Source organism: Jaculus jaculus, chromosome 1 (genome assembly GCF_020740685.1).
Source record: "Jaculus jaculus isolate mJacJac1 chromosome 1, mJacJac1.mat.Y.cur, whole genome shotgun sequence".
Taxonomy (NCBI): Eukaryota; Metazoa; Chordata; class Mammalia; order Rodentia; family Dipodidae; genus Jaculus; species Jaculus jaculus.
This window is the reverse complement of record NC_059102.1, coordinates 166,746,529-166,817,261: the sequence shown is the minus strand read 5'-3', so window position 1 is coordinate 166,817,261 and position 70,733 is coordinate 166,746,529. Positions and strand designations below refer to the sequence as shown.

The 70,733-nt window shown below is 47.5% G+C and overlaps 1 protein-coding gene and 1 non-coding gene across 2 annotated transcripts; both read left to right on the top strand.

The window, feature by feature from the left end:
- The first annotated feature begins 18,218 nt into the window (after positions 1–18,218).
- Fads2 (fatty acid desaturase 2) lies at positions 18,219–69,628 on the top strand. Its single transcript, XM_045134422.1, has 12 exons — positions 18,219–18,539; positions 29,724–29,834; positions 32,827–33,024; positions 33,132–33,233; positions 50,592–50,717; positions 62,868–62,928; positions 63,117–63,193; positions 66,410–66,507; positions 66,626–66,722; positions 67,154–67,233; positions 68,135–68,260; positions 68,569–69,628. Exons 1-12 carry the CDS (start codon positions 18,333–18,335, stop codon positions 68,618–68,620), a joined length of 1,335 nt encoding a protein of 444 aa, XP_044990357.1. The 5' UTR covers positions 18,219–18,332; the 3' UTR covers positions 68,621–69,628.
- Positions 65,015–65,095, top strand: LOC123457800. Its single transcript, XR_006635166.1, has one exon. It is a non-coding gene; the product is annotated as a small nucleolar RNA SNORD35 (small nucleolar RNA).
- Positions 69,629–70,733: the final 1,105 nt, after the last annotated feature.

Sequence of the window (70,733 nt, the reverse complement as noted above, 5' to 3'; positions counted from 1 at the left end):
GTCAGCCTGGGCTAGAGTGAGACCCTACCTCAAGAAAAAAAAAAAAAAAAAAAAAAAAACTAAACTAAAAACAAAAAGGAGAAAGTGAGCAGAGCGCTGGCATTCATCTCTCTCTGCTTCCTGACTGCAGGCTGAATGTGAGCAGCTGCCTCCTGCTCCAGCTGCCATGCCTTCCCCTCCGTCTTGGACTGTATTCCTCAAACTGTAAGCTGCGATAAAATTTCCTTGTTGTTGTTCTTGTTTTTTTCAATGTAGGGTGTTGCTCAGGCTGGCCTGGAACTCCCTCTGTAATCCCATGCTGGACTCTAACTCATAGCAATCCTCTTACCTCTGCCTCACAAATGCTGAGATTAAAGGTATGTGCCACCATGCCCTACCAGAACTTCTTCTTCTTTTTTTGGTTTTTCAAGGTAGGGTCTCACTCTAGCTCAGGCTGACCTGGAATCCACTATGTGGTCTCAGGCTGGCCTTGAACTCATGGTGTTCCTCCAACCTCTGCTTCCCAAGTGCTGAGATTAAAGGCATGCAACACCAAGCCTGGTTTAGAACTTCATTTTTTAAGTTTTTTATATTTATATTTGTGAGAGAGAGGGCTTGAATGGTGCACCAGGGCCTCTAGCTACTGCAAATAAACTCCAGATCTCCAAATGCATGCGCCACCATGTGCTTCTGGCTTATGTGGGTCTGGGAAATCAAACCTGGGTCCTTAGGCTTCTCAGGCAAGTGCTTAACCACTAAGCCATCTCTCTAGCCATTTTTTTTCTTCTTTTTTAGAGAGAGTGAGATGGAGAGAGAGAGAAAAAAATTGGCATGCCAGGGCCTCAGCCACTGAAATCAAACTCCAGATGTTTCTTCCACCTACTGGGTATGTGCAACCTTATGCTTGCCTCATCTTTGTGTGCCTGGCTAATGTGGGATCTGGAGAGATCAAACATGTGTCCATAGGCTTTGCAGGCAAGCACCTTAACAGCTAAGCCATCTATCCAGACCTCTTTTTTCTTTGGAGTCAGTGTGTCTCACTCTGTAGTCCCAGGCTGGCCTTGAACTCTGCAATCCTCCTACCTCAACCACCACTTCTGGCCTTAAATTGCTTCTTGTGAGATATTTGGTCTCAGCAATAAGGCAAATAACTAATTCACACTGACTTGTTTTTGTGGCATTCTAGAAAATATCAACTTGTGGTAAACTGGAAATTTAAAGCAAAAATAATTGCTTCTTCACAGTTGGCAGTTTGAGCTGCACAATGCAGAGGCTATGAGCCTCTCACCTACCATGCCAAGAATGGAAGGTCTTTGCCCTCAGAATTAGCAGAAAGGAAAATAACATGCAGGTGTTTGGCTGAAATAACTTTGGTCAGAGCCCAAAGGTCTCTCTTGTATCCTTGAGCAGACACAGGTCACAGAAGCCAGGTGGCTTTTCTTTTTTTTTGGTTTTTCGTGGTAGGGTCTCACTCTGGTCCAGGCTGACCTGGAATTAACTCTGTAGTCTCAGGGTGGCCTTGAACTCATGGCGATCCTCCTACCTCTGCCTCCCGAACGCTGGGATTAAAGGCGTGCGCCACCACGCCCGGCTTCAGGTGGCTTTTTTTTAAGTGTACAAGTTAATGGATTTCATGATGACTTTTCTTTCTTTTTTTTTTTTTTTGTTTATTTTTATTTATTTACTTGAGAGTGACGGAGAGAGAGAGAGAGGGAGAGAATGGGAGCACCAGAGCCTCCAGCCACTGCAAACAAACTCCAGATGCGTGAGACCCCTTGTGTATCTGGCTAACGTGGGTCCTGGGGAATCAAGCCTCAAACCAGGGTCCTTAGGCTTCACAGGCAAGCGCTTAACCACTAAGCCATCTCTCCAGCCCCCTCATGATGACATTTTTCTACATACTTTGTTGCTCCTCCTCCTCCATCCCCATCCCTGTTCCCCTGCCCTCCTCCTTCCTCCCCTCAGCAGCCAGATGTCTCATGCCTTAATGTCCTAGCACTGAAAGACCAGGGGACGCAAAGAGAAGCTCTGTGTGCCTTCCATTTGGGGGCTTGTCCAATCATACATTTGACAAAGCAACTAAGAAATTTTTATTTTCAGGGCTGGGGAGGTGGATCAGCTGTTAGTGGCACTTGTTTGCAAAGCCTACTGGCCCAGGTTCAATTGCCCAGTAGACACATAAAGCCAGATGCACAGTGGTGCATGCCTCTGGAGTTCATTTGCAGCAGCAAGAAGTCTGGTGCACCTATTCTCACTTGTTCTCTCTCTCATAAATAACAAAAATATATATATTTTAAAATATTTTTTTGAAGGCAAAGTCTCATGTATCCCAGACTGCATTTGAACTCTCTGTGAAGCCAAAGATATGCAGAATGCCTATTCTTCCTATCTCAACCCCCAGTTACTGATATTACTGGGCTGTATCCCCATGCTTGGCTTATATGGAGCTAGGAATTAAACTCAAGGCTCCGTGTATGTTAGGCAAGCGCTCTACCAACTAAACTAGATCCATAGCCCAGAAATTTTTTAAAAAATTAATTTTTTTTGTTTTGTTTGTTTGTTTTTTAAATTTTGTTTATTTAATTTATTTATTTGAGAGCAACAGAAAGAGAGAGAGAAAGAGGCAGAGAGAGAGAGAGAGAGAGAGAGAGAATGGGCACGCCAGGGCTTCCAGCCCTGCAAACGAACTCCAGATGCGTGAGACCCCATCTGGCTAACGTGGGTCCTGGGGAATCCAGCCTCGAACGGGGGTCCTTAGGCTTCACAGGCAAGCGCTTAACCGCTAAGCCATCTCTCCAGCCCTTGTTTTGTTTTTTTTGAGGTAGGGTCTCACTGTAGCCCAGGCTGACCTGGAATTCACTATGTAGTCTCAGGGTGGCCTTGAACTCATGGCAATCCTCTTATCTCTGACTCCCAAGTGCTGGGATTGATGTCATCATCTTTTCCTCCTATTACGAGAGTCTTGTGTAGGTAGTACCAGGCCCTTCAAGGTCATGGATATCCAGGTCAGTTTTTGTCTGAAAGAGTGTATTGTGACTAGTCTTATCCTTCCTTTGGCTCTTGCATTCTTTCCACCACCTCTTCTGCAATGGACTCTGAGCCTTGGAGGTGTGATAGAGGTGTTTCAGCGCTGCACAGTCCTCTGTCACTTCTCAGCGCCATGGTGCCTTCTGAGTCATCCCAAGGTCACTGCCATCTGAAAAGAGAAGTTTCTCTAACCAAAAGTGATCATAGCAATACTATATGGGTATGAATGTTAAGAAAGGTGCTTACAGGGCAATTTGGTGAGCATAATATATACATTTAGCCAGACACCAGCAAGTATTACCCCCCTAGGGCTCATGATCTCCATCGCCATAGGCTTTTGGCTAGGTTTTCAGTACCAGGCATGTATTCCCTTCTGTGGAGGGGACCTCCAGTCCAATTAGAGAGTGGTTAGTTTTCCCCATAACAGACATGCTACTATTGTACCCGTTGGCTCATTTGGCCTGGTGGCCAAAGTTAAAGTTTGCAATGCCCACTGCTGTTTACCACCTGGTAATTCTTTTTGAGATAGCTCAGGCTGGCCTCATACTCATGATTCTCCTGCCTCTACCTCTTGAGCACTGGAATTAGGGGCATGTACCACCATGCCTGGATCAGTAGCAGGGAATCTGAGACCCAGAATAGTCAGGGCTTGTTTCTTTTCCAATCCCCACTGCCTGGAAGGTGCCCGTTACAGAGCAGGCCTTGAAAGTCAGTCATCAAAGCACACCTCTGTGAGTCATGGAGAAGGAGGGACTTATCACAGGGCCAGACCTCCTTATGGGCAGGAGCTATCTACTTAGTCTGTGTGGGGAGTTGTTTCTGTCTCAGGTGGGTCTGGGGCCAGCTGGGGGTAGGATGCAAACTAGAGATGCATATAGAACCACCCCCTCAGCAGGAAAGAACATTTTAAAAAATATTTCTTATTTTGGGGCTGGAGACATGGCTTAGCGGTTAAGCGCTTGCCTGTGAAGCCTAAGGACCCTGGTTTGAGGCCCGATTCCCCAGGACCCACATTAGCCACATGCAGTTAGCCAGATGCACAAGGGGACGCACGCGTCTGGAGTTCGTTTGCAGTGGCTGGAAGCCCTGGCGCGCCCATTCTCTCTCTTTCTCTCCCTCTCTCTGTCGCTTTCAAATAAATTAATAAAAATAAACAAAAAATTTAAAAATATATATATTTTAATTTTATTTATTTAATTGAGAGAGGGAAAGGGGGTGAGGGAGAATGGGCATGCCAGGGCTTCCAGCCACTGCAAACAAGCTCCAGATGCGTCCCCCCCTGTGCATCTGGCTTAGGTGGCCACTAGGGGATCGAACTGAGATGCTCTGGCTTTGCAGGCAGCCCCTTAACCGCTAAGCCAGCTCTCCAGCCCCAGCCCCCTTTAAAAATATTTTTTATTTTTACATTTTAAAAAATAGATTTTTATTTATTTGACAGAGAGAGGGAAAGAGGCAGGTAAAGAGAGAGAGAATGGGTGCACCAGGGCATCCAGCCACTGCAAATGATCTCCAGACATGTGCCACCTTGTGCATCTGGCTTACGTGGGTCCTGGGGAATCAAACCTGGGTCCTTTGGAGTGCCTTAACTACTAAGCCATCTGTCCAGCCTGGAAAGAAGGTACTCTAAAGACACACTAAGTGGGGTGTGGTGGCGCATGCCTTTAATCCCAGAACTCAGAAGGCAGAGGTAGGAGGATCACCAAGAGTTAGAGGCCACCCTGAGACAACATAGTGAATTCCAGGTCAGCCTGGCCTAGAGCGAGACCCTACCTTGAAAAACCAAAAAAAAAAAAAAAAAGAAAGAAAAGAAAAGAAAAGAGAAGAGAGAGAGAGACTATGTCTCTCCCTTCCACTTATGAGACTGTTGAAACAATAGACCCCTAAAAAAACAGACAAAATGTTGGGCATGGTTACACGTACCTTTAATCCCAGCATTCAGGAGGCAAGAGGTAGGAGGAACACTGTGAGTTCAAGGCTACTCTGAGACTACATAGTGAATTCCAGAGTAGCCTGGGCTATAGTAAAGCCCTACCTTGAAAAACCAAACCAAAGCAAAACAAAAAAAGTCAATGGACCCAAAGCATTTTATTTTTCCCAGAAATCCCTCACTGGGGAAAAGGAATGGCTGGCTGCAAGCCTGGTGCTAAGCCAGAGGAGGAACTTGCTTCCCATAGGGAGATTTCACACAGTTCTGAGAACTGAGCGTCCACCTTGCAGGACAGACCAGAGGCTAGATGCTGATGGGTAGAGCCATGCCTTGATTGGGACTACTTCCTTAGGCATACCTCTAGTCCTCTATTCAGACCAAAACCTCATGCAACCGGCTTGAGGGTCACTGGACCTCTGTTTTTTTGTTTTTGTTTTTGTATTTGTATTTGTATTTTTTTTTTTTTTTTGGTTTTTTGAGATAGGGTCTCGCTCTAGTTCAGGCTGACCTGGAATTCACTATGTAGTCGCAGGGTGGCCTTGAACTCATGGCAATCCTCCTACCTCTGCATCCCCAGTGCTGGAATTAAACTTGTGTGCCACCACACCTGGTTTCCCTGGACCTCTTTATTTGTCCCTCCACCCAATGTGGTTGTATTGAAAAAATTTGGTTTTCACTATTGTCTCTTTAAGGCATATTGAAGATGAGGAATTTACAGTGTATTGGATATACATTCGTCCCCTGTTCCACTTGGCCTCCAGATGAAGATAGTAAGTGGCATTAAGTGATGGGGCCAGTGCATTGTTATTTCTAGAGGCGAGACCCAAAGCTGAGATCTGACAGACCTTTGCACCACCGTGGGAACTGGTGACTAATTGCTTTTGCTGCTTTTGTATGGGATGTGCATGTCTCTTCAGTAAGTGTTTCTCCAGTAAGAGGGTAGATTCAGAAGCTTAGACCATCATAGTCTTGTTTCACTCTTTCCCCAGCCTATCAGTTTCAGAAAAAACACCATCCTATTCTTAGAAACCATCCTCTTAGATTGCCTAACTGCTTTGTAGCTCTGGACAAGTCCAGTGTTCGGGCCTCAGTTTCCCTGTCTTTTTGTTGATGTTTGTTTGTTTTGTTTGGTTTTGTTTTTCGAGGCAGGGTCTGGCAGTAGCCCAGGCTGACCTGGAATTCACTCTGTAATCTCAGGGTGACCTTGAACTCTCAGCAATTCTCCTACCTCTGCCTCCTGAGCACTGGGATTAAAGGCGTGCGCCACCACTCCAGGCTCCAGTTTACCAGGCTTAAAGATAAAACCAGCCAGGTGTGGTGGCGCATGTCTTTCTTTAATCCTTGTATTAGGGAGGCAGATTTCGAAGCCAGCCTGGGGACTCCAGAGTGAGTCCCAGGTCAGCCTGGGCTAGAGTGAGATGCTACTTTGGAAAAAAAAAAATGATAAAACAAGATAATCATCAGGCTTCCCTCCATGCCCCTGTTATTTTTGCCTTGCCTGGCTCTGTGCCCTTATGTGCCCTGCCCCCTTCCACTGGTCGCACGTGTCTGCTTCAGCTCTGCCTCTGGGCTCTCATTCCTTGGCAGTGCTTTCTCTGCCCATGAGCCTCTCAAAGCCGGTCATGCACCAGCGAGACTTGGAGGTGAACTGTCCCACTTCAGCAGATGTGGGGACAAGTAGCCACTAAAGCGCAGAGGTGGCATTTCTGCCTAACCCTGTGGGTTTCTGAAAGGCCCACTGGGAAAAGAGGCCTAGAGTAGAAATCTAAAGACACAAATGTCAGTCTTGGCTCTGCAACCACTCAGCATTGTGAGACCGGTTTTCTGGACAATCAGATGATTAGATTAGATGCCAAAATACCTCAAGTCTGACATGCTACCTGTGTACAGATTATATATATATATATATATATTTATATATATATATGTGTGTGTGTGTGTGTGTGTGTGTGTGTGTGTGTATTCTGTGTAACTTGTGTTGGTAACAATTTCAGAAATACATTTATTTGGTTTTATTTTAAATATTTTATTTATTTAGAAAGAGGGAGAGAAAAAGGGGGAGAGAGAGAGAGAATGGGTGTACCAGGGCCTCTATCCACTGCAAATGAACTCCAGATGCATGTGCCACCTTGTACTTCTGGCTTTTTGTGGGTACTGGCAAATCAAACCCAGTCATTAGGCTCTGAAAGCAAGTGCCTTAACTGCTGAGCCATCTCTCCAGCCCCAGAAGTGCATTTCTATTCATTACATTACATGACTGTCATGAAAGCCCCTGAAAGGTGATAAGCAGGACATGTTGGTACTGTGACCAAGGTTACGTGATATGCCATACATAAGGCCAACTTGGAAAGTGATTGTACAGTGGAATTATACCTGCAAGTCATATCCCGGCTGTGCCCGTTACCTCACAAACCTCAATTTATCCAAACGCTGGATGAGGGCAACGAAGTGAAGCTCACCTTTCCATGTGATCCCTCTTTTAGCTGGCACAGGCTTGGACACATGAGATGATGGCTCTATGGTGAACTAAAGGGCCAACTTGGGGACAGGAGACTCACCCTGCTAAGTCCCTGTAAGTCCTTACTACAAGCAGATCTGAGCCCCCGAATCCTAGCAATCTCCATAGCCATCTGAATGTGAGAGGAGGGGAGCTGGATGCAGCATAGGGCAGGGCAGAGGTGCCCCTGCCCTCGTCCAGATTCTGAGATCCTTTGGAGCTGTTTGACCCCATAAATGCCACTCAATTGCATATGTATGCTTTGTGGTATTGGGTCTGAGGCATTGTAGGTTAGTAGGATCCCCAAAAGAAAGCTAAAAGAGAGAAGCATTCCAGAGCCTGTAAGGGGAGACTGGTTCTTCCTTATCTCTTCTTCCCTAAAGGAGTCCTCACCATCTCCACCTAGCTGGAGGCCAGAATGTCAGAAGAAGGGTCTGGTGCTTCCTTATCTCTTCTTCCCTAAGGGAATACCCGCTTTCCTAAAAGCCTGGTGATGTACCTGACACCTGGCGTGGGGGCTGGATGGAGCCGCTCATCCCCCACCCAGTAAATTCCCATAAGACACCCCAGTAGGAGACAAGAGGTGGGCTTTCCCATTTCTGGGGAGCTCCCTCCTACCTTATAGCAGGAGCTCCACCTTTTTCTTAAGCTCTAGAGTAACATTTTTCTAAACTTCATCCTTTATGTTCTGTGGATTTCATCTGTCAAAATTCATAAAACAAGAGCCCAGAGGCCACTGACTCCGTGGCAGTTTTGTGTGGCGGTGAACATCCACTCTCCTGACTCCTGAGTTACGGCGCACCCACGAGCGGAGAATGGCTTCGTCGTTCTCACGCTGCGTGTTCCTGTGCCAAGGCAGGCCTTGCTGTGTGGATCCGCCTTGACTAGTCAGTAAGGCATCGACCTTCACATCAGAAACCTCTGACTCACACTTGTTAGTCCTTGCTCTGCCATTCATTAGCTATGTGGCCTTGGTTATCTTGTTATCTTTGCTGGACCTTAGCCACATTGACTGCAAAATGGGGTCCTTCCAACCCTAAAAACTATGATGTTGTGAAATGAGTAAATGCACTTGAACTTAGTGAACTTTGAAAAGAGAGCCTAAGGTCTTCATGCAGCGCTTTCTCCCGGTGGGGGGAGATCCACAGATATTGCCTACCTTCTTTACTCTGCTCCTGGCATTATTGGGAACTCAGTCAAAATCTTTGTCTGGCATGAAAGAAGGTTTTAAGTTTAATCACCGACCTTCCAGTTAAACACTATACTAATCCAGACGGTTCGATTTGGTAGAAAGGGGTGGGCTGTGAATCAGACAAATCCCAGCAATGATTTTAAGCTGTGGGACATGGGGCAAGCTGTATAATCTTCTGTGAGCCTTACTTCATCATTGATAAGATGAGAATAATGGATTCTGCCTTATTGCATTGTTATGAGGATCCAAATACATAATGGCTGTAAAGCTTCAAACCCAGTATAGCGTATAGTAAAAGCTCAAGAAATCTTAATTGTAGAAACGAACTTTAGCGCCAGCACCGGTGCCCTAACACAGAGGAGATGAGAGCAATGACAGCAAAAGTAAGTCCCATATACTGCGCAGGTGAATTCCTTTGTAGACTTGCAAATGTTTCTAGGTTTCATTGTTTTTGATTTTTGTCTTCATAATCCTGTGAGGCATTTTACTCCCATTTGACAGTTGAGAAAAGGGGAGTGGCCAGGGCCGGTGGTGCACTCCTTTAATCTCAGGAGGATCACTATGAGTTTGAGGCCACCCTGAGATTACGCAGTGAATTCCAGGTCAGCCTGACCCTACTGTGGAAAAAAAAAAAAAAAAAGACAGAGATGAAAAAGGAGAGTGAGGCTTAGAAAGATCAAGGGACCTGGCCAAGAAAGAGGACATGACCAAGAGAGGCCAAGCTTGGACAAGGACCCAGGCTTTTGAGACCAGTCGACTACAGGGTCTGGCCTACTGACCATTGTGTTAGTGTGCATCCCTGACAGGAACACAGGGACGTGTAAAAGTGCACACTGATCTTGTCTGATGTGAGAATTAAGGTTAGACCTGTTGGTGGTGGTGGCGCACCCCTTCAATACCAGCACTTGGGAGGCTAATGTAGAAGGATCACTGTAAATTTGAGGCCAGCCTGAGACTACATAGTGAATTTCAGGACAGCTTGGGCTAGAGCAAGACCCTACCTCAATAAACAAACAAACAAACAAAGGCTGGAGAGATGGTCCAGTAGTTAAGTAGTTAAGGCACTTGCTTGAAGAGCCTAACGACCCGGGTTAGATTCCCCAGTACCCACATAAAATGCCAAATGCACAAAGTGACACATGCATGTGATGTCCGTTTGCAGTGCCTGGAGGCCCTGGCATGCCCATTCTCTCTCTTAGCAAAGCCTGCTAGCCCAGTTTCCATTCCCAAGTACTCACGTAAAGCCACATGAAGTGGATAAAGTGGCACATGTGTCTGGGATTTTTGGCAGCAGCAAGAGGTCCCAGCAAGCTCATAATACTTTTCTCTGTTCTCTGTGTCTCTCTGACACACACACACTCTCTCTCTCTCTCTCACACACACACACATGCAAATATATATATATAATATATATATATATATATATATATATATATATATATATATATATATATATATATATATCTGTAGAGTTGGATTGGCTTCCTTTGGGTCCTAAGGAGTTCTCTTTAAGTTGGGTGCTCTAGGAATTTAGGGGACACATCCAGTTTCCCTGAAGCCCATACTTTTTTTGTTTTTTGAGGTAGGGTCTCACTCTAGCTCAGGCTGACCTGGAATTCACTATATAATCTCAGGGTGGCCTCGAACTCACGGTGATCCTCCTACCTCTGCCTCCTAAGTGGTGGGATTAAAAGCATTTACCACCATGCCTGACCTGACCTTTTTTTTTTTTTTTTTTGAGAGAGAGAGAGAGAGACAGAGAGAGGGAGAGAGAGGAAGAGAAAGAGAGAATGGGTGTACCAGGACATCGAGCCACCGCAAACAAACTGCAGACACATGGGCTACCTTGTGCATCTGGCTTACATGGGTCCTGGGGATTTGAACCTGGGCCCTTTGGCTTTATAGGCAAGTGCCTCAACTGCTATGTCATCTCTCCAGCCCCACTTTTTTTTTTCTTAAATTTTTATTTATTTCCAGGAGAGGAAAGAAAGAGAGAAAGGAAGTGTGGACACATCAGTGCCACTTTGTGCCTGTGGCTTTATGTGGATATGTGGGTACTGAGGTACTGGACAGGCAGGCAGGTTTTGTAAGCTAGCACATTTAATTGCTGAGTTATCTCTTCAGCTCCCTCAAGTCCATTCTTTATTATTTCTTACTTCTCTTTCTTTCTTTTTATTTTTTTGAAAAAATATTTAATTTATTTATTTGAGACAGAAAGAGGCAGAGAGAGAAAAAATGGGCATGCCAGGGCCATCAGCTGCTGCAAACAAACACCAGGTTCATATACCACCACTGTGTGCATCTGGCTTATGTGGGTCCTGAGAACGTGTAGGGGGAGGGGCAAAATAAAATGGAGGTGAGAAAAACAGGAGTGGCGCACGCCTTTAATCCCAGCACTCAGGAGGCAGAGGTAGGTGGATCACTGTGAGTTCAAAGACACCCTGAGACTACCGAGTGAATTCCAGGTCAGCCTGGGCCAGAGTGAGACCCTACCTTGAAAAACCAAAACCAAACAAACACACAAATGAAAACATGAGGGGTGGCGGAGCAGAAGCACGGGGATTGTGTATTATCAGAGAGTCAAAAGGAGCTGGTACCAGGGCTGCCTGATGCCTCACGGAGAAGACTGGTGCTCTTTCAGATAGGCTTCCAGGGAACAGCCCTAAGGGCCTGGGCTTGTGTTCTAGGATTCTGTCTACCTGGGCAGGCTGAGGGGCCAGACAGGCTCTCTGGCCAAGCTGGGTGTCTGTGTCTGTAAAGATGGAGTGATAATGTCTGCCTGGTGCTCTGGAGTGAGGAATGAGGTGGTGGAGAGGAGGGAGAAGACCTGCCAGTTCTTCAATGTGCACTCTCCACTGGACAACGTGCATATATGGTTTTGTCCTTTGTTTGAAAGTCCTCGGCATACCTAAGCTCACAGACCATGGGTGGACTTTCCAGGGCCTTTAGCCACTGCAAATGAACTCCAGACTCATGCAATACATTGTGCATTGGACTTATGCGGGTCCTGGGGAAATCAAACCTGGGTCCTTAGGCTTTGAAGGCAAGTGTCTTAACTGCTATGCCATCTCTCCTACCCTTTTTTTTGTTTTTGAAGCAGTCTCACTCTTGCCCAGGCTGACCTTGAACTCACATTCCAGGGTCTCTAGCCACTGCAAATGAACTCCAGACTCATGTGCCATCTGGTGTGTCTGCTTTTATGTAGGCATGTGGGAATTGGATCTAGGTCCTTAGGCTATGCAGGCAAGCTCCTTAACCACTGATCCATCTCTCCAGCCCTGTTTCTGAAAGCATTTTATTTATTTATTTATGAAAGAGAGGGAAAGAGAGAGAGAGAGAGAGAATGGGCATGCCAGGGCTTCTAGCCACTACAAACGAACTCCAGACACATGGGCCACCTTGTGCATCTGGCTTACATGGGTACTGGGGATCAAAACCAGGTACTTGGGCTGGAGGGATAGCTTAGTGGTTAAGGAGTTTGGCTACAAAGCCAAAGGACCCAGGTTCACTTCGCCAGGACCCACGTTAGCCAGATGCACAATGGGAGACATGCATCTGGAGTTCTTCTACAGTGGCTGGAGGCCCTGGTGCGCCCATTCTCTATCACTCTCTCCCTCTTTTCTCTGTCAAATAAATAAATAAATAAAAATATTATTTAAAAAATGGTACTTAGGTTTTACAGTCTGTGCCTTAACTGCAAAGCCATCTCTCCAGCCAGTTTCTTTTTGTTTGTTTTGTTTTGTTTTGAGGTAGGGTTTCACTCTATCACAGGCTGACCTGGAATTCACTATGTAGTCTCAGGGTGGCCCTGATCTCATGGCAATCCTCCTACTCTGCCTCCTGAGTGCTGAGATTAAAGGCATGTGACACCACGCCTGACATTTGTTGTTTATTTTATTTTCCTTTATTTATTTGAGAGAGAGAGAGACAGACAGACAGACTCACAGAGAAAGTGAGTATGAATGTGCCAGGGTCTTCTACCACTGCAAATCAACTCCAGACACACGTGCCACTTTGTGCATCTGGCTTTACATGGGTACTGAGGAATTGAATTTAGACCACTAGGCTTTGCAAGAATGCAATTTGAGGGGCTAGAGAGATTGCCCAGTGGTTAAGGTGCTTACCTGCAAAGCCTGACCTTCCGAGTTCTATTCCCCAGTACACATTTAAAGCCAGATGCACGAAGTGGTGCATGTATCTAGAGTCTTTGCAGCAGCTGTAGGCCCTGGCACAGCCATTTTCTCTCTCTGTTTCCCTTCTATCTCTCTCTGCTTCCAAATAAATAGATAAATAACAAAAAAAAAAAATTTTTTTTAAAGAATGGGACTTTAACAGCCGAGCCATCTCTCTAGCACAGTTGTTTGTGAGAAAGGCTTTCATGCAACCTAAGCTGGTCTCAAACTTACTATGTAGTTGATACTGGCCTTGAACTCCTGATCCTCCTGTCTCTACTTCCCAAGAGCTGGGATTGTAGGCATGGGCCACCATACCTGGCTGTTTTGGCTCTCATGTATACCCAAAGGGCCAATGTGACACTATTGGGAGATAAGGCATTTAAGAGGTGGAGCCTAGGGCTGGAGAGGTGGCTTAGTTGTTAAGGCACTTGCCTGCAAAGCCAAAGGACCCAGGTTTGATTCCACAGGACCCATATAAGTCAGATGCATAAGGTGGTGCATGCATCTGGAGTTCTTTTGCAATGGCTAGAGGCCATAGCATATTTATTCTCTCTCTCTAATAAATATAAAATATTTATTTAAAAAAAAAGGGGGGTCGGGAGGCAGAGGTAGGATTGCTGTGAGTTTGAGGCCATCCTGAGACTACATAGTGAATTCCAGGTCAGTCTGGGATACAGTGAAACCCTACCTTGAGCCCGCCACCCCAACAAAGGTGGAGCCTCAAAGAAGACATTATTGGTGGTGTCCCCTTGAAGTCTCAGGTCCAAAGCAAAAGGCTCAACCAATCATGTACCGAAACCTCTAAAAGTGTGATCTAAAAGAAACTTTTTTTTTTTTTTTTTTAGATTGCAACCCATTTTTATTTTGTGGAAATGGCATGGGCAATGTGAAGTTCCAATCCAAGAACATGGGATTGAAACTTTTAGTTTCCTTCTTAATGTGCATAAAGACATCACACAGTTTTTGCTTGTTGTCTTTGAGGTAAGGTTTCACTCTAGCCCGGGCTGACCTAGAATTCTTGGGTCGGCATTGAACTCATGGTGACCCTCCTAATTCTGCCTCTGAAGTGCTTGGATTAAATCTCCACACTAATATCTGTTAACATCAAAACAATGATAAAATTACAGAAACATATTTACACCATGAAAAGATAACATGCTGGAGCTAAGCAGGGGTGGAGGAAGGTGGCCCCTAGGAACCAGGGAAGGTAAGCCCCCATGTCTGTCATTGATGATCATTTCCCTTACATCTCACAGTTGGTAGAACTCAGTACGTGTTAAAAGAAACTCTTTTGTTGTTGTTTTGTTTTTGTTTTTTCATTCTAGTCCAGGTTGACCTGGAATTCACTATACACTCTCAGGGTGGCCTTGAACTCACAGTAATCCTCCTACCTATGCCTCCCAAGTGCTGGGATTAAAGACATGTGTCACCATTTCTTTCCTTTTAAAAAATTTTTGTTTATTTTTATTTATTTATTTGAGAGAGACAGAGAAAGAGGCAGATAGAGAGAGAAAATGGGCACACCAGGGCTTCCAGCCAATAAACTCCAGACGCATCCGCCCCTTGTACCTCTGACTAACATGGGTCCTGAGGAATTGAACCTCAAACTGGGGTCCTTAGGCTTCACATGCAAGTGCTTAACCACTAAGCCATCTCTCCAGCCCCTACCATTTCTTCTTTTTTTTTTTCAATTGTTATTAACATTTTCCATGATTATAAAAAGTATCCCATGGTAATACACTCCCTCCCCCGTCTTTTTCTAAACTGATTATTTCAGGTGTTTGCTACTGTAACAGAAAGCGGAATAAAACACTTTTGGAATTGGAGAAGAATGCAATGATCTGAGCCATGAATGGGAAGTATACTCAGAATGGGCTGAGTGCTCATTCATGAAATCTGACAATGAATGAACTGTGAGAGCGAGAGTGAGCGCATGAGAAAGAAGCAATTTGGGAGATTCTTTTAAGGCTTAGGGGCAAGGTGGCCATGTTTATCAACAGGAAAGGAACAGATGGTCCCCATGTGCCTTCTTCTGGTCTTCCTCCTGAGCGCTCCCTCCGCTCGTTTTGCCCGCAGGTGCCCGTGTCTCTTCCATACTCTGTCTTATCTGCAGCCTGGTGGCTAAAGGGTGTGACTCACTTTCCCTCTCCTTCTGATGACCAAGTGTCTTTCTTTTGTGATCCACCAGTCTCCCTGTATTCACCAGAAAGTCTTTGTGAGGTACAATGGAAAGCTTTCTCACCCATTCAGTGAGGACTGGAGGTGTGGGTGTCATCCCAAAGGCCCCATCTCTACGCAGCTGTGCCTCTCACCCATTTGACTGGATGTAGGGATTTTGGGGGAGGGAATTTGGGGCTTCATGCTAACCAAGCTGATCTCTTGTTGCTGATAAAGATTGATGGTCTCAGCCCTGTGTGGCAGCGCATGCCTTTAACCCCAGTACTCAGGAGGCAGAGGTAGGAGGATTGTAGAGGTAGGAGGTTCACCATGAGTTCAAGGCCACCCTGAGACTGCATAGTGAATTCCAGGTCAGCCTGAGCTAGATTGAGACCGTACCTCAGAAAACTAATAAAATAAAATAAAATAAAGATTGATGATCTCAATGAGGTCCTTCCTGGTGTAAGGTCCTGAGAAAGCTACAGTCCTCTCTTTCTATAGGGGAGGCTGGATATGGTAAGGTTCTTTTTTTTTTTTTTTTTTGGTTTTACGAGGTAGGGTCTTACTCTGGTCCAGGCTGACCTGGAATTAATTATGTAGTCTCATGGTGGCCTCGAACTCACAGTGAACCTCCTACCTCTGCCTCCAAAGAGCTGGGATTAAAGATGGGATTCAGATGGGCGTGGTAGTGCATGCATGTAATCTCAACTCTCAGGAGGCAGAGTTGGGAGGATCATTGTGAGTTGGAAGCAAGCCGGATACTACATATTAATAATGTGGAGAAGGTTTGAGGGAGACACCTGCACCACCATGCTCCATTATTATTATTATTTTCCAAAATATTTTGTTTTTACTTATTTTACAGAGAAAGAGGGAGAGAGAGAGAGAATGGGTGCGCCAGGGCCTCCAGCTACTGCAAATGAACTCCAGATGTGTGCGCTCCTTTGTGCATCTGGCTAATGTGGGTCCTGGGGAATTGAACCTGGGTCCTTTGGCTTTGCAGGCAAATGCCTTAACCACTTAGCCATCCCTCCAGACCCCCTTTTTTAATACTGTATTTTTACATGCATTACCCTGTGCGCCTGGCTTATGTGGGTCCTGAGGAATTGAACCTGGGTCCTTTGGCTTTGCAGGCAATCTCTCTAGTCCTGGGCTTTTCTTTCTTTCTTTCTTTTTTTCCCTGAGGTTTTCATCTCAGCAGTCTCATCAGCCCCTCCAATAAATCACAGAGGAACAGGAAAAGCACAGAGGACAATGTCAAGTCCCATCCGGGGTAGTAGTTTCTTTTTTGCATGTTCATGTATGTGTAATATGTGTGTATATATATGTTCAAATGCATGTGGGTAATTTATGCAAACGTGTGCATGCATGTATGTGTGTGAACGCCAGAGCTCCATGGCAGGTGTCTCCCTCAAATCTCCACATTATTAATCCAGGCTCGCTTCGAACTCACAATGATCCTCCCAATTCTGCCTCCTGAGAGCTGAGATTACAGGCATGCACTACCACGCCCATCTGAATTTGTGTGGCCCAGAGGAGATTCAGAAGCGCACCAGTACACTGATCAGTGGCTCGTCGTGTGTGTGTGTGTGTGTGTGTGTGTGTGTGTGTGTGTGTGAGAGAGAGAGGGGGGGGGCAATGTCTTACTCTCACTCCAGGCTGTCCTGGAACTAACTGTACAGCCCCAGGCTGGTCTCAAAATCAGGCGATCCTCCTACCTATGTACTGGGATTAAAGGCGTGTGTCACCACATCCAGAGGAAGATAGCGATAAAGAGAGAGAGAGAGGAGAGAGAGAATGGGTGCACAGGGCCTCTAGCCACTACAAACGAACTCTAAATGCACCCTGATTACATCACTGCATCTGGCTTACGTGGGTGTACTGGGGTATCGAAGGCAAGCACCTTACCCGCTAAGCGAGCCCTCAAGTTAGATACAAGATAAGCGATCTTTACATCGCAGGGGTTTAACGAATAGGGCATGCTAACACTCAGGGACCATACATCCCAGTGACATGAGGGTCCTTTAACTCTGATTCCCAAGCCTTGCACCAAGCTTCGTTCATCCTGTTTTCCGGACCACTTTTCCAAGGCTCTGGGCCAGCCCTTTCTCTCAAGGTACTGATTCTAAACAGCTCTATTCAGGATTTACTGCGCCCCCATGCCTAGAAAATCTGTCTCTTCGGTACGCTGATCTGTATTTCCTGAGTCTGCACTTCTGCCAAATCGATTGTGGCTTTTTTTTTTTTTTAAAAATTACTTCCATGTTTCCCAGCCAGGCAGTGAGCTTCCTGAGCCCAAGGCAAGGACATCGTCCTGTTCATCTTGGTATCCTCCCCTACTGCCCACCCCTGCTCCTATGGCGCCTAGCACAAGGAAGAAAACAGAGGTTCTGCAATTCTTTTCCAAGATTGCCTGATTAAATGATTCCGAGAGAGCCCCATTGGCCAGACACCAGCTCCTTTCTCTGGGGAGGCTGCAGGAGGGCGCCAGACAATGTGGATCGTGCAGATTCTGTCGATACTGGAGTGTCGGTTCCAGCGGCCGAGAAAGGGTCGGAACCTAGGCTAACCATCGCTGGAGTGACTCGGGTCGGCGCTGAGGCCAGGCGCGGTCTGCCTTGGAGTCTCAGCCTTTGTGAGGCATCAGGTGCAAATCCCCCGAGCGCCGGGCGTGCGCGCACGCGACTTGGAGCGCGCAAAGCCGGGCCACCTCCCTTACTCGCCTGCCCAGCTCCAGCTCCTTTGGGATCTACTTGGGCTCCCCCAGCTGTAGCCAGGGGAGGAAGGAGGTCCGACACGTAGCGGGCCTCACAGCGGGCTTGACTCCACGCGGGCGGGCGGAGTGGGGGTGGGGTGCCGGGGGCCCGCCGCTCCAGCCCGCTGGCCTTCGAAAGATCCTCCTGGGCCAATGGCAGGCGGGGCGACGAGCCCTGATTGGTGCAGGCGCTCTGCTGATCACTGTGGAAACCCGGGTGGCGGGGAACTCGGGAGGATGCGGAGCCCCGAGCGGGGGGAGTCGGAGGGGCGGGGAGAGGAGGTGGCTTTGAGGTCCTAAGCTACCCTGGACTTTTTTTTTTTTTCCCCCTTTCTGGAGGCAAAAGTCCAAATCAAGCGGGCTGAGGGTGGGGCGGAGGAAGAGGACCGCTGGGGGGCACTTGAAAGCCCGGGCTACTAGGGAGGGAAGGCTGGGATACTTGCGAGCGAGGGAAGGCTAGGAGGAGCGAAGGCGAGGGGAGGAGACGGGGTGGGAGGAGGAGTAGAAGACAAAAGCCCAAAGCTAGGAGGGCACCGGCTGCACTCTCCGGCTAGGAGGGCCCCGTCGGTTCCGCGAGGCACCGGGAGGCCGCCGCGCACGAGGCATCCCAGTGGGCAGGGAGCATGGGGAAAGGGGGGAACCAGGGCGAGGGGGCCTCGGAGCTGGAGGTGCAGATGCCCACCTTCAGTTGGGAGGAGATTCAGAAGCACAACCAGCGCACCGATCAGTGGCTCGTCATCGACCGCAAGATTTACAACGTCACCAAATGGTCAAAGCGGCACCCGGGGGGCCAACGGGTCATCGCGCACTACTCGGGAGAAGATGCTACGGTAAGTGGGGCGGGGGGGAGGGAGCGCTGTAAGTCACCCTTTACTGTTGCAGACATTGTCAGGAGTCCCTGGGCGCCAAAAAGATCTCTGGCTTTGAATGGAGCTCGGGACGTCCAGGAGGGGAAGAAAGTGTATCTAGCAGGCTCATGCACCGCTGCAATCTTCCTCCTCTGGGCCAGCTGGGCGGACTTGAGCCGGGATTCGAATTTTGGGTCCTAAGTGTTATCGCCTAGGTGGGGGTCCGGTCCGTGGCCGACCGTGCCGGGTGCACGTCCCTTGCGCGCGGGTTCAGCGGGAGCGGGGGACTCTCCCCAGGGGGCGCTCGGGCTGTGGAGCTTTGGCGCCCCCGGCACGGAAGATGGCCACCCTTGGGCGCCGCGGAGAGCAGCTGGAGAGCGGGCAGCCCTGTGTGGGGGACTCGGCGCGCGTCCTGCACTCTCCTGCCAGACTTGGGGGCGGAGGAGAAAACGGGTTCCTGGCGGGCACTCGCTCCTGCCTGGAACTGAAAAGGGCTACAATGGCTGCCCGGGAGAGACTGCCTGGTAGCTCAGGTTCCCACGCTCCCAAGGATTATCCGGACGCCTCTAAGTGTTGGCCTTCTGGGAAAGCCGGGTGAGGAATTAGTGAAAGAAGAATGGGCTGGGTTTTGCAAAGCCTGGGTCCAGAGGGGCCCTGGAGTGCGAATTTAGCAGCACCAGACTGGCTTGGCAACAGGTCCATCTGCTTCTGAGGTTACTCTCGGACACTCAACTCAATGGCCCTCTGTTTTTAAATCCTGCCAGGACCGTTTTTCCTTCATCTTGCACTCCCTGAAGTACTGGTCGGTTCCTGGAGGTTATGGGGAGCTGGGACCTCTCTGGAGGCAGGTTATCCCTCCCACACGAGTGTGCAGCTCAGCAATTGTACAATACTGTACCCCCTATCGGGACCCACACCTCAGTCCGCTGATATCTTTACATTAAGGACTGCGTGGTCAGATGGGTGATAGGGAGAACAGAGTCAAGGAGAGAAGAAATGGGCCTGTCTTGGTGGCAGTGAGCTGAAAGAAGAGGAAAAGTCCTGGGATAGAGAACTTGGGATAGGTGATCTAGGAGAGGCTGGAAAGGGATAAACTTCATGGAACTCATCCTATCAGGAGGTCCAGGATGCTGACCTTTTGGGGTCTTTAAAAAATATATTTTTTAATTTATTTGAAAGAGAAAGAATGGAGGGAGACAGAGATCGTGCACACACTCCAGGGCCTCTTGCTGGTGGGAATTAGCTTAGATGTATGCACCACTTTGTACATCTGGATTTACGTGGGTAGTCGAACTCAGGCCAATAAACTTTGTAAGCAAGAGCCTTTAGCCACTGAGCCATCTCTTCAGCCCCTGCTTGGGGTCTTTTGGCTAGTCCTAATTCTTCACTAGCCCATCTCTTTGTATCTATCTGAGACCAGCCGAGGCAGGCATAATCTAAGGTCATCAGTAGGATGGGAACTTTGGGAAGTAGGGCATAATCTTACTCAAGATAGAGGAGAGAAGCTGGGCGTGGTGGCTCACACCTTTAATCCCTGCACTCGGGAGGCAGAAGTAGAATCACTATGGGTTCAAGGCCACCCTGAGACTACATAGTGAATTCCAAGTCAGCCTGAGCTAGAGAGGGATCCCACCTCGAAAAACAAAAAACAAAAAAAAGAGGAGAGAGCTGGTCCTTCATATTTCATATTGCCTGAAGCTCTTCACCTCAGCCTGTTTTCATCTGTTTGTAGACCTTGCTTAAGCCCAGGAAACAGGTGATGCTGATCAGAATTTAGTTTGGTGTAAACTTTCCACAGACAATGAGGGTGTTAGCTCTCAATTTAGACCTAACCACAGTCCAGCAAGAACCTTGATTTAAGGTAATTTTCAGGAAAAGACCTGGCTCCTGGTTGGGATGTGTACACTCTTTAATAAGATTGGGCCTGTGCATTACTCCATAGGTAAATTGTAGAAGGTTTCTGCTCCATCCAGGCTCTAAGCAAAACATTTCCTAGAAGGAAAAGGCAGCTATGATAGATTTGGGTTGGTTATTCATATTGTCAAATAAGTATGTTTTAAGTGGACATTCAGTCTGGCAATAGTCTTGAACTTTATAAACTGATATATCACACTTATTTCTTTCTTGCTTTGGATGTTCTCAGTGTTTTCCTGACCCACTGTCCTCCAGACATTCATGCTCAGACCTAACCTGGCAGAGAACCTGGGTGGCTTTCTCACTTGCTGGAAGCCCAACATTCTCATTTCTGATCTTGCCTCAGTGTTTTCTGCGTAACCACCATTGATTGAAAACCTAGTATGTGGGATCTTAGGTGTCCCTTTACAGGAAAGGGAAAATGAGAGCCAGCGTGGGCTGCAAACAGCCTGAAATTGAAGAAAGAAGATGTGATCACTGGGCTTGCTCCCTTTCCTGTGTGTGAGATACACCTGCATTTCTTCCCACGAAACATGTGCCACAAAGCACGTCATAGCTGGAAGCCCAGAATGTGCAATGGACTCTTGTAAGACAACAAGAGTGCGAATTATGGAACAGCCAGAATGTGAAGTGTGAAGAGAGAAATGGTAACGAGGGACCAGTAAAGCTGAGCTAGCTCATTTATGTGGCACCATATGAAAGCAGTCCCTGTCCTCAAAGCCCACTGACTTCCCAACTATGGGTTTAGTACTGTCTGGAGCCAGCTGGGAAGGGGCCCTGGGCAGCATGATGACCCGGAAAGGGAATTTCAAGAAAGGCAGGAATAGCTGTCCAGATCGTTGAGCAAGTGGCTTTGTCCCTTAGGGCATCATCAGCTTCTTCCTGATGGCTTGGGGACAGTGACAGGATGTGTGGACTAAGCTAGGTTTGGGGAGAGACTGGTCGTCATATAAAGGTTGAGTTTCCACAGAGGATCTAGAAGAAGAGGCCAGAAGTCAGAGAAACCAGTTAGGGACAATCCAGGGCATCAGTAACAAATTGTTCTCTCTCTAAAGAACTAGAGGCCTCAGATGTTGTCATACTTTTCCCTCAGAAGGATGGGGAAAGTGTCACTTGGTCCTTCTGCAGAAGCTAGAATTTAGTTTTATCTGTAGAAGTCACTGAGGGCTGAGGAGGACTAATGGATAAAGTGCTTGCCATGCAGACTTGAGCACCCGAGTTTCTATTCCTAGACTCCATGTAAAAGCTGGAAATAGGCCGGGTGTGGTGGCTCATGCTTTTAATCTCAGCACCCGGGAGGCAGAGGTAGGAGGATCGCCGTGAGTTCGAGGCCACCCTGAGATTACAGAGTGAATTCCAGGTCAGCCTGAGCGAGGGTGAGACCCTACCTCGAAAACCAAAAACCAAAAAAAAAAAAAAAAAAAAAAAAGCTGGAAATTGTGGCAGACCGCTGTAATCCCAGCGTACCTGTGTTGAGATGCAAGGCAGAGGTGGGAGAATTTCCAGAAGCTCTCAGACCAGCTAGCCTGGTGAACTGGAGTAGTGAACCGTAAAAGACTCTCCCAAGTGAGGTGGAAGTCAAGGACCAACACCCAAAAGTGGTCCTCTAGCCATACCCACACCATGGCACCCATGCACCTGCACACACACATGGACCCACATATACACACACAAACACACACACCAAAAAAGTGTCATTTAGGGGACCACAGTGACATGTGCCTGGAATCCCACTTACTCAGAAAGCCCAGGAGTTTGAGGACAGCTTGGGTAAAAGCAGGGAGACTCTGTCTATAGAAACAAATAAGTAAATAAAAGACTAAATTTTGCAGTTCATAAAGACCGTTCATATGTTATTTCATTTAATCCTCAGGTCAGCCCCGTGTTAGGAGGCTCAAGATACTTGCTCAGGCAGTGCTCAGCCCGGAGCCCAGGGGCTGCTGGTATCATTCCTTCATGCTCCAGGCTCACCTACCTCTTGCCCTCCTCTCCTCCCTTCCTCTTCCCATTTCTTTGATCCTTTCTCACTGGACCCCCCTAGAGTTTCTCTTGTCTTTGCTTTGCTGTGGACACAAAGAGCTGTGTCCCCGTGCTTCAAGGCCGTGTCTGCACTTTCCTAGCAGTCCTTCCAACGCAAAATATTCCCCGCTTGGGACTTCTCATCCTCAGAAACAGCTCATCAAACATTCATCAAGTGTCTCCATGGCTCTGAGAAGGGCTCTAAGTGGGACCTTGTACAAAGATGAATAATTCAGGCAGAGGCCTGTGTTTCCCTGTCTCATTCTCTCTAGCTAGGCTTTGGAACTGGACCACCTTTAGACACTGGGCCAGATGTGCAAAGCTGTATAAGTATATCCCGGTGCCGTCAGAACCCAGGGCTGCCATCAGGTGCTCAGTGTAGGGGCAAGAGCTGTGAGTTCTGCCCGGAGAAGACAGGGATGGTGTGTTCCGGGAATTCAGCTTGGCATGACCACTAGATGATGGCAGCAGCCAGGAACTGGCAAAGAACAGTTAAGTGTAGTGCTTAGGAATCTAGGCTGCTGCCCCTCCCTCTTGCAGTCTGACCCTGTGGGGGCCCATTCAGATCTGCTTCCCCACCTGTTTGCACGTTCTCTTTCCCCGATCTCTGGCCTGTTTCCTGGAAAGGCACTGGTTTTGGCTTCTTTCCCTGTCAGCCGAGCAAAGAGCCTGTCTCCAGTTTTTGTTCCAAAATCATCTTTGGATTGGCCTCATCTTTCCTTGCACCATGGCCCGCTCTGTAACTGCCCACCATTGCTGTAACTGAGCAGTCATGGAGCACCTCCTGCAAGTGTATGAGGCATATGCATGGTCCTCTGAAGGGGGGCACACGATTCTCGAGGAAGAGGAAGATCATTTTGAGGGAGGTCTTTGTATATTACTAGTGACGTCAGCACATGTAGCTCAGGTTCTGCCCAGCTCATTCTTGGGGTGTGACCATGGACAAGGGGTCACTAACCCTAGCCTCCTTTCTCATCTCTAAAACAGGACATTGAAAGGCTAGGATGTGACTCCGTGGTTCAGCATTTGCCTAGCATGTACAAGGCCCTGGGTTGCATCTCCAGCACTGCACAAACAAACCCCAACAACAAAACAGGGCCTATGTATCCCCTGGAGTCAGGTAGATAGTAGTAACTTATGATACAGGCCATTTATGTGGCATAGTGGCTAGCCTACGCAATTTCAGCCTGTGACAGGTAGACCAACTCCCAAGGTGTGAGTGCCTGAGACAGTGAAGATTCCCATGTTCTGAAAGAATGGTCCAGCTTGTTTAAACAGTAGAGTAGGAAGGAGCCTACAGGTGGTTGCTCACTCGCCAGACTACCCATATTTCTAAGGGTGGAAAAGATAGCCAGTTACTCCAAAAAATGCATCTAAATCCTAGGACTTGGGAGGCAGAGGTAGGAGGATTGCCTGAGTTCGAGGTCTCCCTGAGACTACATAGTGAATTCCATGTCAGCTTGAGCTAGAGTGAGACGCTACCTCAAAAAAGCCACACACACAAAAAAAGCATCCATTGGCTGGAGAGAGGGCTCAGCGTTTAAAGGTGCTTGCTCAAAAATGCATCCTAGAGCCAAGCGTGGTGGCGCACGCCTTTAATTCCAGCACTTGGGAGGCAGAGGTAGGAGGCTTGCCGTGAGTTCGAGTCTACCCTGAGACTACATAGTGAATTCCAGGTTGGCCTGGACTAGAGTGAAACCCTACCTCAAAAAAAAAAAACTTAAAATGCATTCAAAAGAGAAACAAGTGAATAAATAAAAAGAGGAAAAGATAATATCCCTGAAAAAGCGTAGGGCTGGAGTGGACTACTTTAGAAAGGTGGCAGGGAAAAGCCTCCTGCAGGTGACATTGAGGCAAGTCCCACACAGATCCAGCACCTGTATGGGAAGAAACTTAACGCGTTCAAGGGCCTATTCCAGAAACTGCAACATGGGCCCGAACAATAGCCAGCCCTACAGAGCACTCATTTTTCTGAAATGGCATGAAGCATGTGAGAACGAGGAGTCATCCTCCCCCACAACCTAATCCAAACTCTGTCCCCTGAGCTCAAAGGCTCAGTTCAGGGGCTTTGAGGATGAACACAAGGATATATAATAATGTAACAACAATGTAGCTTTGAGACCCCTCCCTCCTCGCCTGGCTCTTGGCTATTCCCTTCCTCTGGCCTCCCTGGAGGTGGGACTGCAGCCAAGGTCAGAGACAGGGATCTCTGTCAAGTCAGGGGTTTCATTTAGGGTTGAGGCATGCCCTGGCTGAAGGGGTGCCACCAGCAAGCAGGCAGAACTGAGGTGAAAGTACTTTCCAACTGTTACTTTCCCTTTCAACTATGCACGTGGAGGGGAGTCAGTATCAGACAGCACAGTTGTTCCTCGGGACACTGCCTTTCTAAGGTCTTCCTCTGCGCTTCTCCAAGGCTGTTGTCTGACCAGCGGGGACCCAAACCTGACCCGGCCTCTGGCACCAGTTGCTGGCCCTTTCTGAGTGCCTTGCTCTCATTTGGCAGAGGAGCCCAAGCCTGGAGCTGGTCAGCCCTAGGCTGGGCCTCCTCACTGCCTGTCCTGGGCCCCTGGAACAGCGGCTCTCCCTTCTCTGAACAGACTCTTGACCTTGAACTGACCCGTTGATTTGATCTACTCCTTTCCACTCAGCTAGGGGGACACAGGTTTAAAAAAAAAAAAAAAGCAAACACCCTGCTCATTTTCCCTTTATAAAATGTTACTTCCAAAGTCCATTTTAGATGCAAATAGACCAAAGACCTAGGGCACAGTGAGGAAGAGACAGGGGACATTCCCAGCCTTGGTCTTTTATTTATTTATTTATTTGGTTTTTCGAGTTAGGGTCTCACTGTAGCCAAGGCTGACATGGAATTCACTATGTAGTCTCAGGGTGGCCTTGAACGCATAGCAGTCCTCTTACCTCTGCCTCCCAAGTGCTGGGATTAAAGGTGTTCGCACCACCACACCTGGCTATTCAGTTTGTTTTTAAAATTTTTACTTACTTATTTGCAAGCAGAAAGAGAGGGAATGGATATGGGTGCACCAGGGCCTCTTGCTACTGCAAACAAACTCCAGACACATGTGACACTTTGTGCATCTCGTTTTATGTGGGTACTGAGGAGTCAAATCTGGGTTGTCAGACTTTACAGGCAAGTGCCTTAACTGCTGAGCAATCTCTCCAGCCTTTGATATTTATTTATTTATTTGGGTTTTCGAGGTAGGGTTTCACGCTAGTTCAGGCTGACCTGGAATTCACTATGTAGTCTCAGGGTGGCCTCAAACTTAGGGCAATCCTATTGCCTCCCAAATGCTAGGAGTAAAGACATGTGCCACCACCATGCCTGGCTCAATTTTTTTTTTATTTTTCATTTTTATTCCAATTAAAAAAATATTTTCTTTGTTTACTTATTTGAGAAAGAGAAGTGTGTGTGTGCCACTTTGTACATCTGACTTTATGTGAGTATTGGGGAATCAAACATAGGCTAACACCATTAACCACTGAGCCCTGTTTTTTTATTTTATTTTTTTTTAATTTTTTTGTTATTTTATTTATTTTAGAGTGACAGACAGAGAGAAAGAGGCAGAGATAGAGAGAATGGGTGCGCCAGGGCCTCCAGCCTCTGCAAACGAACTCCAGACGTGTGCGCCACCTTGTGCATCTGGCTAACGTGGGTCCTGGGGAATTGAGCCTCAAACCGGGGTCCTTAGGCTTCACAGGCAAGCGCTTAACCACTAAGCCATCTCTCCAGCCCCCCTGTTTTTTTTTTTATATTTTAAATTTTTTTCTTGTTTTTAATTTATTTTTATTTTTATTTATTTGAGAATGACAGAGAGAGAGAGGGAGAGGGAAAGAGGAAGAGGCAGAGAGAAAGGGCACGCCAGGGCCTCTAGCCACTGCAAATGAACTTCAGACGCATGCGCCCCCTTGTGCATCTGGCTAATGTGGGTCCTGGGGCTATGAGCCTGGAAATGGGGTCCTTCGCCTTCACCATGCTGGGCTGTTTTTGTTTTTATTTATTTATTATTGACAAGTTCCATAATTGTAAACAATATTTCATGGTAATTCCCTTCCTCCCCCCACTTTCCCATTTGAAACTCTACACTCCATCTTATCCTCTCCCCCTTCTTAATCAGTCTCTATTTTTTTATTTTCTAAAATTTTTTTATTTGCAAGCAGATAGAGATGGAGACAGATAGAGAATGAGCATGCCAGGGCCTCCAGCCACTGCAAACGAACTCCAGACTTATGCACCCCCTTGTGCATCTTGCTTACGTGGGTCCTAGGGAATTAAACCTGGGTCCTTTGGCTTCGTAGGCAAATGCCTTAACTGCTAGGTTATCTCTCCAGCCCTCAATCAGTCTCTCTTTTATTTTGAGGTCATGAGCTTTTCCCCCTGATATAATGGTCTTGTGTAGGTAGTGTCAGGCACTGTGAAGTCATGGATATCCAGGCCATTTTGTGTCTGGAGGAGCACGTTGTAAGGAGTCCTATCCTTCCTTTGGCTCTTACATTCTTTCTGCCACCTCTTCTGCAATGGACCTTGAGCCTTGGAAGGTGTGATAGAGATATTTCAGTGTTGAGCACTCCTCTGTCACTTCTCAACATCATAGTGCCTTTTGAGTCATCCCAAGGTCACTGCCATCTGAAAGAGAAGCTAGAAGCTTCTCTAACCAAAAGTGAGAGTAATATATATATATATATTTTTTAATTTTAAGTGTAATTAATTAATTTTTTTTTTAGGTAGGGTCTTGCTCCAGTCCAGGCTGACCTGGAATTCACTATGTATTCTCAGGGTGGCCTTGAACTCATGGTGAGCCTCTACTTCTGCCTCCTGAGTTCTGGGATCAAAGGTGTGTGCCACCATAGTCAGCTTTTTAAGTTTATTTATTTATTTTTTTTGAGGTATGATCTCACTCTAGCTCAGGCTGACCTTGGATTCACTATGTAGTCTCAGGGTGGCCTCGAGCTCACGGCGATCCTCCTCCCTCTGCCACAGAAGGTGGAAACAGCAATGAGCGAGGGAGCCAAGCCCTGGAACAAAGCTGATGGTAACACCCATAAGCCCACTCCCAATGCCCCCCCGCCCCCGCAAGGCTCCAGCTCCCAAGATGCCTCCAGCTGGGGACCCAGAAGTTAGAGCGCATGCGTTTATGGGAAGACACCCAATTCAAACCACCACACACGAGTACTGGGAAATCAAATCTGAACCTGCAGGCGCAAGTAAATGCTTCTAATAGCTGAGCCATCTTCCCAGTCCTTTAGTTTCTTTTATCTAGTCTGTCCTCCCCACACCCACGTCCTCCCTGCCCCACTGTGTTGATTCTTTGGTTTCTCATAACACCATATGGTTTGTTCCCTAGTCCTGCAAGGACTCAATTTGTTTTTGTTTTGAAGCAGGGTCTCACTGTAGCCCCGGCTGTTACTAAACCTTACTACGATCATCCTACCTCTGTCTCCTTAGTGCTGGGATTACTGGCATGAGCTACCATGCCCAGCCAGTGTCTCAATTTGAATAAATGGTTTTAGGCAAAGTTAACATTGTGTAGCTGGGGTATCCTGTTACACCCCCTTGGAATACCCGGTGACAACTCTTTATCTTCTCTATTTTTCTTTTATTCCTTTTATGGGGGGGTTATTTAAGTTTGTTTCAAGACTGATCTCACTCTAGCCCAGGCTGAGCTGGAACACTTTAGCCCCAGGCTGCTGCAGAATTTGCAGTCAGCCTCCAGAGTGATGGGATTGAAGGCCTGCACCACTGAGCTAGACAACAGCTCATCTCTAGTGGAGATGCTTTATGGGTTTTTAAAATTTCATTTATTTATTTATTTTGATTTTTCCAGGTAGGGTCTCACACTGGCATTGATCTCATGGCAATCCTCCTTCCTGTGCCTCCCAAGTGCTGGAATTGAGGGTGTGCACCATCATGCCGGGCTATATTTATTTATTTTTAATGCTTGTATATGCATATGCATGTTTGTGTGTGCATGTTCCAAGTGTATGTGTTTGCTTATGTGTGGAGGTCAGAGGACAACCTTGGTGTTCTCCCTGGGAAAACTGTCCTTTTTATTATGATTATTTTTATTTCTTTATTTACTTATTTTGAGATAGGGTCTCATTCTAGCCCAGGCTGACCTGGAACTCACTCTGTAGTCTCAGGCTGGCCTTGAACTCACATCGATCCTCCTACTTCTTTCTCCCTGAGTGCTAGGATTAAAGGTGTGTGTCACAATGCCTAGCTGTCCATCATTTTTTGTGACTAGATCTCTCACTGGTCTGGAGCTCACCAATTAGGCTACATTGGCTGGCCAGTAAACCAGGGGTCTTCTTGTCTCTGCCTCCTCAGCTGAGATAACACCTGCACACCACCATACCCAGCATTTAAAAAAACAAAAATTTGTTTGAGAGGGACAGACACAGAGAAAGAGGCAGAGAGAGAGAGAGGGAGAGAGAGAGAGCCTGCCAGGGCTTCTAGCCACAGAGAGAGAGAGAGGGAGAGAGCCCACCAGGGCTTCTAGCCACTGCAAATGAACTCCAGACGCGTGTGCCCCCTTGTTCATCTGGCTAATGTGGGTTCTGGGGGATCGAGCCTTGAACTGGATTCCTTAGGTTGCACAGGCAAATGCTTAACTGTTGAGCCATCTCTCCAGCACCCCCCCCCCCCACATTTTTTTACAAGGGTACTGGGGACCAAATTCAAGTCCTTGTGCTTGTGAGGCAAGCACTGTATTGACTCAGCCATCTCTTCAGCTCTGAGACATCTTTTATGATACAATTCATACAACGTACTTAGTATGTGTAGAAAAATATGGACGAAAAATGCTAAAATATTAATGATGGACTTTCTGGGTGACAATTACTTTTCTGTACATTTTCTTTTTTAAAAACACTATTTATTTTCATGTGTATGTGGGGGTGGTACGCACTAGAGTCTTGTGTACCTCGTGCGTCTCCTCAGAGAAACATCTATCTTCAAACCCTTCTCCAGCTCAGCAGGCCCTGGGGTCAGCACAGAGGCCCAGGCTGGCTATGACTTGCTGTGGGAATTGGGCACTGAGGGACGTGCCCTGGGGCTGAGCCTGGAGAGAGCATTTGGGGCTGGATGATGCAGGGTTCCACTTGGCGTCTGAGCAGAGTGCAGGGTTACTTCTGGTACTCACTGACCTCCTTGTGGTTTTGGGCGGGGGGATCCGGCAAAGATTAGGGCTCAGCCTCACCACCTGCCCCTCTTCTCACCAGGATGCCTTCCGGGCCTTCCATCCTGACCTTGACTTTGTGCGTAAGTTCTTGAAGCCTTTGCTGATTGGTGAGCTGGCCCCTGAGGAGCCCAGTCTGGACCGCGGCAAGAGCGTGAGTGCGGCTTTAGTTCTGCGGGGGGTGGGATGCGGCTGGAGTCAGACTCCCAGGCCAGGACCTCCCTGCCGATGCTGGGCAGGGGAGGCTTGGGGCCGTCCAGAAGGAAAGACCCTGAGCACTTAGGGTCACGGAGGACCCGAGCCGCCACTAGGAGCCAGGACTTGTCACCAGCCAGTGGCATCCCCTTTCTCCCATCTGTGTCCTTTTCCTCCTCTCTCCCTTTTCTCGAAAAAAGGTAAAAATAATTTGGCCTTCTCCATGACTATCCAGGGAAAAGAACAAAACTAATAAAACAATATCAGGTCATGATAAAGATGGCTGCTTTGGAATGAGTGGTCACTCAGAGAAACACTGATCCATCACTTGTTAACCATCTGGATTCGAGACCCTGCTGGGTGCTGGGCTTCAAAGATAACAGTGAACGTAATGCCCAGGGGTTCGCTGGCTGTATGGTTCCACAGTGACACTGGCACACACACTAGACCTCACATGAAAGTGGACATAGTGGCACACGTCTGGAACCCCAGCTCTTGAGGGGTGGTGGCAGGAGCAGCAGAAGCTTAGGGTCATCCTCAGTTATATGGTTTCAGGCCAGCCTGGTCTACAAAAGAGACTGTCTCAGGAAAAAAAAAAAAAAGGAAGAAAGGAAGGAAGGGAAGGGAAGGAAAGGGCAGGGGTACTGGGGTGATGGCTTAGTATGCAAAGTCCTTGCCATGCGAGCATGAGGACCTCAGTGTAGATCTCAGGCACCCACATAAAAGCTGGGTGTGGTGATGTGTGTCTGTGATCCCGGCACTAGGAAGCTGGAGACAGGGATCCTTAAGGTCTGCTGGCTATAGCAATCTAGCAAAATTGGTACAGTGGGGAGCTACTGAAGACGACATCTGATGTTCACCTCTGCCTCACATGCATATACATGTGTACCCACACATATTTGAACACGCAAACACATGCATTCCTACTGCACACACATACAAACATAAAAAGTAATAAATCAATAAAAGGAAACTAAAAAGCAAACTACTCATGCCTCGAAGAAAAAACAAAGCTAGGTCATGGTGGCTCACGCTTGTAATCCTGGCACTTGCAGGGCTGAGGTAGGAAGATCTCGGTCAGCCTGGACTACAAAGTGAGTTCCAAGTCACCCTAGTCTACAGTGAGACCCTGCCATAAACAAATCAAACAACCCCCCCCCCAAAAAAAAACCCAGCCCCTTTCCCCATCCCCGAACGTATTATGAAGCTGTGCATGACAGCATGCTTCTGAGTTTTTGTAACCCCTGAGGGTTCCTTCGCTCTTCTCAAATCCCTTCAATCCTACTTTCCCTCTGCAGTCAGCTTTCTCTGGGAGTCTGGGCGTCTCCTGGTCCTGAGCAGGGCAGATGGCTCCTGAGCCTGCTGACTTGGCCCCTTGTAGGGTAAGGTGGCAGAGGTCTGCAGAGGCGCGTCATGATCCCAGGACCAACATTCCCATCATAGGCATGCGTGATTGGCCTTGGTGCCAGTAGAAAGGCTGGGCTGATTGATGGCTTCTGCCTGTCCTATGCACTCCATCTGCTGTCCAGGGCAGAGCTGTCCCTGGGAAACAGGACCTGGTCCACGTTAGTTCTACCTCTGCTCTCTGCCGGGGTTGAACTCATTCCTTAACTTAAACCTGGGGGCAAGCAAGCAAGGCGCAAGGTCTTTCCTGGCCCCCCCCCCCTTTTTTTTTTTGGTTTTTCAAGGTAGGATTTCACTGTAGCTCAAGCTGACCTGGAATTCACTATGCAGTCCCAGGCTGGCCTCAAACTCACAGAGATCCTCCTATCTCTGTCTCCTGAGTGCTGGGATTAAAGGCGTGTGCCACCATGCCCTCAGAGAGGCAGTGTTAGGAGATGGGAAATGCAAGCTTTTTTTTTTTTAAACCGTAAGGCCATGGTCCCGTGGTGCTCGGACACTCACAGCGTTGTGCTTCCGCCCCTTCTATCCAGCTCTAAGCCTTTCTCTGGTTTTTGTTGTTTTGTTTTGTTTTTCCAGGTAGGGTCTCACTCTAGCCCAGGCTGACCTGGAATTCACTTGGTAGTCTCAGGGTGGCTGGGATTAAAGGCGTGTGCTACCATGCCTGACTTAATATTTTATTTATTTGAGAGAGAAAGAGGCAGATAGATTGAGAGAGAATCAGTGCACCAGGGCCTGTAGCCACTGAAAACTCCAGACATATCGCCACCTTGTACATCTGGCTTATGTGGGTTTTGGGGAATTGAACCTGGGTCCTTAGGCTTCACAGACAAGCATCCTAACCACTAAGCCATCTCTCTAGCACACCCCCCACCCTTGGCTCCCCACACTTTTTTTTTTGAGGTAGAGTCTCACTCTGGTCCAGGCTGACCTGCAATTAACTATGTAGTTTCAGGGTGGCCTCGAACTCTCAGCAATTCTACCACTGCCTCCTGACTGCTGGGATTAAAGGCATGCACTACCATGCCTGCCTGGTTTTCCCATTTTTACAACCAAATCATATTCTACGGCTTAGCCCTTCATCCATCCTTGTATTTGGGTTGTTTCTGTCTTTTTCCTATTGTGAATAATGCTGTTGAGAATATTGCTGTACAAGATAATGAGCTTTTGAGATTATTTTTTGTTTGTTTGTTTGAGGTAGGGTCCCACTTTCACCCAGGCTGACCTGGAATTTCCTCAGTAGTCTCAGGGTGGCCTCAAACTTACAGCGATCCTCCTACCTCTGCCTCCCGGTTGCTGGGATTGAAGGCATGCACCATCACACCCACTTGAGTCTGATCCACTAACTGCCACTTATCCAGCGGCAGACAAGTAGTCCCCCTTCAGTGTGCCCCCCACAGGTCAGGTGCATGGTAATGGGAGCTGTGGGGGTGCATGGGGCTGGGCTCATGCAGGATCAAAGGTGCTGGGTGGCCCCTTCATCACAGCTGCAGCGTATACTGTGCTTGAGGTTCAGGGTCTGGTGGCTGACTCTTCTCCTTGCTTAACAGTCTCAGATCACTGAGGACTTCCGGGCCCTGAAGAAGACAGCTGAGGACATGAATCTGTTTAAAACCAACCATCTGTTCTTCTTCCTCCTCTTGGGCCACATCATCGTCATGGAGAGCATTGCGTGGTTTATTGTTTATTACTTCGGCAATGGCTGGATTCCCACCCTCATCACCGCCTTCGTCCTTGCTACCTCTCAGGTGAGACCCGTCACTTGAACACGCCCCCACCACCCATCACCCATCAGATTCCTGGTACTGTCTGCTAGTGCTATGTTCTGAAGACAGCTTTGGTCCTCTCTCCCCAGGCGCAAGCTGGATGGCTACAACATGACTATGGCCACCTTTCTGTCTACAAGAAATCCAAGTGGAACCATGTTGTCCATAAGTTCGTCATTGGCCACTTAAAGGTAAATGTCACAATCCTAGGAGACCATTCTACTGGATGAGTGGTTCGTGCAGCACCATGTCACTTGCTGTGACACCAGGATCACTCTTGGGTCAGTGTTCCAGAGCTACAGGATAACACGGCCTCCCTGTGAGCAGCGCCTTCCACTGTGGGCTGTGCCACAGGGTTTCTGTGTCCCTGACTCCCTGAGATCTGTCCTTCCACCAAGTCAGATCTGTAAAACTACAATGTTTTAACTATAATCACAAAAACTCCCTTGTCTAGTGGCTCAAATGATTGTATAATTTGTTGGTCCTTGACTGTAGACTCACCTAAGAAATTCTTTTCAGTTTGGGGCCAGTAACTGAACAGGCTGTTAATTAATCAGTTTGTTTCCTCTTTGCTGGGAGCTGTTCTAGGCACCTTATTCCTCTGTTTTGTTCTTGGGTATCAGGAAGGGCAAACCAAGATTTGGAAGAGCAATTATCCTTAGTCTCTGTTTCTGGTATACTCATTTAGTCCTTTTCTATATACTAGCTATCCTTTTTTTTTTTTAATTATTTATTTTTATTGACAACTTCTGTAGAAAATAACCCATGGCAATTCCCTCCCACTTTCTCCTGTGAAACTCCATTCTCCACCATATCCCCTCCTGCTCTCAATCAGTCTCCATTATTTTGATGTCACCATCTTTTCCTCCTATTATGATGATCTTGTGTAGGTAGTGTCAGGCACTGTGAGGTCATTTGTGTCTAGAGGAGCATGTTGTAAAGAGTCCTCCCTTTCCTTTGACCCTTAAATTCTTTCTGCCACCTCTTCCACAATGAACCTTGAGCCTTGGAAGGTGTGATAGAGATATTTCAGTGTTGAGGACTCCTGTCACTTCTCAGCACCATGGTGCCTTCTGAGACATCCCAAGCTCACTGCCATCTGAAGAAAAGCTTCTCTAACCAAAAGTGAGAGTAGCATTAATATATGGATATGAACGTTAAGAGAAGTGCTTACTGGGCAGTTTGGTGAGCATAGTATATACATTTAGCTAGACACCAGCAGATGTTACACCCCTAAGGCTCATGGCTACCCCTGCTGTAGGTTTTCAGTATCAGGGATATATTCCCTCACATAGAGCAGGCCTACAGTCCAATTAGAGAGCAGTTGTTTCCCCCATAACAGATGTGCCACTGTTGCACCCATTGGCTCATTTGGCCTGGCTGGCCAAATTTAAGGCTTGCAGTGTCCACTGTTGAGTATCTCCACTGGTAATTTTTCTCTCTCCCATTGAATTGCATGCAACACAGCCTTTTATAGCTTTCTGTTAGCTGGTCTACATGGAGGAGGTTTTCAGCTCAGCTCAGTAGGATTTCTCAGTGACCTTGGAGCCCAAGTATGTGGAGTCTTCAGCAATAGGGTCTTACCATCTATTCCTGCTGGGAAACCAAGTGCCTCATCAATAGCCTGTAATGTTTGAGGGTTTCCGGGACCTTCCTGGTCAACAAGTCACAGGAAAGTACCTCATCCCTGGCACTGAAAATTTTCTAGTAACAATCTATGGCTTCAGACTGTTCCATTGTCCAAAGAAGTAGGTTTCCATATGACTTAGTTATATCCTCTTAGATTTTGATTAGCCCTCCCTCCACCTTTCCTTTACTCAATCTCTTCCCACTTAGGCCTTTTCACCCCCATTAATCTGTTCTTCTACTTATATATATAATACCATCCGACTAAGTCCCCCTTCCCTCCCTTTCTATTCCCTTTATATCCCCTTTCTAGCTTACTGGCCTCTGCTACTGAGTTTTATTCCTACTCACAAAGAAGTCCAATCATTGGTAGCTAGGATCTACATATGAGGAGAACATGTGACGTTTGGCCTTCTGGGCCTAGGTTACCTCACTAAATATAATCCTTTCCAGATCCATCCATTTTCCTGAAAATTTCATAATTTCATTTTTCTTTAATGCTGAGTAAAACTCCATTGTGTAAATGTGCCACATCTTCATTATCCACTAATCAGTTGAGGGACATCTAGGCTGGTTCCATTTCCCAGCTATTGTGGATTGAGCAGCAGTAAACATGGTTGAGCACGTATCTCTAAGGTAGTGAGATGAGTCCTTAGGATATATGCTTAGGAGTGGAATAGCTGGGTCATATGGTAGATCTATTTTTAGATGTCTCAGGAACCTCCACACTGATTTCCACAATGGCTGGACCAGTTTACATTTGCATCAACAGTATAGAAGGGTTCCTCATTTTTCGCATCCTTGCCAGAATTTATTATCAATTGTTTTCATGATGGTAGCCACTCTGAGAGGAGTGAGGTAGAATCTCAACATAGATTTAATGTGCATTTCCCTGATGACTAGGGATGTAGAACATTTTTTTAGATGTTTATATATGCCATCTGTATTTCTTCTTTTGAGAACTCGATTTAGTTCCACAGCCCATTTTTTTAATTGGGTTGTTTGATTTCTTATTTAATTTTTTGAGTTCTTTATATATCCTGGATATTAATCGTCTGTCAGATGTATAGCTGGCGAGGATTTTTTCCCCATTCTGTAGGTTGCCTCTGCTCTATTCAACTGTCCTTTGCCATACAAAAGTTTTGTAATTTTATGAGGTCCCAGTGGTTAATCTGTAGTTTTATTGCCTGAGCAATTGGGGTTATATTGAGAAAGTCTTTGCCAAGTCCAATATGTTGAAGGCTTTCCCCTACTTTTTCCTCTAGCAGTTTCAGAGTTTCAGCTCTGATATTAAGGTCTTTGATCCATTTCAACTTAATTCCATGCACAAGGCATGGAGAGAGATAAGAATCTAGTTTCATCCTTCTACAGATACACATCCAGTTTTCCCAGCACCATTTGCTGAAGAGGCTGTCTTTTCTCAAATGAGTATTTTTGACATTTTTGTCGAAGATCAGGTAGCTATAGCTATCCAGGCTTACATCTGGGTCCTCTATATCTGTTTGTGTACAAGTACCATGCTGTTTTTGTTACTATGGCTCTGTAATATAGGTTAAAATCAGGTATGGTGATACCACCAGCCTTATTTTTGTTGCTCACAATTGTTAGATATTAGAGGTTTTTTGTGCTTCCAAATGAATTTTTGAGTTGTTTTTTCTATTCCCATGAAGAATGCTATTGAAGTTTTTTTGGGGGGTAGGGAGGGCTGAAGTAGGGTCTCACTATAGTCCAGGCTGACCTGGAATTCACTATGTAGTCTCAGGGTGAACTCGAACTCAAAGCAATCCTCCTACTTCTGTCTCCCCAGTGCTGGGACATGCTTGTGCCACCATGCCCAGCACCAGTGGAATTTTGATGGGGATTGCAGTAATTGTGTAGATTGCTTTCAGTAAGATTGCCATTTTCATAATACTGATTCTTCTGATCCAAGAACAAGTGATGTCTTTCTATTTCCTAGTATCTTCTGCAATTTCTTGCTTGACTGTTTTAAAGTTTTCACTTTAGAAATCCTTCTTTTCCTTGGTTAGGTTTTTCCAAGGTATTTTATTTTATTTTATTTTTGATGTACTTGTGAACGGGAGTGTTTCTCTGATTTCATCCTCTGTGTGTTTGTTGTTAGAATATAGGAAGGCTACTGATTTCTGTGTGTTTATTTTGTATCTGCTCTTATAGTTTGCTGGTAGTGTCTTTAGGGTTCTTTATATATAGAATCATGTCATTTGCAAATAATGATAACTTGATCTCTTCCTTTCCAATTTGTATCCCTTTTATGTGTGTCTCTTGCTTTGTTGCTATGGCTAAGACTTCCAGGACTATATTAAATAAAAGTGGGGCCAGTGGACACCCTTGTTCTGTTCCTGATTTTAGTGGAAAAGCTTCCAAATTTTTCTCCATTTATTATTATGATGGCTGTAAGTTTGTCACAAATAGTCTTTATTATGTTGAGATATGTTCCTTCTATTCCTAGTCTCTGTTGAACTTTTATAAAGAAGGGATGTTGGATTTTGTCGAGTGCTTTTTTTGTATCTAATGAAATGATATGTGATTTTTGTCCTTCAGTCTACTTATATAATGTATTACATTTATCGATTTGCATATGTTGAAACATCCCTGCATTTTTGGGATAAAGCCTACTTGGTCAGGGTGAATGCTATTTCTGATATATTCTTGTATTCTATTTGCCAATAGTCTGTTGAGAATTTTTGCATCTATATTCATGAGAGCGATTGGTCTGCAATTTCCTTTTTTTGTTCTGTCTTTGTCTGGTTTTGGTATCAGGGTGATGCTGGCTTGTAGAAGGAGTTTGGTAGGATTCCTCCCTTTCCTTTTTATGGTAAAGCTTGAGAAGTATTGGGGTTAGTTCTTCTATGAAGGTCTGGTAAAATTGATCAGTGAATCTATCTGGGCCTGGACTTTTTTAGTTGGGAGATTATTGATAACTGCTTGGCTCTCCATACTTGTCTCTAAGTGGTTAATCTCATCTTGATTTAGTTTTGGCAGGTCACATAAATCAAAGATATCATCCATTTCTTTCAGATTTACAAACTTATTGGAGTGTGTGTTCTTATAGTATGTCCCTATGATTTTTTGCATTTCTCTGGTATGTTATGATGGTGCCTTTTTGATCTCTAATTTTATTAATTTGTGTATCTTCTCTTGTAAATTTGCTAAGTATTTCTCAATGTTGTTTATCCTTTCAAAGAACCAACTCATTGTTTCAATGATTCTTTGGATTGTCTTTTTGGTTTCTATTTCATTAATTTCTGCCCCAATCTTTAATATTTCTTCCCACTCCCATACTGATTTTCTGTCTTTTTCCTAGACCTTAAGGTGAAGCATTAAGTTGTTTCCTTGTGACCTTTCTAATTTCTTTTCTTTTTGGTTTTTCAAGGTAGGGTTTCACTCTAGCTCAGGCTGACTTGGAATTTACTATGTAGTCTCAGGGTGGTCCTCTAGCCATACCCACCATATACTCATGAATATAGATGGCACCCATGCACCTGCACACACACATGGACCCACATATACACACACAAACACACACACCAAAAAAGTGTCATTTAGGGGACCACAGTGACATGTGCCTGGAATCCCACTTACTCAGAAAGCCCAGGAGTTTGAGGACAGCTTGGGTAAAAACAGGGAGACCACTTAGGTTCTTAATATAGGTCCTTAACGCTGTAAATTTCCCTCTTTGGACTGCTTTCATTGTGTTCCAAAGGTTTGATGAGAGTGGGGTGTTGAAGTCCCCCACTACGACTGTGTTTGGTGTTATCTTTGACCTTAGTTCTAATTGCATTTGCTTGATGAAATTGAGAGCCTAATGTAAGGTGAATATATGATTAGGATTGTAATGTCCTCTTGGAGTGTTCCTTTAATCAGTATAAAGTGTCCTTTCTTTTTTTTTTTTTTAAACTATTTTAACTATTTATTTATTGGAAAGAGAGAATGGGTGTGCCACTGCAAATGAACTCTAAACACATGTGCCACCTTGTTCATCTGAATTTATGTGGGTACTGGGGAATCGAACCTGGGTCCTTAGGCTTCACAGGCAAGTGTTTTAACCTCTAAGCCATCTCTCCAGCCCTAAAGTGTCCTTTCTTATCTTTCCTAACTAATGTTGGACTTAATTCTGCCCTGTCAGATATTAGGATAGCAACCCCTGCTTGATTTTTAGGCCCATTTCCTTGAAACTGTTTTCCAATATTCACTCTAAGGTAGTGTCCATCCTTTGTAGAAAGGTGAGTTTCTTGGCAACAAATTGAAGGATCCTGCTTTTAACCTATGTCTGTTGCTTGGGGCATTGAGGCTATTGATATTAAGAGACATTATTGAAAGGTGTGAATTTACTTTTGCCATTTTTTTTGTAGTTCTTCCAATTTTACCTTTGCTCTTTTGTATTAACTAATATTTGAGTATGGTTTGTTTTTTCCAGGTTCCTTATTATATGTGTGTTTTTCCTTTACCTCAGCCTGGAGGATCCTTTCAAGTATTTTCTGTAGAGCTGGTTTTGTTACATATCTTCAGGGTAGGAGCTTATGGTGCTAGGCATTGTTCTTAAGACTCAAAAAGACCGCAAAAGTGACCCTAGGTATTGGGTTTGCCTGCTAAGAGAGTATTCTAGTACTCTGGGTGAATAAAAACACAGGCAACTTCTAAAATTTAACTAAACAATATAAACATTCAATGAAAACCAGCACAGAATGTTTATGCAAGAGTAAGTATTACTATGACAACTAGATCCTCTAACAAAGTCACAGTCCCTTAATGTGTGTTGCCCCACACCCTTAATCCTGTCAACTGGGAGGCTGAGATTTCTGGTCTGTAAAGCGCTCCAAGGTTAGCTTGTGACTGAGTGAGGCCCTTCCCCAACAAACGGCAGAGGAGGAGACAAAGGCTCTGTAAGTCAGGAAGCAACAAATGACAAGCCCAATATATAGCTTATTTAAGAATGGCAAATCCAGGGCTGGGGAGATGGCTTAGTGTTTAAACACTTGCCTGTGAAGCCTGAGGACCCGGTTCAAGGCTCAATTACCCAGGTCCTATGTAAGCCAGATGTACAAGGGGGTGCATGCGTCTGGAGTTTGTTTGCAGTGGCTGGAGGCCCTGGTGCGCTCATTCTCTATCTGCCTCTTTTTCTCTCTGTCTGTCGCTCTCAAATAAATAAATAAAAATGAACAACAACAAAAAAAAATAGAATGACAAATCCAGCCATTCATCAGATTTAACATATTTACTCTGACATGGAAGGTGCGATTAGCACTTCCAATGCAAGCCTATATACCAGGCTTTTTTGGCGTGAAGGTACACACACCATTGATTTAGTCTAGCATTTGGGAGGCAAAGGTAGGAGGATCACAGTGAGTTCAAGACCACCGTAAGACTACATAGTGAATTCCAGCTCAGCCTGGGCTAGAGTGAGACCCTACCTCGAAAAACTAAAACAAAAGAAATTAAACTACTCCGTGCATATCACTCTCTGTGTGTGTGTGTGTGTGTGTGTGTGTGTGTGTGTGTGTGTGTGTGTGCATGTGCGTGCATGTGCATGCGTGCATGTGAGGACTAGAGGTCCATTTGGGGTGTCTTCTTCAGTTCTTGTCTACCCTTTATTGTTTTTTGAGGTAGGGTTTCCTTCTAGCCCAGGCTAATCTGGAATTCACTATGGAGTCTCAGGGTGGGCTCAAACTCATTGTGATCCTCCTACCTCTGCCTCTTGAATGCTGGGATTAAAAACTGCATCACCACACCTGGCATTACCTTGTTTCTTTCTCTCTTTCTTTCTTTCTTTCTTTCTTTCTTTCTTTCTTTCTTTCTTTCTTTCTTTCTTTCTTTCTTTCTTTTTAATTTGAGAGCGACAGACACAGAGAGAAAGACAGATAGAGGGAGAGAGAGAGAATGGGCATGCCAGGGCTTCCAACCACTGCAAACGAACTCCAGACGCGTGCGCCCCCTTGTGCACCTGGCTAATGTGGGACCTGGGGAACCGAGCCTCGAACCAGGGTCCTTAGGCTTCACAGGCAAGCGCTTAACCACTAAGCCATCTCTCCAGCCCTACCTTGTTTCTTAAGACAGGAGCTCACAGATTTGGTTAAACTAGCTGGCCAGTCAACCCTAGGAGTTTGTTTCCTCAGTGCAGGGTTGGAGGCATGTGCCACCATGCCTAGCTTTTGCATGGGTGTTAGGGATCCAGACTCCTCCTCAGGCTTGCACAGCAAGCTCTTGACCACTGAGCTATCTCTCCAGCCCAATGAGATTTGTATTGTGTGACAAAATATCTGATGTAAACAACTTAAGCAAGGGAGGATTTATTTTGGCTCGCAGTTTCAGAGGTAGTAGTCCATAGTCCTTGGCTCTGTGGATTCTGGGCTTATAGTGAAGCAGGTTATGGAGCATGTGGCACATGGCAGACAGGAAGGAGATCAAGAGAGGCAGAGGCAGGAGGGTCGCTGTGAGTTCAAGGCCATCCTGAGACTACAGAGTGAATTTCAGGTCAGCCTGGGCTGCAATGAGACACTACCTCAAAATACAAAAGAGAGGAAGGGGCCAAGGGCCAGGTATAACCAAGGCATGCCCCTAACTTCCTCCAGCCAAGCATCACCACCTAAAGTTTCTACTACTTTAAAATATTTTATTATTCATTTATTTATTTGACAGAAAGAGAGAGAATGGACCCACCAGGGCAGTTTCTACCATTTTAAATAATGCCACCACTGAGTAGTCCACACATCAGCCTTTAGCAGACATTTCATATTGAAACTAACACCAGCTTTCTCTGAAACAGACCCTACTGTCCTCCACAGGCGTCTCATCCCAATAGCATCTAGCTGTTCCCTGTGAAAAGCTAGGTCCTTAAGACCGCCCACTTCCTGACCTTGGGGGCGATGAGCCCTGGGTTCTAATTGAGCCTCTCCACTTTGCAGCCATGGCTCCACTGTGCCCTTGGCTTGCCAGCTGGGCACTGGGTTGAGAGTGGGCCAGCACTGAGCTGCTCAGCAGTTCCCAGCAAGCAGTTCGCCTGGCCCTGCGCCTGCAAGGGCTGAGAATCTGGACTCTTTCCAGAACCTCAGGGCAGACAGAGGCTGTTCACAGCAGAGCATTTGATTCATTTTACACTATCTTTGGTATAAAACCCTCTTCAATAATGGAAAGTAACTTTCTATTCTCCACCTACATTCTCCTCATGCCCTTAACGAAGATGATCTTCCTTGTTTCCAGATTCTGGGCAAGGACTGGAGGCCTTGCCTGCTCCACAGCCTTGAACCCTTGAACTGTCCTGATGGACACTCGTGCTTTGCGCCAGATGGACAGGGGCAGGACAGAGGACTGGTCTCCATGTAGAGCATTTGCTTATGGAATTGGAATTTGGGGCTGGGGTTGTAGCTCAGTTCGCAGAGTGTTTGCCTAATGTGCACATGGCCCTGTATTCAACCCCCAGCACCCCACGAGCCCAGTGTGGTGGTGTATGCACTTTGTAGGTAGGGATCAAGAGAACCAGATGTTCAAGGCCATCCTTGGCTTCCTAACAAATTTGAGGCAAACCCGGGCTACACAAGATCCTATCCAAGCAAAATGACAAGAAGAAATTGTTAAACTTTTATTTCATTAAAAAAAATGTGTTTTTTTTTTTTTTTTTTTTTTCCAGCAGGGCATGGTGGCACACGCCTTTAATCCCAGCACTTGGGTGGCTGAGATAGGAGGATCACCATGAGTGCAAAGCTACCCTGAGACTACATAGTGAATTTCAGGTCAGCCTAGGCTACAAGGAGACCCCACCTAAAAAATAAAAAAGAGGGTTGGAGAAATAGGTTAGTGGATAAGGCCTTTGCCTGCGAAGCCAAAAGAGCCATGTTTGATCCCCCAGGACTCACGTAAGCCAGATGCACAAGGTAGTGCGTTTAGAGTTTGTTTGCAGTGGCTAGAGGGCCCCCTCTCTCTGCTGCTTTCTCTTTCTCTCAAATAAATAAATAAAAATACAATATTAACAATTTTAATATATAATTTTTTTATTTGAGAGAGAGAGAGATACAGAAACAGGCAGGTAGAGAGAGCGAATGGGCATGTCAGGGCCTCCAGCTACTGCAAACGAACTCCAAATGTGTGTACTCTCTTGTGCATCTGGCTTATGTGGATCCTGGGGAGTTGAACCTGGGTCCTTTGACTTTGCAGGCAAGAACCTTAACTGCTAAGCCATCTCTCCAGCCTCCAAAATATCAAAAATTTTGAGGGGAGGGCTGGAGAGATGGCTTAGCTGTTAAGGCATTTGCCCGTGAAGCCTAATGACCTAGGTTCAATTCCCTACTACCCATGTAAAACCAGATGCACAAGGTGGCACATGTGTCTGGAGCTCATTTGTAGTGGTTAGAGGCCCTTGCGTGCCCATTCTCTCTCTCTCTCATAAATAAATAAAAATCATTTTAAAAAGTTTTGTTTGGAGCTGGGTGTGGTGGCAGACGCCTTTAATCCCAGCACTCGGGAGGCAGAGGTAGGAGGATCGCTGTGAGTTCAAGGCTACCCTGAGACTACATAGTGAATTCCAGGTCAGCCTGGGCTAGAGTGAGACCCTACCTCAAAAAAACAACAAAAAAAAAAGTTTTGTTTGGGTTCTGGGGATCAAACCCAGGGCCTATGTGGATTATTTTATTTATTTATGTGAGACAGAGAAAGGGAAAGAAATAGAAGAGTGAGAATAGGCACGCCAGGGCCTCTAGCCACTGGAAATGAACTCCTGGCACATGCGCCACCATGTGCATCTGGCTCACGAGATAAAGTCTCATTTTAGCCCAGGCTGACCTGGAATTCACTACATAGTCTCAGGGTGGCCTCCAACTCATGGCAATCCTTCCACCTCTGTCTCCTGAGTGCACGGATTAAAGGCATGCGCTACCATGCCTGACAAAGGTGTGGAATTTGAGGTCAGATTCTGAGCTGAAACAAAACAAAATTAAAAAGAAAAAGGGTCCTTTTTTTGGCTTCTGGAACATTCCTCAAACCCCCTTCCCTCTTAGGGTTCTTAAGTGAAGTCCTTCTGCACAGGCTTCTTTTGACCTCTCTGACTCAGTCACCACTTTTCCTGGCCTGTCTTCCTGTGATGCTATGGTGCTGGGCCCTCCCTCTCAGCACCCTAGGGACAAGGACTTTGTCTCTTGGCTCACCACTGCCTCCTGGAGCCCAGCCCAGCCCAGCCCAGTAACTGATGAAGCCGGTTATTGCTTCCTGGCAGGCAGGTGGTGCTTCTCAGTGCCTGGAGGAGGAATTTTTAAAGGATGGAGAAGTAAGACTTTGTGTGGCTCTGGCCAAGAATGGAAGGGAATCACAGCAGAAAGAAATAATATGATGATGCTAGCCTTTAATCCCAGCTTGTGGGAGGCTGGAGAAGGAAGAATGGTCATGATTTAAGGCCAGCCTGAACAACAGAGTGAGTTCCAGGTTAGCCTAGGCTAGAGTGAGACCCTGCTTAAAAAACAAACAAAAGCCAGGCGTGGTGGCGCACGCCTTTCATCCCGGCACTTGGGAGGCAGAGGTAGGAGGATCACCATGGGTTTGAGGCCACCCTGAGACTACATAGTGAATTCCAGGTCAGCCTGAGCTAGCGTGAGACCCTTCCTCAGAAAACAAAACAAAGCAAGGCTGGGCATGGTAACACATGCATTTAACCCCAGCACTTGGGAGGCTGAGGTAGAAGGATCACTGTGAAGATAGCATAAGACTGAATAGTGAATTCCAGTTCAATCTGGCTAGAGTGAGACCTTACATTGAGGAAAGGAAGGAAGGAAGGACTGGGCATGGTGGCACATGCCTTTTGAGGCCACCCTGAGACTAATTCCAAGTCAGCCTGGGCTAGAGCAAAAGCCTATCAAACAAAAAAGAAGGGAGGGAAGGAAGGAAGAAAGGAGAAAACAGGGCTCAGCAGTTAAGGTGCATGTCTGTCTGCAAAGCCTAATGACCTAGGTTAAAATCCCCAGGACCCACATAAAGCCAGATGCACAAGGTGGCATATGCGGCTGGAGTTTGTTTGCAGTGGCTAGAGGCCTTGGCGTGCCCATTCTCTCTGTCTCTCTTTATCTCTCTCTGCTTGCAAAATGTCTCCTCATTCCATCTGAGGCCAGGTCCAGGGAGAAGGATAACTGGCCTGCCTCACTTTTGTTCCTCATTCAACAGCCATCTCTAGGTTGGTATATTGTTACTTGATCTTTGTGCCAGGGACTTTTCCATTTGATTCCTTCTATTTCTGAGCTTTTACTCTTTTTGTTTTTTGCTTTAATGGGTTCTGAGGCCTGTCTACAGATAGGGACCTGAGGCCACTTGGGAAGACCTCAGCTGTTCTTAGCTGTCCCCACCCACTGCTGCTTTGTGTCCAGAAGCTGTGTTTGTGCCAAAAGTACTTCCCAAGTGAAATGTTTGTTTTTAGCAAGCAGGACTTTTTGCAGATGGTCAGACTGTCAGCCGAAAGCATGGAGCTGGACACAGGGTTTCATCCTGCTCCTGAAGGGACAGAAAAAGACCCCTCGCTTACATGGGTTACTTTGTTGAGGTACACATCCCTGAGAAGTGCTTCAAGAACTGGAGTCAGGCTGGGAGATGGTCCAATGGTTAAAGACACTGGCTTGCAAAGCCTGACACCTAGGTTTGACTCCCCAGTACCCATGTAAGCCAGATGTACAGTTTGTTTGCAGCAGCAAGAAGCTCTGGCATGCCCATTCTCTTTTTTTTGTTTGTTTTGTTTTTTGAGGTAGGGTTTCACTCTAGCTCAGGCTGATCTGGAATTTACTATGTAATCTCAGGGTGACATCGAACTCATGGTGATCATCCTACCTCTGCCTCCCAAATGCTGGGATTAAAGGTATGTGTCACCATGCCTGATCCATTCTTTATCCCTGTTTATAAATTTAAAAAAAAAAAAAAAAGGGCTGGAGAGATGGCTTAGCAGTTAAGCTCTTGCCTGTGAAGCCTAAGGACCCTGGTTTGAGGCTCGATTCCCCAAAACCCACGCTAGCCAGATGCACAAGGGGGCGCATGCATCTGGAGTTCGTTTGTGGTGGCTGGAGGCCCTGGCGTGCCCATTCTCTCTTTCTCTCTTTCTCTCTCTCTCTCTTCCTCTTTCTCTGTCTGTTGCCTTCAAATAAATAAATAAAAATAGCAAAAAAAAAATTAAAAACAAACAAACAAACAAAAACACTGGAGCTGGTGACATCTGTGTCTTATTTTGGTGTTGTCCCTTCTCTGGCTCTGTCAGCCAGTGTTTATAAACCCCCCCCCCCCAAAAGGAGGAGCAGGGCTCAGCGCTCACCTGCAGCACGGTGACCTGTGGGAGGCTCCCAGTGCAAGGAGAGTGTTTTTGTTTGTTTGCTTATTGAGGAGGGAACGGGGGTCAGAGATCAATGTCATGTATATTCTTCAATCACTCTCTATTTATTTATTTTTTATTATCTTGATTTTTCTTTTTTCTTTTTCTTTTTCTTTTTTTTTTTTGAGGTAGGGTCTCACTGTAGCTCAGGCTGACCTGGAATTTACTAAGTATTCTCAGGGTGGTCTCAAATTTAGGGTGATCTCCTACCTCTGCCTCCCAAGTGCTGGGATTAAAGGTGTGCACCACCAGGCCCAGCTTTTTTTTTTTTTTTTTTGAGGTAGAGTCTCTAGCCCAGACTGACCTGGAATTCACTCTGTAGTCCCATGCTGATCTTGAACTCACAAAGATTCTCTTTCATCTGCCTCCTGAGTCTGCCTTGCCTTTATTTTTATTGTTTTGGTTTTTCAAGTTAGCTCAGACCCAAGCTGACTCTAGCCCAGGCTGACCTGGAATTCACGATGTAATCTCAGGGTGGCCTTGAACTCATGGTGATCCTCCCACCTCTGCCTCCTGAGTGCTGGGATTAAAGGTGCACCACCTTGCCTGGCTTACCTACCTTATTTTTTGAGACAAGATTCTTTCTGAGAACCTGGAGGTCACCCTTGGCTAGACAAGCTAGCTAGTGGGCTCCAAGGGGTTCTCCTGCCTCCACTTCCCTCACACGGGAATTGGGTCGACACATCCAGCTTTTATGCGGGTGCTGTAGATCCAAACTGAGGTTCCTATGCTTACATAGCAAGCACTTCTCCCAGCAAACCATCTCCCCAGCCCTAATTCGTTCTTAGGGCATATTTATAACTTATACAAGATGATGGATTTATCATGATATTTTTTTCACATGTGCACAATATACTTTATTTGCCCCTCTTCCTCTTTTAGCCTCTTCACCCTAGTTCTCACTTCCTCCCAAATAGATACACAGGATTTGGGAGTTTGAGGGGGTTCCCCAATGAATGAACCCCAAATTTTGAGCTCTGTCCTACCTTTAGTAGAAAATTGACTCAAGAAGGATAAATTATGAATTATTAAGTTTATTGAGAGGAAAAGGCACAAACTGTGGGGTTTATTTAAGGGAGAAATCACAAATTATGGGGTTTAGGAAACACTTTGATGTGGATAGATTGCATAGTTTATAAGGTTCATTTAGGAGTAACTGAGGCATTTGGGGGGGGGGAAACTGGAGTCGAGCTGCAAGCATGTGGACTTAGGCACTAGGCAGTCTCAGGGCAGCCTTGAACTCTCAGCGATCCTCCTACCACTGCCTCTGGAGTGCCAGGATTAAAGCTGTGCACCACCACACCCAGCGAAACTGAGGCTTTTAAAGAGAAATTAGAGTAAAGCTGCAAACACATGAAAGTGGAATCTAGGAGCTTATGTAGGGAAACTTGGGAAGAGCCAGCACATGGTTGATTCAGCAAGCAGAGGAAAACCATGCAGGTAATCAAAGAGAGAGAAGTTGCCCCAAACTATAAAGCAGAGACAAACAGAAAAGCCATCCAAACCAAGAGCCAGTTTTCTGATCATAGTCATCCCCCCGCCCCCGCCCCACCCCAGCCAGCCAGGCTGGGTGAGGGGCAAGGGGCACATGTATCCCTGAGGTCCTGGTGAAGAGAAGTAGGCAGTGGGAGCAGGGAAACAGCGCTGAATGGACTGGCGCACAGCAGAGAGGAGTGCATAACAGGAAGAAGACCAAGCCTTTATAAGCAAGAGGAAGACCTGATTGGTTGGTAGACTGAGGGCAGATTCCCGGGCCAGGCCATCCAGGGCCAGCCGCCTATGTGGCGTTCTAGACTGGGCGGCAGACACTGCAGCAGAACAGTCTCCATCAGACACGGGTTCCATTGTTTTTGTGGTGGCATTTCATGGTTCTCTTTGAGCCTCAATCCCTAACTGAACTTCTCGTTCTGTCTCTCAAATAAATTCAAATAAAATATTTTTTAAAAAAAGGTAGTTGGGTGTGGTAGCGCATTCCTTTAATCCCAGCATTCCAGGAGGCAGAGGTAAGAGGATCACCGTGAGTTCGAGGCCACCCTGAGACTCCATAGTGAATTCCAGGTCAGCCTGAGCTAGAGTGAGACCCTACCTCAAAAACTAAAAAAAAAAAACAAAAAAAACCTAGCTTTCTTCTATCCTCCTTCAATAATACTACTTCTGCTTTCATGTTTTGTGTTTGTTTTTGGTTTTTCGAGGTAGGGTCTCACTCTAGCTCTGAACTCACGGCACTTGATCCCAATTATTCTATGATCTTGAGCATTAACTTCACACCAGGATTTGGAATCACCAGGAAAATCTAGGCAGGTCTGAGAGGGATTTTCTAGATTAAGTTAATAGAGGTAGGAAAACTCACTCTGACACTGGTGAAACGGGGTGTTAGGGCTTCAGGAAAGTCCTTGATCCCCAAACCATGGGTTCACATTTGCATTTAGCCAAAGAATTGGGCAAACCAAACTGAGAAGGATAATTTTGTTTTGTTTTTTCAAGGTAGGGTCTCACTCTAGCCCAGGCTGACCTGGAATTCACTATGGAGTCTCAGGGTGGCCTCGAACTTACAGCGATCCTCCTACTTCTCCCTCCCCAGTGTTGGGATTAAAGACATGCCCCACCATGCCTGGCAATAAGTAATAATTTAATAATTATCCTTCTCAGAGCCAGGTCAGACTGAAATAAAATGAGATCCTACCTTGAAAAACCAAAAAATAAAAATAAAAAATAAATTATTTTATTTATTGAGGGAAGTAAAGAACCAAGGGAAGGAAAATGAATACACCCATGTGGCTTGACAGCCCATGTGGTGGGCCTAGAAAAACTGGAGAGGACAGAAAAGGAATTACAAAGAGCTCTTGCCATGTGGGGAGTAGAAGGCACAAAGAGCTCATGTAGAAAGAAGGCGCTGAGGGTTCTCCCCTCTGCCCAGCTGAGCTGGGCCAGACCAACCTAAGGAGAAGCGCACCAGAAGTGACGAGTAGGCTGCCAAGGAAGAAAGGCCTGTCCCCTCACACATACAACCTTAAGGTGGTAGGCCCTACCTTTCAGCTCAGATGAGCCAGAGAGACAGCCATTGGTCTGAGTTTCAGAAAAAGGATAGACATGATGCCAAGTTCTGGGTGCACTGTGACCCGCATGCATCACTCTCTTCTCCCTGGCCCAGGATGCACTGTGACCCGCGTGCATCACTCTCTTCTCCCTGGCCCAGGATGCACTGTGACCCGCGTGCATCACTCTCTTCTCCCTGGCCCAGGATGCACTGTGACCCGCGTGCATCACTCTCTTCTCCCTGGCCCAGGATGCACTGTGACCCGCGTGCATCACTCTCTTCTCCCTGGCCCAGGATGCACTGTGACCAGCTACTTTATTGCTCTGCCAGCAGGACTTCCCTGGGGTGATGATGGAGCTGCAAGCTGAAATAAATCTTTTCTTCCTTAAGTTGTTTCTTGTAGGATATTTGTTGTAGCAATGAGATAATGAACTAATGAACTAATATACTCACTATTCCCTTCTGTCCTCCAACCCTAGCTCTGAGTTTCAGCCTGTGGGTTTCATATCACTGGAATCTTGTGCTGTGGGGCTCTTTAAGACTGACTTCTTTCATTTAGTGTTATGTTTCCAGGCTCCCCGTGCACATAGTGCATGTTAGTGTTCCACTCCTTTTCATGAGTGACCAAAAATTCCATTTTGTATAAACACCACATTTCATTTACCCCTTCTTCAGTTGATGGATATTGCAGTTATTTCTACTCTGCTTATTTTCAAGAATTTTGCTTGAGAGCTGGAGAGATGGCTTAGCAGTTAAGGCACTTGCCTGCAGAGCTTAAAGGACACAGGTTCAGGTCTCCAGAACCCACGTAAGACAGATGCACATAATTGCACATATGTCTGGAATTAGTTTACAGTGGCTAGATCCCAGCACTTGGGAGGTAAAGAGGTAGGTGGATGGCTGTGACTTTGAGACCACCCTGAGACTACATAGTGAATTCCAGGTCCAGTCAGCCTAGTGAGCTAGAAACCCTACCTTGAAAAACAAAACAAAAGTGTGCAATTTTTTGTGTGTGTGTGTGTATGCGTGCGCGCATGTGCGTGCACATGTATGCATGTAACAACCATCATTTCTCTCATCTAGTCAGGAAAGAAATGGCTTGGTTCCCTGGTAAGGATTACTTCTCACTATCCCTCAAGCCCTTTCCCTTGCTTAATGCTAGACTTTAAAGCTACACAGTGGAGGAATGGGCATAGAAGGCTCTGTACCTGGGGTTGTTAGGAAGGAAGAGCCCCTCGCACCCTGCCCCATACCCAGGGCTCACCCCGAAGTCCAACACTGGCACTTCTGTCCTGCCATCACCATGTTATGATTGAGGAAACAGGCTGGAGAGTGACTTGATTGCATTTTGGCGGACTTGCACACCGGGCTCAAAATGGAGGGTCATGTCCCGATTTCCAGGGACTGCAGCCGCAGTTCATCATGGAGAAGCAGACCTGAGTGTTGTAGGTAACAGGAATGGGTCGCAAGCAAGACCTATCACAGGCAAGCTCAGGGCCTCACTGGGTTTCGTGGCTTACGCCAACTTCTTTCCCCCAACAGGGTGCCTCTGCCAATTGGTGGAACCATCGCCACTTCCAGCATCATGCCAAGCCGAACATCTTCCATAAGGATCCGGATGTGAAGATGCTGCACGTGTTTGTCCTTGGCGAGTGGCAGCCCCTCGAGGTATGAGAGAGGGCGGCGTGACGGGTGTGGGAGGGGGAGTCTTGCAGGCGAACAGCAGAACGTCGGCTTCTGCTGCTTCTGCTGCTCTCGCACTAGCCCAGCTGCAGTTCCCATCAAGCGGCTTCCTGGTGAGTGCTGGCAATGGACCGGTTCATGGGAAGGAAACTTGGTCCCCTGCCCGGGGAGAGCCTCAGCATGGCCTGTCTGAGCTACCTCAACAAGAGATGAGAAAGCAAGCCTCAGTGAGAGCACACGAAGTTGCAGGATCCATCTTCCATAGATCAGTCTATAACAAGACCAGGTCTTCTGGACTGCTAAGCCATTTCTTACACCTTCCCAGGCTCTTATTTTTTTTTTTATTTTATTTTTACTTATTAGAGAGAGAGAAAAAAAATGGGTGTGGCAGGGCTTCTATAACCATTATAAGTGAACTCGAGATGCATGTGCCACTATTTGCCTCTGCCTTATGTGGGCTCTAGGGAATCGAACCTGGGTCCTGTAGGCAAGCAGCACCTTAACCGCTAAGGCATCTCTCCAGCCCCACAGTCTTTTTGGTTTTTTGAGGTAGGATCAGACTCAAGCCCAGGCTGACCTGGAACATACTCTTAGTTTTATGTCAGTTTTCTTTTTGTATTTTATTTTATGAGAGGGAGACAGAATTGGCATGCCAGGGCCTCCAGCCACTACAATCAAACTCTAGATGTGTGTGCCACCTTGTGCACGTGCATGACCTTGGGTGCATGCGTCACCTTGTGCATCTGGCTTACCAGAGGGAGTTGAACCTGGGTTCTTAGGCTTCGCAGGCAAGTGCCTTATCTGCTAAGCGATCTCTCAGCCCTTTTTTTAAAAACTATATTTTGAGGTAGGGTCTCGCTGTAGCCCAGGTTGACCTGGAATTCACTATGTAATATCAGGCTGGACTCAAACGATCCTTCTACCTCTGTCTCCTGAGTGTTGGGATTAAAGGTGTGGGCCCCCACTCCAGGCTATTTTTTAAAATTTATTTTATTTAAGATAGTTCTTTATTTGCAGGTAGGGAGAGAGAAGAGAGACAGACACAGAGAAAGAATGGGTGTGCAATATCTTCCAGCCACTGCAAATGAACTCGAGAAGCATGCACCACTTTGTGCATCTGGCTTACTCGGGTACTAGGGAATCAAACCTAAGTCCTTAGGCTTTGCAGGCAAGTGCGTTAACCACTTAGCAATCTGTCCAGCCTCCCCTTCCCTGCTTTTAAAATTTTTATTTATTATTTATTTGTAAGGAGAGAGAGAGACAATGGGCATGCCAGTGCTTCTTGCCATTGCACGCAAACTCCAGATGCATATACCACTCTGTGCATCTTGCTTTACGTGGGTACTTGGGAATCAAACTGAGGCCATCAGGCTTTGTAAGCAAGTGTCTATAACCACTGAGAAATCTCTCCAGCCCCCACTTTTTATTTGTTATCATTTAAAAAAATTTTTTTTAGTTGGGCTGGAGAGATAGTTTAGCAGTTAAGTGCTTGCCTGTGAAGCCTAAGGACCCCAGTTTGAGGCTTGATTCTCCAGGACCCTCATAAGCCAGATGCACAAGGGGGTGCATGAATCTGGAGTTCATTTGCAGTGGCTGGAGGTCCTGGGGTGCCCATTCTCTCTCTCTCTGCCTCTTTTTCTGTCTTTCTCAAATAAATAAATAAAAATAAATAATTTAAAAATATTTTTAGTTATTTATTTACAAGCAGAAAGAGAATGAGGATGGGTGTGCCAGGGCCTCCTGCCACTGCAAATGAACTCTATCTGGCTTTATGTGGGTATTGGGGAATCAAACTCAGGTTGTTGGGCTTTGCAAGCAGGTGCTTTTGAAAAACTTTTTTTTGTTTTATTTTTATTTATTTAAGGACCCATGTTTGACTCTCCAGATGCCATGTAAGCCAGACGCATGACAATGAGGCAAGTGCAAGGTTGCACATTCCTAGTAGGTGGTGTAAGCATCTGGAGTTTGATTGCAGAGGCCGTTGCCCTGGTGCACCAATTCTCTCCCCCTCTCAAAAAAAACAATAATTTTAAATTGAGTTTCTTACTATTTTTTTTTTTTTTCAATTTGAGAGAGAAAGAGGATGGACATGCCAGGGTCTTTTACTGATGCTAATGAACTCCATATGCATGTAGTACTTTTTGCAATGGGCTTTATGTGGGTACCTGTAAGTGCTGGGCCATCTCCACTGCCTGAGTTTCTTATTATCTTATTATCACCTCCTAGCTTGGCCTTAGGCCTCGGGTAACCTGTAATGTGATACCAGATATCTTCACAATTTTCTTTTTTTTTTTTTGGTAGTGCTGGGGATCAAATCTAGGGCCTTCAGCATACTAGACAGTACTCTACTAAGGCAGCATTTTTGGGCCTCAGGAGGGGTCTCTCAGAATTAATGAACCCCAAGTTTTGGTTTCTGTCCTACCTTTAACAAATAATTGACTAAGACAGCCTCAAGAAGGATAAATTGGGCCAGACAAATGGCTTAGCAGTTAAGGCACTTGCTTGCAAAGCCAAAGGACTCCAGGACCTATATAAGCCAGATACAAAAGGTACTATATGTGTCTGGAGTTCATTTGCAGTCACTAGAGGCCAAATACGCCCATTCTCTTTCTCTCTTCTTCTCTCTTCCTCTTTTTCTCTCTCTCAAATAAATAAATAAAAATATTTAAAGCAAAGAAGGATAAATTATGAATTGTTAAGTTTATTGAGGGGAAAAATAAAAAATTAGAGGTTTATTTAAGAAAAAAATCACAAATTGTGGTATTTAGGAAACATGCAGTCATATGGAAACACTGCATAGTTTATAAGGTTCATTTAAAAGAAATTGAGGGTTTTTTTGGGAGGGTACTGGAATAGAGCCTGAACAGAAACTGAGGCTTTTAAAAAAAATTAATTAATTAATTTATAGTGAGAATGAGGCAGGGAAAGAGAGAGAATGGGCACGCCAGGGCCTCCTTGCTACTGCAAACGAACTCCAGACGCATATGCCATCTTGTGCACCTGGCTTATGTGAGTCCTGGGGAATTGAACCAAGGTCCTTTGCCTTTGCAGTCAAGTGCCTTCACCTCTAAGCCACCTCTCCAGCCCTGAAACCAAGGCTTTTAAAGAGAACTTAGAGTAGCTGAGTGTGGTGGCACATGCCTTTAATCTCAGTACTTGGAAGGCAGAGGTAGGAGGATCAGTGTGAGTTTGAGGCCACTCTGAGACTACATAGTGAGTTCCAGGTTAGCCTGGGATACAGTGAGACACTATCTTGAAAAACCAAAAGTAAAAATAAAAATAGAGAGGGAGAAGTTAGGGTAAAGCTGTGAACATGTGGAAGAAACTGCTGGAATTAAAGGCGTGCACCACGCGTGGCTGAGTTTAGTTGTTTTTTTTTGTTGTTGTTGTTTTGAGGTAGGGTCTCACTGTAGCCCAGGCTGACCTGGAATTCACCCTGTAGTCTCAGGTGGCCTCACGCTCACGACAATCCTCCTACCTCTGCCTCCCGAGAGCTGGGATTACAGGCATGCGCCACCACACCCGGCTTTGAAACTGAGGTTTTTAACAACAGATTAGAGTAAAGCTGCTGGCATATGAGAAGTAGCATCTAAGAGCTTGTGTAGGGAAACCTGAGAGAAACCTGCACATGGTAGACCCAGACACCAGAGAAAAATCAGGCATGTAATCAAAGAAAGAAGTTAGCCCAACCTGTAAAGCACAGACAAACAGAAAAAGCCATGCACACCAAGAAACAGTTTTCTGCTCGTTCCCCCACCCACCCTGGCTGGGTGGCGGGAAGCTGGACACACAGGTAACCCTGTGGATCTGGTGAAGACAGGTAGGCAGAGCAGGGCAGAGTCCCAGAGTTCCCAATAGGAAGAAGACCAGAGCCTTTATAGGCAAGGGGAATACATGATTGGTTGGTGAATTTAGAGGGCTAGGCAAGCCCATCGTGGCCCTCTGTCTAGGTAGAGTGCTAGGCTAGGCAGCAGAGCATACTGTAGATAGGTCTTGATCTCACAAGTCCCATTTGCGGGATAGCATCTCATGGTTCTCTTTGAGCCTCAGTCTCAAACTGATACTGCCTAAAAAAAAAAGCTAGCTTTCTCCTGCCCTCCTTCACTACCACTGAGCCATATCCCTAGCCCTAGCTATTTCCTGTGCGTGTATGAACATACATATATCTGTTTCTTTAAAAACAAAATTTGGAGGCTGGAGAGATGGCTCAGCGGTTAAGGTGCTTGCTTACAAAGCCTAATGACCTGGGTTCAGTTCTCTGGTACTCATGTAAAGATGGAGGTGCAGGGTGGTGCAGTTATCTGAGGTTCATTTGCAGCAGCTGGAGCCCCTGGCACACACATTCTGTCTCTCTTCTTTCTCTCTCTGCTTGCAAATAATTAAATTATATTAAGTTTTTTTTTTTAAAGCTTGAATATGGCTTGTAGGTTAAAGTCACTTGCGGAGTCTGTTGGTCTAGGTTCAATTCCCCAGACAGAAAAAGTGGCACATACATCTGGCGTGCCCCTACACATGCAAATAAAAACAGCTAAAAATATTCTATTTTGTCATTTACCACCTCTCTGAATGTGGGCCTTGTTCTAGGAGTTCAAGCAGATTGGTCTCCTCTCCCTTGGGCGCTGTGTGGTATTTCTGTAGCCCTCTCTTCTGAACAGGTTACTGGCTGACTGGGCAGGGATTTAATTTTCTGCCCAACACTTGCCTTTGTTTTGCTTCTAGGAAAAGGCTTGTTAGCTTTGATCAGCTGTGCTTAGATAGCAGAGCCCTGATAGTGAGGACAAAGCTTCCTTAACTTCTGGTGGAGCTGTTCCCGGTGTGCCAAATAGATGAAACCTCCGCTTATCAGCCCTGCTGGCCAGAAGGCTTCTCTGTCCAAACTGTGGCTGGTGAACCCCCTCTCCTGACCTCTCCAATGCTGGCTTTGGGGTTTCGGGTTGTAGGATCTGGCTGTCTGGTTGCTAGCAGCAAGTAGTGATTGAAAGACGGAGGCCAGAATGAGGCTGTTCACAGAACACCTCCCTCAGGTATACTGATGAGAGAAGGGACCTGTGTTCCCTGGGTCCCTGGTTGAACTGCGTGCCCACAGGACTCCAAGGTCCAGCCAGGAGCTCTGGTCTGACTGAGGTCACGGTGACTCACGCCACAGCAGAGGCCTTACCTGGACAGGCCTTGAGGGCCTGAGCCTTCACTCCAGGATCCAGAGGTGACATCTGCCTGGGCCCTTATCACTAAAGCAGACCAGCCAGGGTCCCAGCTCTACACAAACATCTACAGCAGGGCCCCAGGGTGTCAGCAGTCTTGCCCCTCTGGTCTTCTGTATGACTTCCAGGACGGCTTTATGCAGCAGGGGGCGGGGGTATTCACGGTCTCCTGTGGAGATTCCTCCCATCACTTTCCTGTCTGGGAAGTTCTCCACACTCCTTAGCTTCAGTGATCTCTGGCTTTACATCTGAATGCTTAGCTTTTGCCCAGCCCAGTGGGATGTAGGTATGAAACGTCAGAGTCTACTAGTGTCTCCAGCCCCTAAGGGGCTCCACTGCCACTCCCGTTGTCTGCTCTGGACTGTTGTCCTATCCCAGGATGTTGGGCTGAGTGAACTGGACATCATTTATTTTACTATATATTTATTTATTGAGAGAGGGAGGGGAGAGAGAGAATATGGGCATGCCAGGGTCTCTAGCCAAAGCAAATGAACTCTAGACGTATATGCCACCATGTGCAACTGGCTTATGTGTGTTCTGGGGAGTCGAGCCTGAGTCCTTAGGCTTCACAGGCCAAGCCATCTCTCCAGCCCACATCTTCTCCCCCCCCCAGCCCGGCCCCCCACAATCAGGAATTCACTATGTACTCTCAGTTTGGCCTCCAACTTCCAGCGATCCTTCAACCTCAGCCTTCCCCCCTAAATGCTGGGATTAAAGGCATGCTGTACCACTCTGCTTGCTGGTTTTTATCCCTCTTGACCAGGCTGATTTTCTTCATGGGCCTCAGGCATGCCCCTTTTTTACAATGTGCCTTTTGTGCCCTTATGATTGGAGCTTCTTCAGCGTTCAGGGCAGTGGTTGATGACTGGCTCATTGTATCCAGGTGCTGTCCATGCATACTCTATGATTCTAGCTCTTCAGTTGTTTCTCTCCACTTTCCTGAGAAGACAGGAATATCCTTGCAAATAAGGAAAAATCAGTTCTTTTCTCTGTAATTGTTCTACTCTCTTCCCCCTCCTCCTCCTTTTCTCTTCTGCTTCCTTCTTCTTTTTCATGGGAATGTGTGTGGTATCCATGAGTGGGGCAAAGTCTCCCACTGAATCTGGAGTTCACCAATTTGGCTAGTTAGCCAGTGGGCCCTGGGAGTCCTCTTGTCTCCCCCCCTCCCCCAAGGCAGGAATTACAGGTTTATAATATCATGCCCAACTCTTTTTTTTTTTTAATTTTTTTGTTCATTTTCATTTATTTATTTGAGAATGACAGAGAGAGAGAGAGAAAGAGAGGCAGATAGAGAGAGAGAGTAAGAGAGAGAGAGAATAGGCGTGCCAGGGCCTCCAGCCACTGCAAATGAACTCCAGATGCATGCACCCCCTTGTGCATCTGGCTAACGTGGGTCCTGGGGAATCGGGCCTCAAACTGGGGTCCTTAGGCTTCACAGGCAAGCACTTAACCGCTAAGCCATCTCTCCAGCCCATGCCCAATTCTTATGTCAGTGCTGGAATTTGAACTCAAGGCCCCATGCTTGTGTGGCAAGCACGTCACCCACTGAGCTATCTCATCTCCACTCTTATTTCTGCTTGGGGGTTCAGTACTGGGTGGGAGTTCTCAGAACAAAAATTAAATTCTGATATATACAGCAATCTGATTTTGCTGGTCACCCACTATGTTGTTGAGAGGAGTGAAAAGCCATTAATCCTATAGGGCAGTAAGTAGTCTTCCAGAAAGTAGGGTGCATGATGGCCTCCCCACATCCCCGGAAAGCACTCCTGTTTTCTGCTCGTCTGCAGGCCGCCCCCAGGCTTCCGGCTTCTAGCAGACCTTCACTCCTTCCTCTCTCAGCGCCCCACCCCCAAGAGTAAATCTGGCTCTCCTCTCCATGACTTGGATGCACATCCTTCTCCTGTGCCTGCTGTGACCGCACTGCTCATTTCTCTGTGTGCGAGTTTGTGGGTTTCCCAAGGCAGCAACTGGCTTTGGCAGTTCCCCATCTTCCCTGCCCTCGGCATATAAGAAAGATCTTTATTCCTCAGCCACTTTGTTTTCAGACCTCTTCCACTTGGGCTGGTTCCCCTCCAGACGTGGTCTGTACCTGGCTGTGGTCCGTGGAGAGGCTGTGCAATGGAGGGTCCTGCTGGCTATGCGGGCTGGCACTAATACTCCACCTCTTCTCCAGCCCCGGCTGTGGGCCTCGGCTGTCCCTGTACAAGAAGAGCCCTGGGGTCTGACTACAACACGCCACGCTTGCCCACAGCCCGGCCGGTGAAGGTGCCGCTCGTCTTCTCTGCTTCTCTGCTCCGATGGCTCCATCTGCTATATAGCACAGAGACTTGCCGGGAGAAGAGATGCGGGCTGGACTCTGTGGCCCTCGGTCAGGAGGAAGGATAACTCGCTGATAAACACCACCTACTTATTTTTTTTTTTTTTTTTTGAGGCAAGCCCAACAGACTGGCCTTTTTATTAATATGATTGCTTTTTATGTGTGTGTGTTAGTGAGAGAGGAAGTTGGCGTTCCAGGGCCTCTAGCCACTGAAGTCGACCTCCAGATGCCGCCATGTGCCTTGCTGTGCACATGTGCAACCTTGTGTGCGTGCATCACTGCGTCTGGCTTACATGGGACCCGGAGAGTTGAACAGGAGTCCTCAGGCTTCAAAGGCAAGCGCCTTAACTGCTACTCCGTCTCTCCAGCCCCATCTACTACCTTTTTAAACCTGCGAGGCAACAGTTCTTCTAGCACTTGTATAGATGAAACCACTAAGGCAGAGAAGAAATGACACACTCAGGGTCATAGTTAGCATGAGATAGGGTCACCATTCAGGCCACCAGCTCACATGCCTTTGGAAATGCTTCTGCAGGGTAACTCCAGCTTTCTGAGAAGTCATGTGGGCCCCATCCTAGCTTAGCACACGCTTTTTGTTTTGGGGGTTGGTCAACTTTAGCCTAGGCTGACCTGAAACTTACTCTGTAGTTTCAGGCTGCCCTTGAGCTCACAGTGATCCTGTGACCCTTGCCTGTTAAAGGTTTAAAGGTGGGTACCACCATACCTCTTTTCTGATTTTTCAAGGTAGGGTCTCACTCTAGCCCAGGCTGACCCGGAATTCACCATGGAGTCTCAGGGTGGCCTGGAACTCATGCAATCCTCCTACCTCTGCCTCCCAAGTGCTGGGCTTAAAGGTGTGCGCCACCATGCCTGGCACAAATTAATTATTTTTTGAAAGAGCCAGGTGTGCCAGGCATGGTGGCGCACACCTTTAAGCCCAGCACTTGGGAGGCAGAGGTAGGAGGATTGCATGAGTTCCAGGCCACCCTGAGACTCCATGGTGAATTCCGGGTCAGCCTGGGCTAGAGTGAGACCCTACCTTGAAAAACCAAAAAATAATAATAGTAATAATTTGTGAAAAAGAGTATGGGTACGCCCGGGTGTCCTGCTGCTACAAACAAACTTCGGATGCCTGCGCTACTTTGTATACCTGGCATTACATGGGAACCGGGGACTCAGACCCCTTTAACCACTGAACCATCTCTCCATCCCAGCAGTACATTCTTAAAACACCCCTCCCCGTCCATTCCCCACGCTCGTGACTGAGCCAGCTATTGGCCAGGAAAAACAAGCTGGAGAGTTTACCACAGGGCAGGGCCTAATGTCACCAATACCAGCGTTGTGCTCTGTGGAGTATGGAAAAGATTGGGACTGGAGAGATGGCTCAGCAGTTAAAGGGGTCTGCTTGCAAAGCCTTCCAGCCCAAGTTTGATTCCCCAGTACCCACATAAAGCCAGATGCACAAAGTGGCACATGTGTCTGGAATTCATTTGTAGTGGCTAGAGGCCCTAATATTCTCATATTCTCTCTCTCTCTCTCTTTTTTTTTTTTTTTTTGAGGTAGGGTTTCACTCTAGCTCAGGCTGTCCTGGAATTCACTATGGAGTCTCAGAGTGGCCTCAAACTCATGGCGATCCTCCGACCTCTGCCTCCTGAGGGCTGGAATTAAAGGTGTGCACCACCATGCCCAGCTCCCTTTCTCTCTTTCTTAATTAACTTAAACACACACACACAAAATACCTTGGATCAGCCATCCTCTGACACATTGCTGCCCTGTTGGAGAGCCCTGAGCTGGGAACAGATATGCAGTGGTGTGTCAGCATGTCACACCATACACACACATGTGCCTGTCTGTTTGCCTCCCTATAGTGCTTTCACATCTGCTCTTAGAATCCTAATGAAGTGAACACTGCACCTCGGCGTTGCAGCGAGCAACCCAAAGGTCAGGAAGGCAAAACAGTTTGCTCAGAGTGGACTCCAGGTCTTGAGCTTACATCCGTAAGGCTGAACACCTACAGAGGCCAATTCTGATGCCTACCTGCACTGGAACCAGACCCCACTGGCTCTTGCGGGACATTGCAACGTCTTGGGGAGGACACAGCAGTAATCACCAGCTGGGGCAGTGCTTTAATCTCTGTCATTTCCGCCCCGCAGTGACCGTAAACCAAATGATCTTTTCTGGAGTCTTATTCCCCTTCCTCCCATGTTCCTCAGCAGTTTGGCTGGCCCTAAGTCCCTCTGAAGTGACCTTTTGTTATCTGCTGATGTGGAAACTATCCCTGAGAGACAAGGTGGCCTATGAGCTGAGATGTTGGGTGGGGGTGCTGGGCCTGTCCTGAGGGCCATGGAACCTGGGCTGCTTTCCCCTCATACTAGCCACTTTGGGGGGGGGCAGGGGGCCGAGTAGCACTCTTGTCAGCCCTTTTTGTCCTTCCTTCCGCTGGACAAATTGTGACAGGCCCCTTGGAGGCTTCCCTGGCTCCAGCCTCTCCAAGGCCAGCCTCAGGCCTGACCCTAATGACAGTCTTCATACACAAGACATACTTTCTGGTAATGATTAAGGTCCCTTGCCAAGGCACAGGAGGCTGTGTGGAACAAAGGGAACATTTCGGGTTGTGCTTCAGCGGCTGTGTAACCATGGCTGCTGGCACCAAGATGTGGGTCCTGGGGACAGACTGGACTTTGTTCCCACCCACACCACCTTCCTTGTGGGAGCCCGTGGTTCTCCGTGTGAGCCCAAGCTAAGGTTCCTCTTCCCTTTTTCAGGTATATGTGTAGGTGTGAGCATACCACGGCACACGTGTGGTTAGGGAACAACTTTTGGGAGACAGTCCACACCTTCCACCTCCTTTGAGGCAGGGTTTCTCTCCTGTTCTTTGCTGCTCTCACCACAAGCTTCTGGAAAATTCTGTCTTCCCATCTTGCCCTCAGCGAGATGGAATATAGGAGCCCGCCACAGCTTGTTGCTTTATACTTAGGGTTTGGGGAACTCGTGTACCCAGGCTTTAGTGGCAAGTTTTTTGTGGTTTTTTTTTTTTTTAATTCATTGAGTCTAGCCCTCTTTCCTTCTATTTTAATCTGATCATAATAAGTAGAAAGCAACAGTGTCTGAGGAGGCAGCTCTAATCTTGGCATCCATGGTGGGAATGTTAAGGGGAGTGAGCTGGGGTCAGTTTGCCTTTATGCCATTTTTTTTTTTTTTTTGAGGTAGCATCTTGCTCTAGCCCAGGCTGACCTGGAATTCATTATGTAGTCTCAGGCTGGCCTGGAACTCATGGTGATCCTCCTACCTCTGCCTCCCAAGTGCTGGGATTAAAGGCGTGCGCCACCACACCCAGCCTTTATACCAAAATTTTATTGGCTCCTCCTAAGAGCCAATGACTCCAGTTCCAAACAGGTTCAGAGAAGCCTCCTGACTTGTACAGGATCTCTGTGATGGTGAGAAGAAAAGTGTAATAAACTTGAACCTGCTGGCTTCAAGCCCAGGCTCCACCAGCACTCCCCTCCCCCCCACCAGCCTTATGAGCAAAAAGAGCAGGTGCTTCTCTGCCCGCCGCACTATTGGACGGCCGGATGACCTCCCCTAGTGGCTGCGTCCTGCAATTAAAGGGCATTAGGTGACTGGCCTTGGCCCAGGTGCCTTGTGTATAAGATCTCTTGTGTTCTGCTGGCCTTCTCAAATGGAAAAGCCTACCTGCAGAGTGACTAGCGCTTAGAAGCTTCCTCCCACTGACAGGACTGAATGATCCCCCCTCCCCTTGCGTGGTTTCTTCTAGCTACTGTAGGCTCTAGGGAGCTTTGCAGGGGAGACTGGGAATTCCTGTCATTCCCAGAGGAGTAGAGAAGGAGTTGGGGGGGGGCTCCTGTGAGCATTTTGGTTGCCAGGAGGACCCAAGGACTGAGGGTGTGGCCCCGTGGCAGAACATTGCTTAGTATAAGTAAGGTCCTGGGCTCATTCCCTCAGCAATGAGAGAGAGAGAGAGAGAAATGGCTCAGTGAATAAAGCACTTACCATGCAATTCCAAGTTCAGGTTCTTAGTCCCCCAAGGTGCTTGCCTACAAGGCCAAAAGCACCCAGATTCCATTCCCCAGGAACCATGTAAGCCAGATGCAGAAGCTGGCATATGCACCTGGAGTTTGTTTGCAGCTGCTGAAAGCCCTGGTGCACTTAGTCTCTTTCTCTCTCTCTCAAGTGAATGAATTATTTTTTTAAAATTTTTATTAGCATTTTCCATGATTATATAAAAAAAAAATCCCATGTTAATTCCCTTCCTCCCCCCACACTGAATGAAAAAAGTTCTTTGAAAGGAAAGGAAGAAAAGCCCATTTCTCATAGCCTTGAGCAGTGATTTCACTCTGAGTGTCAGTCATCAACAATGGGCTGGCCACAGATTCTGGTCCGAGGAGCAAGCACTTGGCATGCAGCCAGGGCTTGTTAGCCTTGGAGGGGCCCGGGAGCAGCTAGACAGGGAAGGGAGTAGGTCTGCCCTGTGCAGGGCAGGGGCAGTGCAGAGCGCATGGGGAGGCCCGGAGGCTGGTACTCACCGTCTTTACTCTCTCCTTAGTACGCATGGGGAGGCCCGCAGGCTGGTACTCACCGTCTTTACTCTCTCCTTAGTACGGCAAGAAGAAGCTGAAATACCTGCCTTACAACCACCAGCATGAGTACTTCTTCCTGAGTGAGTACGGGCCCCCAGTGTCCTCGGGGTTCCTCTGTCCCTCCCCCCCCCCCCCCACACACACCCTTTGCAGACCTCCTGGGCCCTGGCACTGTCCTCCAGGCTTGCAGGCGCCTGGGCTGCAGAGCTGGTCCTCCAGGTGGTGCCTGTGAGTCCCACCTCAGACGTGCCCTCTGCTCTCTCCACAGTCGGGCCTCCGCTGCTCATCCCGATGTACTTCCAGTATCAGATCATCATGACCATGATCAGTCGCAGGGACTGGGTGGTGAGTTAGGTGCTGGCTGGGGTGGGGGTTCATGGAGCACTGACACCCAAGGAACCCAAAAACTGTTTCTTCACTCTCTGCCTCTGTGGCTCTGCAGAATCCCAGGCATCTCCCTTTAAAAGTAGCTGTTTTGTCATTCAGGAAAGAACTCTTTCTGGGGCCACCAGAGCCAAGAAAGTCACAGCATGTAGTCCTAAAGATTTCTCTCCCAATACAGACACACATCTGTCTTGGCACATCTGGTAGCCATTACCTTCGCATTGCCTTGAAAGTTCCTTCAAGACCCTGAAGGTGGGTGCTGGGGAAATAGCTCAGTTGATAATGTGCTTGCCTTGCAAGCATGAAGGCCTAAATTCAATCCCTGAAATTCATGTGGAATTTTATTTTACTTGCAAGGTGGGGGGTGGGGAGAGAGAGAGAAGAATGGGTGCACCAGGACCTCTTGCCACTGCTGATGAACTCCAGATACATGCACCACTTTGTGCACTGGGTTTTACGTGGGCATTAGGACAATGAACCCAGGCTGTGAGGCTTTGTAAGCAAATGCCTTTAACTGCTGAGCCTTCTCTCCCTTGTTTTGGTCTTTCAAGGTAGTTTCCAGGCTGACCTGGAATTCACTATGGAGGCTCAGGGTGGCCTTGAACTCACAGCAATCCTCCCTCTGCCTCCTGAGTGCTGACATTAAAGGCAAGCGCCACCATGCTTGACTTTTTTATTTTTTAGAGAGAGAGAGAAAGAGCAAGAGAGAGAATTGGCACACCAGGGCCTCAGCCAATGAAATTGAACTCCAGATGCTTGCGCCACCTAGTGGGCATGCATGACCTTGTGCTTGCCTCACCTTTGTGAATCTGGCTTAAGTGGGATCTGGAGAGTCAAACATGGGTCCTTAGGCTTTGCAGGCAAGCACCTTAACCGCTAAGCCATTCTCCAGCCACCCCCCTTTTTTAAATATTGATTTATTTTTAAGCAGAAAAGAATTTGAGAGGGAGAGAGAAGGCAATAGATAAAGAGGGAGACTTGAGGAGCAGAGGGGATGGAGTAGAGAGTAGATGGCCGCTGGAGGTGTTTGTTAGTCTTGTCCTGGTAGGACCTGTACACTTTTTTTTTGTTTGTTTGTTTGGGACATACTCTTTTCTCAAGAGTGAGCATTTCCTCCATGCATACTATATTCTGGGAACGGCAAGGTCCTGCTCACCTGCAAGTCTTTAGCTCTGTGTTACAGTTACCCTCTCGCAGGGACCAAATGCTGCACCAGAAGCAGTTTAGGAAGGAAAGGGTTTGTTTCAGGTTATAATCTCAAAAAGAAATTTTATTGTGGTGGGAAAGGCAGGGCAACCTGAGCAGGAAGCCTGGGTCACATCTCCACATCAACAGGAAGTAGTGTGAGGGAGCGAGTCCTCACTGGTAAGGGGGCTGGATTCTGAAGTGCTGAGACCCGTCCTAGTGACACACCTCCTCCTGCAAGGCTCCACCTCGCAAAGGTTCCATCCCTGGAGACTAAGTAGGAGACTTAATCACAGTTGAGACTCCAGGGGACTTTTATTCACTTTAGACCAGGCTGACCTGGAACTCACTCTAGTCCCAGGCTGGCCTCAAACTCACAACCCTTTTACCTCTGCCTCTCAAGTGCTGGGATTAAAGGTGTGTGCCACCATGCTTGGCTACGCACATACTTCTGCACTGCATATACACAAAACAAATTAAAGTGGCGTAGTGGAAGAGCCTTTGTCTCCTGTGTATGAGGCTCTGAGTTCAATCCCCAGCACTGGGGGAACAAAAACTCAAAGTGAACATGATAAAAAGTGGACTGTCTAAAATGTAGGAAAATATGACATCTTATGATGATTTGCAGATGTCACAGGGTCATGCTGATAATGCCATATGCCCAGCTGATGCCAGGAGGGTTCAAGTACAGGGTATAGAGTGTGCTCTTTCCTAAAATCCTCACCCAGCACAGATGTCACTCAATCCCCTGTGCTAAGAGTTAGCCAACCACCTCATTGAACCTGGAGGGCTCCGCCATGATCATGCCTTTCCAGCTCTCCCTTATCCCTCCTGAGGTGCCCGTCCCCTTTCCTATTCAGCCGACAGCACCCTGACTACCTGGCTGATGGGTTCAGCCCAGATGCTCTGCAACAAAGCAGGCACCAAGTGTGGCCACTAATACCTTCTAACTAGTTCTAGAATTTGCTACCTCTTATCCATGAATTTAGGCCTCCATTCTTTCTCACCCATGTTAAGACACCAGTGTGATCCCATTCTCAGGTTGTTTGAGCTCTCTGGCAGTTTTCTGTGGCCACAGAGACACCCTCACCCCTTCTATAAGCACAGCCTGGGCACGAACATAGGTTCTGAGCTGGGAGGGCATTTCCATGGCCACTGGGTGACCTAGAGGGTGTTGTAGCACAGAGATGGATGGGGTCTTCCTGAAGCAAAGGTCACTCACTGGTTGTCATGTGTGGATGCGCAATGGGAGGCTTCTACTGGGGGTCAGCCAGGACATGGGGGCTTGAGTGGCAGAAGTGGACAGTCATGGACTGCCTATGAGCCTGCAGTGGGGGGCAGACACTTCCTAGGAGAGAAGACAGCCAAGCTCAGGACTCTGTACTAACCTAGCTGAGGAGTAAAGAAGGGCCCAAGGAGAGAGAGTCCTGTCTGGAAAGTGGCCTGCTATGTCCAGGAGTTGCCAGGAGGTCCTGGCAGTCAGGGAGGGATAGTGGCCATTTTTTGGCCACCGCACTGCCAGGCTAAAACAAGAGATCCAGGTGCTACTGAACACAGACAAGGCTGAAGATGGCCAGTAACCTGACCACATATTGAGGGCTCTGCAGGTTATGAATGTGTGTGGGTGAGGTGTGTATGCACGTCTGTAGGTGTGTGGGCACATAGTGTGTGTGCACGTGGAGTCCAGAGGACAGCTTTGGGTGTCATCTTCAGGGATGCCCTCCACCTCATGTTGAGCAGGGTCTCTCATCATTAGTCTAGACTAGCTGGCCAGTGAGCTTCACCTGTGTGCCTCTCAGAGCTGGAATTAATAGCATGCACCACCACACCTGGCCTTTTTTTTTTTTTTTTTTTTAATACTTATAAGAGAGAGAGGGAGGCAGATATTGAGAGAGCCCACCTTCTGGACACCTGTGCAGAGCAGTGTGTGGTGTGTCTACACCTGCCGGGGAGGGCGGGGCAGGTCAAGTCTAGTCTTGGTTTTCCCCACAGGACCTGGCCTGGGCCATCAGTTACTACATACGTTTCTTCTACACCTATGTCCCTTTCTATGGCATCCTGGGAGCCCTGGTCTTCCTCAACTTCATCAGGTAACTTTACTGGGCATTCCTGGTTTCCCCTGGCACTTTCCCTCTAGTGCCACACCTGCATGGGCAGAGGATAGCCAGTCCATTCCCTCGTGGCCAGGATTGGGCTGCTTTCTTTCAGGTTCTTGGAGAGCCACTGGTTTGTGTGGGTCACACAAATGAACCACATCGTCATGGAGATTGACCTTGACCATTACCGGGACTGGTTCAGCAGCCAGGTGAGGGAAGGCAGACGTGATCATGGGGGCCTGCAGAGCCTGGACCCAGCACCCATGTCCTCACCTGGTGGACCCAGAGCTGAGCTTGGCTTCTCTATGGCCACCTGCTAGCAGCCTCAGTGCTAAAGCAAGAAAGGATGGCTGTAGGGCAGGGATGGAGCTCATTTGGTCAAGTGCTTGCCTCACAAACCTTGGGTTCGATCCCCAGTACCACATAAAACAGGTGTGGTGCCACATGCTTAGAATGGCAATACCTGGGAGGCGGAGGCAGGAGGATCATGATTCAAGGTTATCCTACAGGGCACAGTGGAGACTCTGGGCAGGCTAAGGCCTCAGGTTGGAATGATATGACCCTGAGAGGTGGTCCTGAGACCCCGCACCCTCAAGTCCTCCTTTTAGCCTGGGCCATTCATCCCCTGTCCCCTCTGCAGCTTGCAGCCACCTGCAACGTGGAACAGTCCTTCTTCAATGATTGGTTCAGCGGGCACCTCAACTTCCAGATCGAGCACCAGTGAGTACAGCTCCCTGAAGCTGAGGTGGGAGGTGGGATTCAAGCAGTGGGGGCAGAAGGCAGTGTGTGAAGATGTTCTCCCCTCTTCCCATAGGCAAGGGCATCTACCAAAAGGCATCAGTGTCCGGGCCTTGTGCCACATGACCATAGTGGTGCCTGCTTGCTGATTAGAGCTTTGCAGACACAGAGATCTTGCACGGACATGGCATCTTGCCAGGCTACCAGATCAGGGAAAATTGCTCCCAGTTTATTGACAGGAAAACTGAGGTCTGGCTAGATAATTTGCCTGGAGCAAGCCCTTTGCCCTTGTCTCACCTATTCTACCTATTTCTCTCATTTTCTATTTTTATTTTTGGAGGGAGGGAGAGAGGGAGCAGTGTTGGCCTGGAACTCAGCTGTGTAGCCCAGCCTGGCCTTTTTACCTCAGCCTCCCAAGTGCTGAGATTATAAGCAGGAGCTACCATGCCCAGCTTCCTTTCCTTTCCTTTCCTTTTTTTTTTTTTTTTTTTAACGTGGCATTCTTATCCCAGTACTTGGGAGGCAGAGGTAGAAGGACCACCTTGAGTTCGAGGCCACCCTGAGATTACATAGTGAATTAGAGGTCAGCCTGAACTAGAGTGAGACCCTACCACCTTGTAAAAAAACAAACATGGCATTCTTATCTGCGGCCATCTGTACCTTTATGCCTTCTAAGCACATACACTTCCTGCTCACAAGCCACCCCTCACCCCTGCACAGGGCACCTGCACCATGTGGGTAGCCCTGGCGGGAGGAGCCATACACCGCTTCACCCCGGCTGTGGACAGGGCCTCAGGCCCACAGCAGCAGCCTCCCTGGGCTGTGGGGAACGGTGGGGAGCTGGGGCTCTGCCAACTCACTCTGCCTGCCTAAACTCCTCCAGTCTCTTCCCCACCATGCCCCGGCACAACTTGCACAAGATTGCCCCGCTAGTGAAGTCCCTCTGTGCCAAGCACGGCATCGAGTACCAGGAGAAGCCGTTGCTGAGGGCCTTGCTGGACATCGTCAGGTGAGTGTTGACAGGTACTGGTCCCTTGATGTTTGCGGGGCAGGGGCTGGGCATGCAGTGGGAGCTAAGGAGAAAGAGAGGCACACAGCTGGACTGGCTAAGTGGAAACCACTGCCTCCCATCCCCCAGGGCTTCAAGAGGACCTCCTCTTTGTCTTTCCTCAAGGATTTCCCCAGGGAGGCCCGCAGCCCCTGTGGCAGTGTGGCAAGCCTTGGCAGCAACATGATCTCTCTCCCACGTCCTGTTCTCTGTAGCCCTCACTCCTTCCCCTCCTAGTTCCTGAACCTTGGTCCCCTCTCTCTTTGCAGTTCCTTGAAGAAGTCTGGGGAGCTGTGGCTGGATGCCTACCTCCACAAATGAAGCGACAGCCCCAGGGGCACCCATGGGGAAGGGGTGCAGGTGGGATGATGGCCAGAGGGCGGGGCGGGCTTTTGTTCTCAAGGGTTCTGGAGTATTTGCTGCCTCACGGATCCTCCTCAGTTTGGTCTTTCTCCCAGTCTCTTTTCCCTCTACTCCACCTGTCCCACGTCCTCACCAAAGGCCTGACCTGTCTCCCAACTCCTCCCAAGGAGCAGGAGAGGGGTGACCACACCAGGTGACTATATCCCTGCCTCTAGCTTTTGCTCCTAAAGATCTGAATATGCCAGAGGTCTGATGATCTGGTCTGGGACTCCTCTCCTTGAAGCTGGGCCACTAGGCCTGAGATTCCGCCCTCCCCCCCACCCCCCTTGGTTTCTCAGACACTCATGGGGTCTGTGAGCAGCATCCAGGCCTGATTCTACTGTCATGCCAGCCTCATGTTTTGTCTGCCTGTTTGGGAAAAGGTGTTCTAACCCTTTAACAGATGCCCCTTGCCCGACTCACCCAAGCCATGGTGGGCACAGACAGGTTCCCCCACAGAGGCCCTGATAGATGCTGTGACTTGGGGCTGCTGCTAAGATGATGTCAGGGAAAGCAAGGGGTTTCAGCTCGGGAGGAGGCCACCTTGAGGTGGTACCAGGGTTTTGGAGGGGATCTAGTGAAGGCCAAACAGGCACAAAGCACGAGGGGGTAGGAGGCATGGGGGGAGCATGAGGGAGGGGGTGCTGACTGTACCGGGAGGGGCCCAGGCTATATGTCAGTCTGAAATCTAACCCACTAACCAGAATTTAGATTCAGGGGAGAGGCTGGGCCTGAATGGGGGAAGCCTTCTAGCCATGCCCCACCCCAGCTGTAGCCAGCCAGGGGAGGAGACCCGCTGGTGTTGCTCCTAGAGACAAAATGGATCGAGAAGGAATTGATCTTAAATTTTTATCACACTGCTTCCCTGTCTGTACTTTTTTTGGGAAATAAAAGAAGTGGATTTTATTCTCACTTTCATAAGATCAATGGTTGAGAATATTCTTGTATGCTGATGTCCCAGGTATGGTATTAGGATGCCCAGGGAGCAGGGAAGTCTCCCAGCAGGAACAAAGCCCTGGTCTGTTGAGCACATGGGCAAACAGGACCCTTCATCGGAGCTGTGGGAGGCCCTGGAGACTCAGGCTTCCATCTTGACATGTAGTGTCCATGCAATGGCTTGGTCAGTGTCCCCTACTGCCCAGAGTGGGGTTGGAAAGGCTGATACCATCCCAGCCCTGCTGCTTATATGCAAGGGGACTGAGTTCTAGGGCTGATGCCAAGCCCGGAATAGTCCGAAGGCTCACACTTAGGGCTACCCTACCCGTCCAGCTCCTCTCTTGTACTGCTTTCTGAGTCTCTGGGCTGTCTTAGCTGGCCAGGGCCTTCAGGTGACCAAGGAAAAGCCAAGAGGCATGGGGTAACCAGCACCTCTCATGAGCTCTCCCAGAAGGGCTGGGGAGAGAGCTACCACAGAGATCTTTCCCTAGAGTTGACCTGAATCTAGCCAGGTAGGGACAGCTAGTGGTCCTGATATATTTGGGTGACTTCCTAGTGGGTGTAAGGTCACTGAAGCAGGACATAAGGTGGCAGAGATCATTGCTGACCTACTGATTCAGCCCTGGTTGAACCCTTTGAGCAACCTCCCCAGCACGCCCCTTTCCCCGGAAACTTTCCATCTAAGCAGTGGAAGGCCTGGGCTAGAAGGACTCTAAGGACATCTGTTAGCCCCCATGAACCCTGAATTTGCCATCCTGATAGGTCGCTAGAGGCCTTAGAGTTGGAAGGCCTTGGTACATAGCTTTTATCCTTACCCATGGCTATGGCAGCTGTACCACCCAAGGTTAGCTTTCTGGCTCCTGGTTGGTGGCCATAGCTTTGAGGCTGGAATGGCCCATGCCGCGGGGCAGCGCCACAGCTGTGGCAGGATTTGCAGGTCACTGCTTATGAGCCAGGAGCCTCTTTATCAGTCTACCAGAATCTGCCTTCACTGGTGGCTTTGGACCCCACATAATAAAGCAGAAAGCAGCATAAACACTGATTGTACATCTGACTGCCAGGAAGGAAAATGAGATGCTCACCAATGAATTTGACC

What these genes read in the sequence shown, in the direction of transcription:
- Fads2 (XM_045134422.1), top strand. Translation starts at nt 18,333, where the DNA reads ATGGGGAAAGGGGGGAACCAGGGCGAGGGGGCCTCGGAGCTGGAGGTG. An exon ending in ACTCGGGAGAAGATGCTACG is followed by an intron (nt 18,540 to 29,723) that starts GTAAGTGGGGCG and finishes TCTTCTCACCAG; the next exon opens with GATGCCTTCCGGGCCTTCCA. An exon ending in GTCTTCCTCAACTTCATCAG is followed by an intron (nt 66,508 to 66,625) that starts GTAACTTTACTG and finishes GCTTTCTTTCAG; the next exon opens with GTTCTTGGAGAGCCACTGGT.